This window comes from Brachypodium distachyon, chromosome 2 (assembly GCF_000005505.3).
Source record: "Brachypodium distachyon strain Bd21 chromosome 2, Brachypodium_distachyon_v3.0, whole genome shotgun sequence".
NCBI lineage: Eukaryota > Viridiplantae > Streptophyta > Magnoliopsida > Poales > Poaceae > Brachypodium > Brachypodium distachyon.
The window spans coordinates 11,097,097-11,165,944 of record NC_016132.3 but is presented as its reverse complement, the minus strand read 5'-3'; the positions used below and the strand labels follow the sequence as shown (position 1 = coordinate 11,165,944).

The 68,848-nt window shown below is 44.9% G+C and overlaps 8 protein-coding genes across 11 annotated transcripts in view; all 8 read left to right on the top strand.

Annotated features, from left to right (window-relative positions):
• LOC100833067 (respiratory burst oxidase homolog protein B) overlaps positions 1 to 2,951 on the top strand; it is a 6,530-nt gene extending 3,579 nt beyond the window's left edge. For both annotated transcript variants that reach the window (XM_024459166.1, XM_024459165.1), the window contains exons 7-13: positions 618 to 1,004; positions 1,084 to 1,176; positions 1,343 to 1,458; positions 1,552 to 1,654; positions 1,944 to 2,023; positions 2,122 to 2,633; positions 2,701 to 2,951. In XM_024459166.1, the coding sequence (XP_024314934.1) occupies positions 618 to 1,004; positions 1,084 to 1,176; positions 1,343 to 1,458; positions 1,552 to 1,654; positions 1,944 to 2,023; positions 2,122 to 2,633; positions 2,701 to 2,810 (1,401 nt within the window). In that variant the 3' untranslated portion in view covers positions 2,811 to 2,951. The remainder of the gene's footprint in view (positions 1 to 617; positions 1,005 to 1,083; positions 1,177 to 1,342; positions 1,459 to 1,551; positions 1,655 to 1,943; positions 2,024 to 2,121; positions 2,634 to 2,700) is intronic.
• Positions 2,952 to 3,658: 707 nt separating this feature from the next.
• Positions 3,659 to 9,726, top strand: LOC100821693 (protein LOW PSII ACCUMULATION 1, chloroplastic). 2 transcript variants are annotated; one of them, XM_003565700.4, is made up of 9 exons: positions 3,662 to 3,998; positions 4,705 to 4,808; positions 5,142 to 5,277; positions 5,375 to 5,606; positions 6,588 to 6,745; positions 6,831 to 7,016; positions 7,141 to 7,241; positions 8,939 to 9,035; positions 9,205 to 9,726. In XM_003565700.4, the coding sequence occupies exons 1-9, from the start codon at positions 3,723 to 3,725 to the stop codon at positions 9,277 to 9,279; spliced, it is 1,365 nt and encodes a 454-aa protein (XP_003565748.1). In that variant the 5' UTR covers positions 3,662 to 3,722; the 3' UTR covers positions 9,280 to 9,726. The 2 variants fall into 2 exon arrangements, 1 of the variants encoding a protein (XP_003565748.1); XR_002963358.1 differs by lacking the exon at positions 9,205 to 9,726 and having other exon boundaries at positions 3,659 to 3,998; positions 6,831 to 7,056; positions 8,939 to 8,980.
• Positions 9,727 to 12,149: 2,423 nt separating this feature from the next.
• On the top strand, positions 12,150 to 12,914 carry LOC100832761 (rapid alkalinization factor 23). The gene has a single exon (XM_003567628.4). The coding sequence runs from the start codon at positions 12,314 to 12,316 to the stop codon at positions 12,656 to 12,658; it is 345 nt and encodes a 114-aa protein (XP_003567676.1). The 5' UTR covers positions 12,150 to 12,313; the 3' UTR covers positions 12,659 to 12,914.
• Positions 12,915 to 18,195: 5,281 nt separating this feature from the next.
• LOC100832444 (pollen-specific leucine-rich repeat extensin-like protein 3) lies at positions 18,196 to 19,930 on the top strand. The gene has a single exon (XM_003567627.3). It carries the CDS (start codon positions 18,216 to 18,218, stop codon positions 19,731 to 19,733), a length of 1,518 nt encoding a protein of 505 aa, XP_003567675.1. The 5' UTR covers positions 18,196 to 18,215; the 3' UTR covers positions 19,734 to 19,930.
• Positions 19,931 to 23,236: 3,306 nt separating this feature from the next.
• LOC100821389 (cysteine proteinase inhibitor 8) lies at positions 23,237 to 23,757 on the top strand. Its single transcript, XM_003565699.3, has one exon. The coding sequence runs from the start codon at positions 23,279 to 23,281 to the stop codon at positions 23,645 to 23,647; it is 369 nt and encodes a 122-aa protein (XP_003565747.1). The 5' UTR covers positions 23,237 to 23,278; the 3' UTR covers positions 23,648 to 23,757.
• A 3,527-nt stretch (positions 23,758 to 27,284) lies between these two features.
• LOC100832136 (thiamine pyrophosphokinase 2) lies at positions 27,285 to 34,699 on the top strand. 2 transcript variants are annotated; one of them, XM_003567626.4, is made up of 7 exons: positions 27,285 to 27,445; positions 29,106 to 29,293; positions 29,377 to 29,473; positions 30,347 to 30,419; positions 31,295 to 31,396; positions 31,556 to 31,805; positions 34,247 to 34,699. In XM_003567626.4, the coding sequence occupies exons 2-7, from the start codon at positions 29,134 to 29,136 to the stop codon at positions 34,366 to 34,368; spliced, it is 804 nt and encodes a 267-aa protein (XP_003567674.1). In that variant the 5' UTR covers positions 27,285 to 27,445; positions 29,106 to 29,133; the 3' UTR covers positions 34,369 to 34,699. The 2 variants fall into 2 exon arrangements, with proteins under 2 accessions (XP_003567674.1, XP_014753710.1); XM_014898224.2 differs by lacking the exon at positions 27,285 to 27,445 and having other exon boundaries at positions 29,152 to 29,293; positions 29,372 to 29,473.
• A 12,972-nt stretch (positions 34,700 to 47,671) lies between these two features.
• Positions 47,672 to 58,781, top strand: LOC100831839 (ABC transporter C family member 4). Its single transcript, XM_003567625.4, has 11 exons — positions 47,672 to 49,252; positions 51,534 to 52,295; positions 54,694 to 55,014; positions 55,134 to 55,871; positions 55,968 to 56,132; positions 56,249 to 56,543; positions 56,893 to 57,107; positions 57,206 to 57,511; positions 57,585 to 57,648; positions 57,862 to 58,101; positions 58,294 to 58,781. The coding sequence occupies exons 1-11, from the start codon at positions 47,879 to 47,881 to the stop codon at positions 58,392 to 58,394; spliced, it is 4,581 nt and encodes a 1,526-aa protein (XP_003567673.1). The 5' UTR covers positions 47,672 to 47,878; the 3' UTR covers positions 58,395 to 58,781.
• Positions 58,782 to 61,091: 2,310 nt separating this feature from the next.
• LOC100831337 (ubiquitin-like-specific protease ESD4) lies at positions 61,092 to 65,742 on the top strand. The gene is made up of 9 exons (XM_003567623.4): positions 61,092 to 61,946; positions 63,359 to 63,435; positions 63,555 to 63,648; positions 63,759 to 63,857; positions 64,277 to 64,363; positions 64,449 to 64,568; positions 64,683 to 64,786; positions 65,004 to 65,076; positions 65,198 to 65,742. The coding sequence occupies exons 1-9, from the start codon at positions 61,218 to 61,220 to the stop codon at positions 65,258 to 65,260; spliced, it is 1,446 nt and encodes a 481-aa protein (XP_003567671.1). The 5' UTR covers positions 61,092 to 61,217; the 3' UTR covers positions 65,261 to 65,742.
• Positions 65,743 to 68,848: the final 3,106 nt, after the last annotated feature.

The window sequence follows — 68,848 nt, the reverse complement described above, 5'->3', positions numbered from 1 at the left end:
CTGAGCCCTTTCTTCTCAGGGATATCATGTGTCCTAGTGGTGCTTGCGGAATGCGGAGCAGCAGGCTGATGCTTGGGGCGCGAGTTCAACGAGGTATCAGGAGGGCAGCAGGGGCAGGACGTGACCATATTAATTGTCACTGATTTAGTAGTACAAATTTGTATAAATCAGTGACAGTTAATATGGATCTGAGGGAGTACTAGACTTTGGTTATTTGATGAGGCCCTTGCTGTACCCCTCCTTAAATAGGAGACCTAGTTCATAGACTCAATCCTAACCGGGTACAAACTGACGCATCCATCAGGGAACTAATCCTGCGTGGATTCCACTTTCTTGTTTAGCCTCCAGTCCTAACCCTGCGCTTATAGAGGATTCCACACATGACATTTATGAGTAGTAAAAACATATTGTTCACTGTTCAGTCATTACAGAACACACAAATTGATATAGTTATGTTATGATGAAAGCTCCGTTCAATGCGAAACACAATTTCTTATGAGTGAGTCAATGAGAATAACCTGTTGACAACGTCTGGTAGATAATTTAGCACTAAGTAAACTGTGGCTTAACACAGCTATAGTGGATGGTTACATAATCTGTATGTTACTATTGTGCAGGTAATAGCTGCAGGTGTTGCGGTTGGTGTTGCTTTGCATGCAGGTGCTCATCTGACATGTGATTTTCCTCTCCTGCTCCATGCGAGTGATGAAAAATATGAACCAATGAAGCCTTTCTTTGGGGATAAAAGGCCACCAAATTATTGGTGGTTTGTAAAAGGAACTGCAGGATGGACAGGTATTGTGATGGTAGTGCTCATGTCAATAGCTTTTGTATTAGCCCAGCCATGGTTCCGACGTAACAAGCTCAAGGACACTAATCCACTCAAGAAGATGACTGGTTTCAATGCCTTTTGGTTTACACACCACCTATTTGTTATCGTGTATGCACTGCTCATCGTCCATGGATCAAGTTTGTATCTAACCAAGGAGTGGTACAAGAAATCGGTAAAAGTCTATACCCTAACACAATAGAAATTCTAATTCTCAAAATTGATACTTATTGATAGTTTTCTTACTATTACAGACATGGATGTACATCGCTTATCCTGTCTTCTTATATTTATGTGAGCGTATTGTTCGGTTATTTAGGAGCCATGATGCAGTGAAGATTCAGAAGGTATCAGTAATTAAACAAATCGTTTCATTTGGTTTTTCCTTGGTTAGCGCATCTAACCTACCAACTCATTCAATATGGAGATGTACTGTGAACAGCAAATAATCCTAAATATTGAAAATTCTGAACTCATTCTTTCTTTGTCCTTCAATTTTTGTGTCCTCAACAGGTAGCAGTATATCCAGGGAATGTGTTGGCTCTTTACATGTCTAAGCCACCTGGTTTCAGATATCGGAGTGGGCAATACATCTTCATAAATTGCCGTGCTGTATCTCCATATGAATGGTACCCACATTGCACACCTTAAGAAATGGTTGCAGTAATTTAATTATAAAATCAGCAGATGAATAATAGTACGGAAAAACTGCTCTATTGCAGGCATCCATTTTCCATTACATCGGCACCAGGTGATGATTACCTTAGTGTGCACATTCGCACAAGGGGTGATTGGACTTCTCGGCTTAGGGCTGTCTTTTCTGAGGTAAATCGCTATGTTTTGGCCTTTGGTTTATCTGTTGATTGCCTCCTATGGAAAGCTTGGAACATGGCATGGGATGTTTTGGAGAATGAGTTTAGTTATGTCAATGATATTGTGTTGCACAGAATTACTTACAGTGAATCCCTGGATACTTATTGTGCCAAGTCTATCAAAATTTTACTTGCAAAGCTTAAACGTCTGAAAGCATGGTGAATGTAAAGTTGTTCATTTTGTCATGTCTGATCCCTTGCTCAACTTGATGGAACCGACAATAACTCTCACTGTAAATCAGGCATGCCGGCCTCCCGCTGATGGAGAAAGTGGACTCCTCAGAGCTGACCTCTCTAGGGGAATCACTGACGGCAACGCAAGGTGAAGAGGAATTTCTTCATCTCGTTTCCCAAGTGTATTATCATACAGTATATTCCAAATTCTCATATGATCTAAACCTTCTTTTTTACATGTACTAGATTCCCTAAACTTCTGATCGATGGGCCATATGGTGCTCCAGCACAAGATTACCGGGAATACGATGTGCTACTGCTCATTGGACTAGGCATTGGAGCCACCCCTTTGATCAGCATTGTGAAGGATGTCCTTAACCACCTCCAGCGTGGGGGTTCGGTTGGTGGAACAGAGCCTGAGGCCAGTGGCAAGCCAAAGAAGAGACCATTCATGACGAAGAGAGCTTACTTCTACTGGGTCACAAGAGAAGAGGGGTCCTTCGAATGGTTCAGAGGGGTGATGAACGAGGTGGCTGAGAAGGACAAGGATGGAGTGATTGAGCTCCACAACCATTGCTCGAGCGTATATCAGGAAGGCGATGCTCGTTCCGCGCTCATTGTCATGCTCCAAGAACTCCAGCATGCAAAGAAGGGTGTGGATATCTTGTCCGGAACCAGTGTCAAGACTCACTTTGCCAGGCCTAATTGGCGAAGCGTCTTCAAGCGTGTCGCAGTCAACCATGAGAATCAACGCGTCGGTAGGTCTTTTTGCTGCTATAAATATCTGGTAATTACCAACGTATGCTAACTTTGATTTTGCTTCAGGTGTCTTCTACTGTGGTGAGCCTGTTCTTGTGCCACAGCTGCGGCAGTTGTCAGCAGATTTCACCCACAAGACAAACACCAAATTCGAGTTTCACAAGGAGAATTTCTAATAGCATAACTTGTATGGGAAGTACCTGTCTATGGTCTGCTTCATGATGTGAATTAATTATAAGGTTTGTAATATACAAAGAGAAACAAAAATGGAGTTGTTTTGCTGTAATCCTGTGTTCATTCATGTTTTACTCTTACTAGATGTCGCAAATTCTATTAGGCATCTCTTAGCTTCACTTGCCTTAACATATACCAATGTGATTCTTCTGGGGTGCGAAAAATGACAAATCTGACCCCTGTAAGAAACTTCGGCACAAAATAACCCCTCCAAAGTTTAGCTAGATTTGATCACGGACTCACGGTAGGTACATAGACAACATGATGATCGATTCTTTGGGCCTCTTGCTTTCGGCTTTCACTTTTTTCTTATACATTATGTAACAATGTCCAGTCAAAAGCATAAGTTGAGTCTAACCAAACATACATGACCTTTGACCTATGGATGTGGATAAATCCAATGTCACATACCATGACATTCCATTGTCCATGTCAGCATTGTTCCGTGCATTGAGGTAGCCATGGGTGGGCCACTCAAGTGTCTGCTCGCGTAGCCTCGTGTCTGTCATCTTCCTCTGAAGTTGCTCGTACTCCACCTAGACGCGAGGGCGAAGCCAGTAAGGAAGGAAATAAGGTTTCGCACTTTGCAGTTTATCTCCTGCGAATAAATGCATGGATCACTTCGTAAAACAACGACCCATTTTGGTGCCAAAAATGCCTAGCAGGGGTTATTTCTGTTCATGTTGGCGTGTCAGCTCAACGTCTGAAAACGTATTTTTTTTTTCAGATGCACATAAACGTGTTTGTGCAATTTTGTACACTGCGATGCGTTTTCCAAAGAAGAAAAGAAAACTGTTGTCAGGATAACGAGAAAAACGAGCACCTCACCCTCCCTTGGGAACCGCAAATCCGCAATGTCTGCCGCGCCCGCAGCCGCGGTGCTTCGGCCCCACCTCTCCCTTCTCTCCGGCGGCGGCGGCGGCGGAATCCCCAGCGGCACATTCCAGACTCTATCCTATGTCTCACCCCTTCTCCACCACCGCCGCCGCCGCCGCGGCGGCGTCGTCCTTCGGTCCAACGCTTCCTCGTCGCTTCCTTCTCCCCGCCCTTCTCCGGAGAAGGAGGCCGAGAAGGCTCCGACGGCGGAGTCGTGCGTCAACCTCGGCCTCGAGCTCTTCTCCAAGGGCAGGGTAAGCGAAGCTGATTTTGAGTCGCATTTCCGGCGTTTCAGAACTCTGTCGTGCGTCAACCTCGGCCTCGATACTCGAGGAACTCTGTCTGTCAGCCAGCAAATGTGTGGGTACTGGGTAATTCATTAGATATTCAATCCATGATCCAGAAGTATTAGTTTGGAACTTTGGATTCATGATGCAGGAGCTACTTTTGTGAAAATGTGTCAGTGCTAAGTACTAGCTAAGTCGTGTTGAGCTCTTTATGTTATCCATTTGGGATGATTTTAGGTGAGTTTATGCCAGGTTCGGGTGTTTACAATTGAAACAGTTGTGTCTGTCTGGATTATATCATTGAATAAATGCTTGGAAACTACCTTGAAAGGGAACAAATGTTGAAACTGGAAGTAAGTAATCGTTCTAGTACTGAGCTGTCACAAGCTTTGTAAACTACCAGTGATGTTTGGTAGCTAGATGTTAAGTATACATAAAATTGAAATTTATACTCTGCAAACAATGGAGGTTACTATTGTGATCACAATGTGTTTCTTCTTTAAGATGCATATTACTTTTCTAAAGTGTGTTCCTTCTAGGGTTGCACGTATAAGCATCTTGCATGAAATTCTGCTAATCAATTAATTGGAGAACCATCTTATATCATTCTGATGCATGGAGTATCTTAAATCATTAACCGTGTTCTCTTGCGATTTGTTTCTCCATGTCACAGGTGAGGGACGCACTTGAACAATTTGAGAATGCCCTAGAGCTGGAACCAAATCCTATTGAAGCCCAAGCAGCACTCTATAACAAAGCATGCTGCCATGCGTACAGGTGAGAGCACTTTCCTAGGGCTACTGTGCTCCAACTTTGTGTTATGCAAACGACGTACTTAGTTAGGCTTGTAACCGGCACTTTTAGATCTGCATCACACATTCAGACTTGTTCATTTCAACTATTGTTTTTAATTCACCTCAATGTATCCATGCAGCAAATTGCTGGAATTCACTTTTAAATAATAGGTAGAACCTGGAGTAGAAGTCAAGGATAAAGTGAATGTTGCATTATTTGGATTCTAATGGCATCTTTAAAACATTTGATGAATTTGTTCATTTGAGCTTTCCTTATTTATCTTCCTTTTCTTTTATGGGCGTTTGTTTGGACCAGGGAAGAAAGCAAAAAAGCTGCAGAATGCTTGAGGACAGCTTTGCGAGATTACAATCTCAAATTTGGTACTGTACTTAATGATCCAGACATGGCACCGTTCAGAGCATCACCAGAATTTAAGGAACTTCAAGAGGAGGTAGGCTTTGTGCTGTACTGTTCATACTTCAAGTCTGATCCCATCTCCAGTACCATGTAAATGATACAATCCTCTACATCTTCTAAACTCATTTGAGGCATTGCGCGGTGGAGAAGATATCGGTTCTGGGTTCCGGAGAGATCTGAAGCTCATTAGTGAAGTACAAGCACCGTTTCGTGGTGTCCGGAGGTTCTTTTATGTGGCGTTCATTGCAGCAGCTGGAATTTCAACATTCTTTACCATTCCCAGACTTATACTTGCAGTTCAAGGTGGTGATGGTGCTCCAGATTTGCTTCAAACTGCTGGGAATGCTGCCATTAATATTGGAGGTAAATTGGCATGTCCTCAAAGATAGGTTTTGCAAAGAGCTAACCAGTTGGTCACCTGACGGCAGAATTATAAATTTTTTTCCTTCTTCTAATGCACTTTGAGTTTAAGTTAATGAAGAATGTGAGTTTCTGAGTTGATGCGGTGCTCCTTGAAGCAAGACTGCATAGTTACTAGGAAGGTTGCACCATTAACTCCCAAACAAATATAGTTATTGACACTTCATTAAAGTTTGTTTCGTTAACCGATAGATTGGAGCATTTCCCCCAGGAATTCCATATTCATGATGGATGCAACTTGCTACACGCCTATACCAATGCATGTTTCTCAAAGACTTCGGCCACATATTGATTTTTTTCTGTGTTTCAGTAGAAATATGCATTGTATAGTTCTGCATTTTGTTACTGCTAAATAAATTTATACTACTCCCTCCGATCCTAAATTGTTGTCGAAATATTACATGTATCTAGACACTTTTTAAGAATAGATACGTCCATATTTGGGCAAATTTGAGTCACGAATTTAGGATCAGAGGGAGTAGCTTATTTTTAGATAATGGAAGCTTTATTACCCCTGGCCTCTGCATCCAAGATGTATCACAGCCAATTGGGACATAAGCAACACCTGAATACTTTTTTGTTTTGTTTTGGAATAGCAACTCCTGAATACATGATTGCATTTTCTTATTATCAAAAACATTGTCATTACGGCATAGCCAAATAAACTAAAAACAGCCGCAGCCCCTACTAAAATGTATACTAGCTACGACATAAGTTTCTTTTGGACTGAAAATACAAACAGCCACTAATTAAGTCCTAGTTCCTTGAGATGTGAGTGTTGTAGAAGTTCATATTGATGAGAATTCCTTGACTCGATGAATATTTATCACTTTGCTATTTTACAAGTCGGCCATTCCTTCAATCTCTTCTTCACACTTTTAATTAAACAAAAATTAATCAATCTTTTAAATCAGCACACTGCAGGTATTGTTGTGCTGGTGGCTTTGTTTATCTGGGAAAACAGGAAAGAAGAGCAGCAGATCACCGTAATTTCTCGCAATGAAACGCTTTCAAGGTTACCTGTGCGTCTGTCAACAAATCGCATTACTGAACTTGTGCAACTCCGGGACATTACTAGGCCAGTTAGTATAATTATCTTCGCATATTTCATCTCTACTACATTTCTTTTAAAAAAACTCATGATTTGTTGATTAATAAGTATTTTAGGTTATATTGGCAGGTTCGAAAGCATCAGTAACTAAAGCAACGCAAAGAGCTGAGAGGTACCGAACTGAACTTCTCAAACGAGGTGTTCTTCTAATTCCTGTTATCTTTGGTGCTTCGGAGAAAGCCCAGACCAAACCTAAGGGATTCGGTACTACAAGATCTGCTGCATCAGTCCCTTCAGTTGGGGTTAGACCAGTCATACATATTGGCTAACAATCACCTTCCTGTTAGTCTGTAATTTCTTTTATCCACGCAAAACATTTGCTACCTTTATCTTTCTCACAGTACCATGCAACTTTTCTTTGGACAGGGTGATTTTGAAAAGCGTACTGAATCTATTGCCGCAAAATCACGGTTGAAAGCTGAGGTTCGATTTAAGGCTGACATTGTCTCTCCTGACCAGTGGGAAAGGTGAATTTCCTTTTCCTTTCATGTGCATACATTTTGTTCATATGTTGCATATCTTTGTTGAAACAACTAGACTGTTGTTTAGATGATTTTACCATTTCAATATCGTACTGCAACATAAATTAGGTATGTCGTAGGCTTAGCAGAATTGCTTTAGGTATATTGAACAGAGAAATAAGCTTCTGAAGTTCCAATCCACAATGAAATCTTAAAAGAACTCTGATTTTCCAATAAACAGCACAAACCATTAGTGTTAAAATCTTTGTGACCTGTATATGCTAATACTGGTTGTTGTTTCATGCACATTCAGCATTGCAATGGGAAGCATAGTTAAGTGGAACCCTGAAGAAAATCAGTGAAATTCCCTTTTCCCATATTTACCTAAGACATCCTCAGCCACGGTCAGGCTGGAAGTTTTAAGAATTTTATAAGTAGGATTTTAATGGAAAGAAAATTATATGTTAGTTATGTCCAAAATATGCAAAATTATGAGTACCATCGTGATCGTTCTCAACGGGCCAAGCAAACGCACAAATTATGGAAAAGATAATAGCCATTTAGGTTTCATAGGCTAGGATGCAAAATGAGTAAATGACCTTTTTCTTGGCACATTTCTTCTGTGGTCACGTGTGCATTCACTAAACTGCCGTTGTAGAAGGCAAGCTTGTACTCTTGCCACAGCAGGCAATGTTGTACAGCTCCGGTCACCGTGATACGGAGGCAGAGCCAGGATTTCTTACATGGGTATGCGGAGTTGATTTACAATATTGTTTGACTATGTGACTATATGAAACATGGAACTTCACAATAATGACAACAGGAGTAAAAGTTATTATATTTAGATAATGACAGAAGTACAAATTATGGACCATCATCTGTTCTCAGTCTCAGCTGGGGAAAAATATTTAGGAAAGAGATACCCAAAAAGCACAATTCCTGCTTCCAATGTCCAGTGGCTCGCCGCATCAGCAGATGTCAAAGGTTAGGGATGAGTTCAGATCAGATCATGAGAGCCAGAGGAAGGAAAGGCACATGTGCGTCTGTGCTGGGACAAAGCAAAACAAGAGCAGCCGAGCAGATCATCAAGCATTCAAGCGCCTAGCTGGCCGGCCCAAGCCTAAGTTTGGAAGTATGGACATGGGGAGCACAAAATGAATTTATGTGTCATATATATACATATGTGTATAGATATAGCATTTTTATTGGAACAAAATCATGGGTATGAATTGCATACCCACGTGTTATTCTAGCTCGCCCCTGCCATGATATTGGGTAGGGAGCTCAGGCGACAGTGAGCGAGCAGCAGAGCTGAGCGGTGGCTGGAGCATTGGAGCATGAGCAGATGGGGAGGAAGTGATGTGTTTGCCATTTTAGAGAGGAATTTTTTTTCATCCTAACTTCGAGAACTGACGGAAACCGGGATGGCAATAATAATCTGCGTTACTTTGCACATTGTCAAAAGATACACTGATTCTCCGAGTTTGTACGTCTGCACCAGCGTTATTGCCTTCAAGTACCCTACATTACACGTCTTTCTTGGGAAGAATACCCTGAGACTTCAAGCATTGTTGCTTTGTTCCCTTTGATGATGTTGGCTTGCAGCCGTAGGAACTTGAATTCGATATCCTTAAATTTTGGTGCCACCAATTTGTTATCTCTGTGTCCAAGGTTTGTTTGACATCTACTTGTTTGTGCTTCAGTTGGATAAGAGACCAGCAAGAGTCTGAAGGTGTCACTCCTGGTGAAGATGTCTACATAATCCTCCGTCTTGATGGTCGCGTGAGAAGATCTGGAAGAGTAATTCTTCTGCTGTGGTTTTATTTGATTTCATTTGTTTCTATTACTTGGTAATGTAAGAACGCTAGAAGTATAAAACTTTGACCATGGTAGTACGAATGACATGGAATCTAACTAAGTTTAGTCTAGCGGTAGAAGAAATAATAATAAGTAAATGTTGGTTTTGCAGGGTATGCCGAATTGGAACGACATTTTACAGGAACTGCCACGGCTTGAAGATTTGCTGAGCAAACTTGAACGATGAAAAACACCGTAAAACTGCAGTTTGGCAATCTGTTAATTATTGCTTGTGCCTCAGTTTGGCATGTCGTGAAGGCTGGCGGACCAGCAAATTGCACATCCTGTTAGGTTTTGAAAATGGAAACTTTTATTGATCTCGACGGCATATCGATCGATACACATAAAGTATCACATCCTGTTACGTGAGGGTCAGTTGCAGCTTCTTTTAGTTTTATTCTTAATTTGCATACATCAAGATGGGAGGCCTTGTCTCTGTGGGAAGTGTTTTTTATATGCCAGAGATGAAGCGATACCGTATAGGTATAGCATAAACTGTTAGGAGTATTAACAAATAAAAGAGTTGTTTTCCAGTGGTGGCACGGTATTTCATTGTTATGTGATATACTCCGGTACTACATAGCTATTGAATGCATCTTAACGCTATGGTTAACACATGGCAATTTTGTGTGGAGCAATTGCTTACCCATACTCCTGCTAAGGTACTTCCTCCGTTTCATAATTCTTGTCTCAAATTTGTCCAGATATGGATGTATCTATTCCGAAAAACCGTCTAGATACATGTAATATTTGGACAAAAATTATGAAACGGAGGAAATACTTTTTGTATAGCGAATTTTTTCAGTTCCTGTATTTCAGGGGAAAACGCAGTGCACCGGTGAGTTGTGCAACGGCGAGAGACTTGCAATGTCGGAACCAAGAGGTATTTGTTTGTGGGAACCGTATCGGGGTGAAAATATGTATGTGATAAAAACTTGAAAACTTATCTTAACCATTAGATCTTAAATAAATGGATGGGGAACGTTGGCCTGCTTCTGTGTGTTAGCACTGATGCTTACCATGTTTTCTTGTCTGATGCACGCATGGATCTGATCGGATGACTATGATTTAAGTGTCGTTGATTTAGTGCAAAGTTTACAGATCTGATCTTATTTTTGCGGAGTCGGTTTTGGTTTCTTAACTCTAAGGGCCAATTCGGTTGCGCTCATACCTGTGGGGGTCGACGGGGAAGGACGAAATTGTAGTTCAATTTCCCGAGAATCCCTTTCAATCCCGGCCGGTAACGACAGAACCGAACAGGGCCTAACCAATCTCTCTCAGCATGGCTATATAATGAGTTAACCCCATCCCCTGAAATGTACCACAGTACCACACCAAACCGAGTCTAGGGTTTTGCTTCCTCTCGTTGTTGCCCCACCATCATAGTTTACTCAGTCCTGAGCGCCGATGTGCACCGACGAACAGGAGAGCGGACCTGCGGAACCTTTCGTTCAAGTGATCATGTATGGGAGAGGACGAATTAAGTTTTTGGAAGCACTATGCGCGACTACTTGATTCTTTTATCACAGGTCGTCTATCGTCTAGATCAGTGGCGTCTCACCATCGATGTCGTCAACTACTTCGATCCGTGACTTCTTGGACTATCGAAAAGTACTTGCACAAAGATCTAATCTATTTTCTATGGCGACAGAGAAATAATTATTTCTAAGTCGATGATAACAACCATCCGATCCAATCATTGAGATCCGTGCAAGATTCAGACAAGTGCAAATGATGAGAAAAATCTTAATCAGATGACTATGATCGTCGACTGAGAAATAGGTATTCCCATTGTTTAACCATGTTTTACGCGAACATGTTTTTGTTGGTCATTCTGTGTAATGCATCTAATATGTTTGAGTTATACTTGATAATTATTGCTTTAGTGATGTTGTATGTTCTGAAGGTAACCATGAAATTGCTTTAATAATCTAACAATTTGGAGGTTAAAACCGTTACTTTCGTCTTGTTAATACTCACTCCGATCATAATAAACGTCTCAGAGTTAACTCTATTCTAAGTTAATATTCCTTCCGTCGTGAAAATAAGTGACATGGAATTGCATATATTCTTATACAAATTCACGTTAATTATTTCAGGACGGTGGAGTACAAGATCTGAGACAGTTATTATGAATTTATTATGAATGCGAGGTAGTAGGTAATTTTGGGATGTTCTAATCATGATTTAAAAAAATACGAGAAAGGAGCAGCTGGCATGCATGCACGATCAAGTCGGAGCATTTTGTATATGGCCCGCGTTTGCCAGAAAGTCGCACCAGTTTATTCGACTTGCCTCCAAATTAGGTTTGACTCGCGCTAATCCGCCACTGACCCTCTTCCCAGTCCTCCAAATCAGGAGCTCCTTCTTGGAGTAGAAAATGGGCAATTGGGTTGTTGTTCAGAAGCGCGTGCAACCCCCTCGAATCGCGCGACCGAGGGATCAGATCCTAGACGCAGCCATCCATCCATCCAGCGGCGACGACGGCGCAGCGCCGCAACTTGGAAGAGTGAGTCGGACGCGCGGTCCTTCTGTTCTGTTCTGCTCTGTTCTGTACAGCACATCACATGCGCGCCGGCCGGCATCAACGGCATTTTCATCATCATTGTTTTGTGTACCTGCTAGGTTACGTGCAGTGTCACCATCGACGAACGGACGACTAGAATGCCTGCTGATCGGGTCGTTGTTGTCCGGTGGCGTCCACCAGCTAGCCGCAGCAGAGTCCACATCAGGGTACGACTCGCACGCAGCCGGTGGGATTGGAAATTTGGAACTGGAGCCCGGGTCAAGAGGAATGCGATTATCCGTGAACGTCTACGCGGTGAATTCGATTTCTTTCTCTTCGTTATCACGGAGTATAAAGGGAGCATTGAGAAAGGGCCGTAGAGTTCCTACCTAAACCGACCGGACAATGCATCCATCCGGCATTATTTGGCAGTTGCAACCGGTGGTGTTTGGAGCTGCCTCTGCCTGTGTCACGCGGACGGACTCGTCAGTCGGCCGGTCCCACGCGTCATTCCATCCACCCCCGCTCTTCTCGAAACTCTCTCTCCTCTATAAACCCAAACCAAAGCACGGACGAGTTAAAGCCACCCAGCAAGCAAGCAAGCAGCAGCCGCTCCCTTGCCGCTGCGCCAAGCCAAACACAAACACCAAACCCCCACACACAGCGAAGCGGAAGCATCCCCCACAGAAATCCCACTCCACTTTCCCCTTCCGCCATGGCAAGAGCCGCCGCCCTCCTGGCCGCATCGGCGCTCCTCGCCCTCGTCCTCGCGCTGGCCGCCCGCGGCGCGGACGCGGGCGTCGAGGTGCCGCTCAGCTGGGAGCTCGGCGCGGACGACGCGGCGGCGGCGGCGGAGGACGGCTTCGGCTTCGGCGGCGCCGACCAGGGCGCGGTGGTGCGGCGCGTGCTGCAGGGCGGCGGCTACATCAGCTACGGCGCGCTGCGGAGGGACAACGTGCCGTGCTCCGTGCGGGGCGCCTCCTACTACAACTGCCGCCCCGGCGCGCAGGGGAACCCTTACTCCCGCGGATGCTCCGCCATCACGCGCTGCCGCGGCTGATCCGCCGCCCAAGTACGTACACGCTGTGGCTGAGCCGCTGAGATGTCCCCCCCTCGCCTCTCTCTGTCCTTCCTCATTCCTTAGTAGTTGTTGTCCTCTGCTCTGCTTTGTCTTCAAAGTTGTTTTAGCGAAGAAACGATTGGTGCCCCCCACGAATTCCGAGTCCTGGTCTCAAATTGGTATTGTATGCCCATGTAAATTGAATTCTAAATCGTGTATAAACTTATGGATGTATGATGATTTGCTCGTATGCTCGTGTCGTGCTTGTTGATTTGGGTCATGGGATCCAGCGAACGCATTACTTGATTTTTTCTGCTTCAGTCTGTTCTCCTTTTCAACAGCCCAGTTGCTGTAATGATTCCTTGCTTGCTGCGTTTCTGAACTTTCGACGCAGCGAATTCAGTTTGTTTCTCCTTGTGCCAGCCATGATCCAAGTGAGGGATTGCCTCGGCCTCGGTGAAAGCGAAGTCAACTAGGGTTTCCTCTCGAGGCATTTAGAATGGTTCTGGGAGGTACACTGTCCCCTGCCCCCGGTTCCTTAGAAAATCTTTCTGCAATGGTGCTGTTTATGATGAACTCATGAGGATTTTGCAAACTGTCCTATTGACTTTGCAGAGCTTCAAAATTCTGCTGTTCAGATTAGTTTCTATCAACATTTTAACTGACTGGGATTGCTTCGCCTTCAGTCTGCTATCCAGACCCCTCTGCGAAGAATTTAGCATGTAGAGTTACTTGTAACGAAATCCTTTTTCCAGAAGATGTACTTGTGACGAAATCCTGTGTGCCGCCTTCATTCGATTTCATTCAGGACATATTACCGCTCCTGCTTCTCAAGAATTCTCATCCTATTCATAAACCCAGTCCGGCACTCCACATGGGTGCACTAACTAAGACGGAAAACACGGACGAAATTTCTCCGTCACGCACTTCACGTGTAGCGATTCAATGCAGCTTTCCCTATATAAACAGCGAGCACAATTTCTTCCCCCTACCTAAGCACAATTCCAATCTTCCACACCACCACACAAGTTGCTGCTGGTACTCCTAATCCCAGTATAGAATATGTCCGCACAGCCTGAGACTTGCAGCAGCCACCAGCCAGGAAACCGCAACCAATCTCCACCAGGCCAGCCGGCATGGCAATCATGATTAAATTAGTGGGCAGGGAATTGGTCAGCAGCCTGCTGATGGCGCCGTTGGCTTTCAGAACCATCTTTTTATTCCCATATGATATGATGAGCCCGCTTCAGAGTAAGGAATAGAATACGGCCCCGCCCGGGCTTTATTGCGAATAGACCAGCGGGGAGAGTCGTTAGTGGCCAGCTGGGAGTAATCAAAGCGCGGATGCGATGCTGATCACTGGTGATGAGGAATTGATCGACCACACCGCGTTCCATTCGACCGTTTGAGGGAACGAAAGTGTGTCGTGTTCGGTTAGTGGTAGTAGTACCGGTGGGATGGCCTCGTGGGGGTCCGAGGAAAAGTAGCCGTCACGGGTAATAAGCTATCAGGAAATTAGCATTTGATCAAGGCTTTTTACTTTTGTGTTTGCCCCCCGTGGAACCATGATGAGTAGTACAAGTCTGTTAAAAAAAATGATGAGTAGCACAAGTCGTGGGACTTGGATTTGTTGAAGACTTCGCGCGGCTAGCTGTCCTGTCCATTCTTCTTTCAGGATTGTGTGTTAACAGTGACACATCCTGTTCACCTACCGTCACGAGTTAGCATTTGTCATGCAGCGGTGCAGCCCATATATTCCTAGGTCCAAATCCTATCATGCAGTACGGGGAAATTGTTTTTTTTTACGAAAAAGCAAAGCGTGCTCTTTATATATCAAAGGAGGATGACCGGCTCGACCACGGGGAGAATACAAGGCTCAGGAAACTCACAAACTAAAAAAAGACAGAGAAAGCAAAAAGAAAAAAACAGAACAAAACAAAAGAGAGCTAAAGAAAATCTCAAGCTCAAGGAACATTATCAGGTCCTGAGAGCAAGGTACCAATACCCTTGCCATCAATCACAGCTCCACCTCATTCTCAATTAGCACGACGAATCCGGCCGGCGGAGTGCTCTTTGCGTTGAAAATAAGACAGTTGCGCTCCTTCCAAATAGACCAAAGAGACAACATAAAAATAGAGGTCACGTCCCGAGCGGCAAACCTAGTCATCATGCATCTTGCCATCTCAATACGCTCAGTCCACCACTCAATCATCGAGCAGGTCGGGCTCCAAGAAGAAGGATTAAAAATCAGAACACCAGTCCAAACTGTGATTAAGCGCCAGACCTGACGAGCGAAACCGCAATTCGTGAAGATGTGTACTGCACCTTCCATAGCATGAAGGTAGAAAGAATACCATTTATAATTAGAAATGTTCTTTTGAGCAAGGAGATCGGCGGTTGGAACTCTATGATGCACCAGCTGCCAAGCAAAGAATTTTGCATTTCTCAGGCGCCCAACGCTTTCAAAAGAGTTGAGAGAACGGTTGCCGCACCTGGCCCTGGAATTGAGCAAGATACATATTTGGCAGTGTAGGAACCTGAAGTGCTGAACTTCCACTTGATGCTATCTGAGATGCCCCTAGACAAGATAGTACGAGAGACAATAGAGAACATGTGGACGAATTCGTGCAACTCATCTTGGGTGAGGGAAGCAGGAAGGTGGCCTTGATCTAGGTATCGCCAGATCGCCTACCTGAGGGTCCTATTTTTTCTGCAAGAGGGCGAACAGGTCAGGCGCAATGTCCATGCGGCACCTATCCTTATCCCAAGCATTCTTCCAGAAGAGAATCGTGTTGCCGTCACCAATGGAGATTGATGAGCAAGCCGAGAAAAGAGCCGTGTCCTGCTCGGAAAACGGCACCATTCCAGCCCATGGCTTCTCCTGCGAGGCCCAACTCGACCACGCCCAACGCAACCTGAGAGCTGCAGAAAATTTGCGGAGGTCAAGAATTCCCAGCCCGTCAAACGATTTGGGCCTGCAGATGATGTCCCGGCGCACCAAGCAACCTCTACGTACGCAGCTTGTCAATCTTCTCGATGACCCATTGAGGAAGGTCCAGAGCAGTCAAATGAAACACTAGACTTGAGGATAAAACCGAGCGCAGAGTTGTGATCCTACCACCTTTACTGAGCATTTTCGCCTTATAGCCAGCAAGCCGCAAAGCAACCTTGTTAATCAACGGCCGGAAGAGCACTTTCCGAGGCTTGCTCTCAGGGACAGCGGAAGTCCTAGCTATTGTGTCGGAAAGGCCGTGGGAGCAGGGAAGCCGGCCAGCAAGGTGTTGAGATCAAGGTCATGGCAACAGATAGGCAAAACAGAGCTTTGGCCACATTGAAATTCAATCCAAAGATATTTCCAAAGACACGCAACAGCTCAGAGAGGCAAATCAAGTCATCTTGGCCAAGTGACATGAAGAGGACAACGTCATCCGCATGCATTGAGACCCTGAGCCTTGAGAGTTTCCTGGAAGCGGCAAAATGAGGCCCTGCGAAGTGGCAAGAGAGAGCAATCTGTGCAGCGGTTCCACCGCCAGGTTGAACAAGAAAGGCAAAAGAGAAACCCCCTGCCGCAGCCCCTTGCGGTGGATCAGCTTTGGCCCAGTGACACCGTTGCACAAGATATCCGAGGAAGAGGATCTCCAAATAGCTCCAAGCCACTCGTGCCAATTTTGATCGAAACCACAAGCCTCCAGTGCGCCTAAAAGATAAGGCCAAGAGACCGAATCGAAATCTTTAGTGAAATCCAATTTGATTAGCAGCATGGGAGTTTTTGAACGGTGGTAGCTTCGCGCCATATTCTGAACAAATATGAAATTGTCCTGGAGACATCTTTCCGATATGAACACACTTTGGCCCTAACCAATCAGCAACGGCAAAGTAGGCACAATTCTCAAAGAGATCATCTTGGCAATAATCTTAGCGACTTGGGGAGCAAAACAATCGTGGTAGAGTTCAAGCGCTCGAAGCCAGCAGAAAAACCAATATGGAATCGGTGAGCAGCACACAAAAAATCCAACCTGATAATGTGCCAAAAGTATTTAATGAATTTTTCGGAGAAACCAAATTGTATATTCACAAGAAATACCTCTTAGTGTGGTGGTCGAGTCGTTGATGCATAATTCCATCAAGAAATGTTCAAACCTGATGCTCACCATTATGCTTTAGCCGTTTTCTCTACGGTCTTTATTGGCTCTGCTTTTCCATTCCACGTCTATTTGCCGTGAGAAACAGTTCCCGTCCTGCTCCCTCTTCTTCCTTTCTATCTGCATCCGTCTAGGTGTAGCACAAATAGAGACAAAAGGTGAACTACTATTGGTTGCAAGATTTGTCTTGACACCAGTTATGTTTTGAATTCAATCTTTATACTATGATTCAAGATTATGTTGTGATATATCTATACATTAAAAAATAATATAACTATCTAATTATGTTACTCTCAAGGCCAACACGGTATTTTGTGCCAAAATTTGACTATCTCTTGGACAAATAATAGTCAGCCTTTGTCTATAGAAGTTATACCATTAAAAATGTTTTTCGGTGCAGGCCCACTGATATTACTTGTGTGTCATGATAACCTCACACTACTAGTGTAATAGTTGATCTTTTTTGACATTAAATTATGTAATGACCTTATACATTTGAATTGAGGGAGTACAAACTCTTCTTTTGTCACAGTAACCTCATAATACAAATGTTTATGAGTCGAGAGAAATGTTCAAGAGTTTTTTTAAAATGGCCTCCAATTAAAAAAAACGTGTTAACTTATATTCATGACTAACAAAAGTAATTCCCATTTACTTTAAAAAATAAGGATCATGCATATCATAAAAAAAAAGGTTCATGTCTTTCCAAAAAAAAAGGTGAAAATGATAAGTGATGAAGAATAAAAAGAAAGGAAAGAGAAACAACAAAAACAAAAAAGAGAAACGAAAAAAAATAAGCATTGGCTGGCGGCGGCTCGCGGCTAGCGGGTCGGAGCAGGCGCGCGGCACCAGGCCACGGGAGCATATTTTTTTTCCCGATCATGTTTTTCTTCCGTCCCTTTCGTATTTCACTTTACTTTACCGAAGGCCTATGAAGTTTTTGTTTTAGAACAAAAGGCCTATGAAGTGCCCACGGCAAAAGCTTTGTCAAAGGCCGGTTAAAGGGGAGGCCAACGAACAGTTTTCCAGTAGTGACCTGACCCTGACCTGGGGGCACCTTTGCATCAACGCAGCAGTTTAAACATAGCCAACGGAACATGGTTTTGCATGTGGAGAGATAGCGATCAGAGTCTAACGGAATACAACAACACAATTACTTTCTTTAGCAAACGCATTACAAGGCCATTCCACAAGCAGGCATGCACGAACAAGAACAACTCTCCCCCAAATTCTCTCAACCATCCAAACCCTCCAACGTCTCTTTCCTTATAAAACTTGCATGCCCAGACATTTCGCTGCGGTCTCCCCGCGTGCGTGTGTGTGTCTCCACTCTCTCTCGTCCCTTAACTCCCTCCACCAGCCATTGGCTTCGGCCAAAGGCTGATGAACCACCACTCGCATTCCTAACAAGAAATATGGGCACCCTCCCGCCGTTCATCGCCGTCCTCTTGCTCCTCCTTTCCTCGGCATCAGGGCTCACTGCCGATGAGGCAGCGGCGCGCCGTCGGCAGCTGCTGCTGGGCCCGGCCCCGGAGCCGCACGTCGACCGCGTCCACATCGACATCAACATCCAGATCAAGATCAGCAACCCGCGGCTGCAGTCGGCGCACACGGCGCTGCACGCGCTCAAGCGCGCGCTCTACTCCGACCCGGGCAACTTCACGGGCAACTGGGATGGTCCCGACGTGTGCGCCTACAACGGCGTCTTCTGCGTCCCGTCCCCCGACGACCCCTCGGCCAGCGTGGTTGCCACCGTGGACATGAACGGCGCCGACGTGGCGGGGTACCTCCCCAAGGAGATCGGGCTCATGTCCGACCTGGCCGTGCTCCACCTCAACTCCAACCGCTTCTGCGGGGTCATCCCGGAGGAGATCAAGAACATGTCGCAGCTGTACGAGCTCGACGCCAGCAACAACCGCTTCGTGGGGCCCTTCCCTGACGTCGTGCTGCGGGTCCCCAAGCTCAGCTACCTCGACATCCGGTTCAACGACTTCGATGGCCCCATCCCGCCGGAGCTCTTCTTGAGACCCTACGATGCCATCTTACTCAACAACAACCGCTTCACTGCCGGGATCCCGGACACCATTGGCAAGTCCAAGGCGTCGGTGATCGTGCTGGCAAACAACGAGCTCGGCGGCTGCATACCTCGGACCATTGGGGATGCTGCCGCCACGTTGGACGAGTTCATCTTCGTTAACAATAGCCTTACGGGGTGCCTCCCCGTGGAGACGGGGATGCTGCACACCACCACGGTTGTGGATGTCAGCGGCAACGCGCTCACGGGGCCCATCCCGCCCACGCTGTCCGGGCTGGCCAAGGTGGAGCAGCTGGACCTGTCGGGGAACAGGTTCACGGGGGAGCTGTTCAAGGCCGTGTGCGAGCTGCCGGCGTTGGCTAACCTCTCGGTGTCTTATAACTTCTTGGCCAAGGAAGACGGCGTGTGCAGCGCCGCGGGCAACCCGCCGGAGGACAAGTACTCGTTCGAGGATCAAGGGAATTGCATGGGAGAGGCTAGGCCTTTCCAGAGGAGTGCAGCTGAGTGTGGGCCTGTGGTCAGCAGTCCAGTGGATTGCACCAAGCTACAACGTTGCGGATGGCCGGCGCCACCGCCGCCACCCGTTTTTCCTCCCCCACCACCGGCACCGGTACCATCTCCGCCTCCGCCACCCCCCGTATTTTCTCCTCCACCGCCGGCACCGGTCCCATCCCCGCCACCGCCGCCGCCCGTATTCTCTCCTCCACCACCGGCACCGGTACCATCTCCGCCACCGCCGCCGCCCGTATTCTCTCCTCCGCCACCTGCACTGGTACCATCGCCACCACCGCCGCCCGTCTTCCCGCCCCCGCCTCCATATCATAAGCCAGTTTTCCTACCGCCAGTAAGGGGTACAAAATACCAATCGCCGCCACCGCCGCAGTTTGCAGGATACTGATCTGTTGAGAGCATGCATGATGTGTCTAGATGTTAACTGTTGTTGTTCCAATATTAGCACAGTTGAAATTGAATGTAATACAAAAGCACATACTTTTACCACACCGAGGGCGCCCATTTGTGTTTCTCCATAGCTTCTCACGTACTCTCTTTTCTTGTCTTCCAAAAGTTGACATTTCCGAAATTGACATGGCCTCCAAAACATACTATTATCCAATGGTAGAAGTAGCCAAAATTATGTCCAGAACATCATGTTTTTGAAGACCGGGTGTAGTTTCCATATTAATATTTGGAGCTAAGCTAGCAAACTCGCATAGACTTTTAATCATATTTATTTCTTGTACTAACAAGTAAGTGCGTATATTATGCTTTTACAAGAAATAGATCAAATTAAGGATATTGACAAAATGTCTTGTTTGCACATGATCATAACTAGATCATTACACATATATAATTGATGTTTGACTCCTCGGTTATTCGTGTGTGGTATTGAGGGATCACTGCCCAACATTGAGGTTTGGATCCTGAGCTAGCTGCTCGATCAGTTGACATTGTATTACTAATTAAGTTGACAGAGGTTGATTGCGCGTGACATCAAGTAATTAATACATGTAACTAGATCACATGAAAAATCAAAGCGCAAGCGCAATACCAAATAAATTTGGTCCTCATGCCAGTTTATGGTGGTCAAACCCGGATTTGACCTGATGTGTTCAACTCCTACGAAGCCCATAATTTTATCGTATTTAATTTTATTTTTAATGTCATTTTAGCCCTCTTTAACAAATTTGGAATGTTTCATTGTGTTTTGTCCCTTGTGTTTGCAAATTGCATATGTTTTGTATCTCATGACCTGCAAGTTGTACGTGCTTTAGTGAGATTAAACTAAAAGTTGGAATATATGACCAAAATATTAGCTAGTTGCTAAAAAATTCCAGTGAACTTTGGTTAATTTGGTTATTAAAAAGCCAAACAGAAATTGAATGGTAATAACCAAAAACGACCGTGTTTCTATCCGAAACCTTTTTTTAATCAAAGTATAAAAATCGTATAACCGAACCCAATCAAACCAAAAAAACCGAACACACATCCTAACTGCTAGTGACCCCAGACCAAAACCAATTTATTTTTTACCTACATTGTTCTTACAGGCAGGAACCATAACATACCTTAATCAAACAATGGTCACCTCGTTAGGGTATCCATGATGGTAGGGTGGGCATTGACTCTCCACGGCATGTAGAGTTGACAATAAAATAACACATGTAATAGCTTGTGTCTTTACAATTTTTTATGGAAAGACTATATGGGAAACCCCTATAGCAATAGTTGTGTTCTTAACTGACTCTACTTCCTCTGTTCCATAATATAAGGCGCACACGCATTTCGAGGTCCGACTTTGACCATCAATTAGACGAACAAAATGTAAATTATGTTAATTATACCACTAGATTCATATCTGAAAGAAGTTTTTGACGGTATAATTTTTATAATACATAATTCACATTTTGTTGGTCAAATTGATGGTCAAAGCAAAATCTTGAAATGCGTGCATGCCTTATATTATGGAACGGAGGGAGTAGATGACTTGTTAGCATTAAATGATATGTTCTAGAATGGTTAAAAGGTCAACTCTTAGCTAACCCTTAGCTGACTCCTAGTGATTTTTTCGTTAAGAGTTTTACTCTTTACGAAGAGACAGTTATATTCTCTCTTATATTTCTCTTTCATGCACATAAGAAAATTTTAATTAAAAGTCGGTCAAGAGTCAGCCTTTGCGGATGCCCTTAGACCTCTCCCGATGCACGATGTTGAATGGTGTATTTTAGACATGCTTAATGAAGAAATAAAGGTGTTTTGTATCTTATGGAAGATATAACTCTTTGTCTGAAACCTAAAAAAAAAACTACTCCCTCCGACCCATAATGCTTGTCTCAAATTTGCCCAAATATGGATGTATCTATGTTTAAAAAGCGTCTAGATACATGTAATATTTCGACAAGTAATATAGGTCGGATGGAGTATATTTTCTCTCTCTCAGAAAGCTAATAATTAAATGTCACTTATTTTAATACAACAAAAACATACAACTCATTGGGATAGTTATATTTAAATACTGGTAAGACAATTTTTTTGCGAGAATACTCATAACGCATAAGACAACCTTAAGACACAATGCATCATTATGATGCTAAGATACAAGCAGGTTCCCTTGTATCACACAGGAAGAATGGAGCCACATACAGCAGTGGGGATGAGAATGAAGGTAGGATTCCATGGTAGCCGCCGGAGTGGATCACTGGGAGAGTTTGTGTCCCGATTTGGGTGGCATGATGCAAGATCTAAATTACCTTAATATGTAGACCGGTTCCATGTGTGGATTTGATGGTGTCATGTGTTTCAAATTGTCATCAGTAATGTAAGACTTTAGGCCAGCCGGAGGTAATAAAGCTTTCGTTCAAAAAAAAAGAGTAGTTCTGTTCTTGTAAAGTCTGAATGATTCCGAACTCAGCCCTACGCACACGAGAAAAGATATATTATTTTAGAGGAACGGGAAACGATGAGTGTCTCCACAATTAGACTCGCCAACATAAGCATGCCCAAGTCTGCGTATGAGTGGACTTTAGAAAATTAGAAATACTTCCTCAGTCTCATATTAAGTGACGAAATATTAGTTATCGCTGCTGCAGGGAGTTACGGGAGGTTTTGAAACCCTAGCCGCCGGAGCCCAAGAGCTGTCGAAGCAACGATTTTCTCTTTGTTCCCCTCATCTTCGATCACCGATTCAGCATCGGATGATGAGGAGAACCATAGATCAACGTCTGGATGTCATTTGTATACCTTCTTTGTGAGACTATGTGTCCTCGTGACGGCGTCCTGACCGAAGAGACGACGTCATATGGAATAATGGTCTCCCGATTTCATCCTCTTCGTGGTGTAGTCAATACAATCTACTACATGAAGCTAATAGGTCTCGCGGTTTGTTATTTTGTTATTTTGTTCTTCTTCCTCATCGGTCCGGTGACGAATCAGCAGTTCGACAACCTGTCTTGCAAGGGGTGTGTCCCCGGCTAAAGTCCATTCAACGATCTTAAGTTATCGTCGGTTGCGGTGAGCGACTCACGTGGCTATGTAAATCATATGAGGTTTGTTCAGCTTGTGTAGATTTGGGCTTTTGCAATTTCATCACCAGATAGATGGAGAAATTTCAAGATACGGATGACGGCTCTAGAGATTGTTACCTGAAAGACTTTCAGTTTTTTGATTCTTTGTACTCCGTACACTGATTATTGATACAATAAAGCCAGATGCTTCTAAAAAATGACGAAATATTAAATGTATCTAGACACTTTTTGGGTATAGATGCGTCCACAAATTTAGTCACTTACGACTGAGGAAGTAAATTAATTTTGATAATTACGTGCCCAACTTAACGGGTGAGATATGCATTGTTCGCCTCGGGGCCTCTATTTAACTCCAAATTCCGCTGGGCCGCCTCCCATCTCACCCCCATTGACGCCAAACAGGAGCCCTGAGACACCGACCATGAGGACCCTCGCGTTCTTCCTCGCGGTTGCCTTTGTCGTGCTCTGCTCCGGCGCTCTTTCTACCGGGGGGCAAGCGCCGGACGCGGAGCGGCCCTTCGTCGGCGACTGGACGCCCATCAGGGACGTGTACGAGCAGCGCATCCAGGAGCTGGGCCGCTGGGCGGTTGCAGAGCACGTGAAGGCGGCGCACGACGGGGTGAGGTTCAGCAAGGTGACGAGCGGAGAGGAGCAGGCCGTGACGGAGTCCGAGACGAACTACAGGCTCGTCATCGACGGGGCGGACGCTGCCGGAAAGGACGCCGCGTACGCGGCGAGTGTGTTCGAGGGCAAGACGCGAGAGCTACTTGCCTTCGGGCTAGCCAACTGAAAACTGATCGCCGCGCCGCCGTTGCGTTGCCCATTCTTACTTTGTTAGCAGGAGTACTAGCCTACTAAGGGTTTAATAAGTGAAATATGGATATTTTTGGGAGGATATTAGGAACTTAACCTGTTCGGCAGCCTCCCACTCATCTGAATTCTGAACTCCACTCCTAACTCCGTGATTCCCTATTCCATTGTTAAAACTTGGAGTTATGAACCCATTCGGCAATCTAACTCTCGACTATAAGAATCGGCTGATTGATGTACAGTTTCTATTGCTGGTAGGCACTATCAGTAGTGCCAACATCAGTTAACAGATGTACAGTTTCTGCCAACACCAATCCGCAGTACAACAGTTTCGTCCGCATCAATATTCGGCTATCATCAATTAGCAGATTGCAAAATGTCCATAAGTGATTGGAACATAAATCAATATTCAACATTTATTTCGGCCAGCATCAATATTTCGCCAGCAATTAGCAGATCGAGCATAAATGAGAGGAATATATATCTCACATATTCATAAATCTCAGGCACTGATACGTATACATTAATTTATCATATCGGTTTTGCTATTTCTTAGGTCATTCCCAATGAACCCCTCCAATGGTTTGTATCTTAATGTTGCATCTAAACAAGTTCTCATTTATGATGTTTTGTGAGAGAGAAGTTATGATTTTTCTTGAGTTAAGCGCTAAGAATTGTATCTAGATTAAGATACCATGTATTTCTCTTTCTTCATTAAATAGCATGCCACATCAGATTTTTGCCTAGATGACATATTAAGATACAGTACAAGGTGGAGCATTGGGACTGCCCTTAGGCGACCGGAAAATAACTCTTAGTCGATCATAAGATTAATGTAGATCCGATGGATAAGTAAATCTTCATTGGATGGCTACAATTGTTGATTCAGAAATAACTATTTCTTAGGCGACTAAGAAATAGACACTCCGTTATCATATTTATGTCTGAATTTGATAATGCTGTAATCTGAGACACTGATGCTTACAGATTCACATATTTGTAATCTGCAACATATACACAAATACATGTATATTAGATTCATACACAATATGCACTAGCATTTCTTAGACGCTGATGGTTACGGATTACAGAATTAAGCATAATTGCGAGATGGCTCAGATGATAGATTCTCACATATTCATATATCTCACAGGCTTGTACATACACATAAGCCTATAAGGTGTCACCAAAACGAGTATCAAAAATCGCATGAGTTCGCAGACCCAGACCCAGTGTCACCTCTAATTGCAAGATTATCTCTCTCATGACTTTGAGTATTGCACATTAAAAGCTGCTTTGAATCACGCTAATAGACTTGCACGCAAAGGAATTCCTCACAACCCCACCTGCCGGCTATGTCGCCTGCACCCAGAAACTGCTTCGCACATCTTCACCCAATGCTCTTTCGCTACTCGCTTCTGGATAAGACCGTCTCGTCTTTGCCAGCTGCGACTTGTTGCTTCTTCCTCTCCGAATGCCACAAATCTCTTCTCCTGGTGGCGCCGTGAAGTCCGGCACTCCTCCGGTGTCGGCAGGCTCAAAATCAACACCTTGATCGTGTTGGTATGCTGGTTCATCTGGCTGGAAAGAAACAGATGTGTTTTCAACGACATGCAAAGATCCGAGCAGCAACTCTGTTACCTGGCTATTGATGAGCTCGCGGACTGGAAGCTCGCGGGATTCAAAGGTGCGGCTCTGATCAGATGATTGCAATCGTTTAGGGCCAAGCGATTAGACCGCCGGAGTAGCTTCCTAGTTTTTTGTAGTCTGCAGCTTTGTAGTTCATGTACAGTTTGTTGTGATGTTGTTCTTAATTCTCTGGTACGTACTCCCCTCTTTTTGAGGCCATTGTTTCTTTTTCCCTTAGTTAATGAAATGCATCGCGGCTGTTTTCGTAAAAAAAATAAGGTGCTTTGAACACAAAAAGGATATCATCATCCAACAACAACAATAGTTGTTGATAGTGTGTCACACAGCTAGTATTCGATCACAACTCGAGTGAGCGATTTTTTTAGACCAAATATGACCCAAATTGTCTAAGTTTTCATAGGACTGAACTCTAAGGCCTCGTTTGGCAGCAGAGTGTTATAGGGTGTTGGGGAGTATTCAGGAAGAGTATTTGGTGAAAAGCTCTTCATTTTAATACTCTACAATCCTTTTGTTCAAATTTGCTGTTTGGTAAACAGGGAATCAATCAAAGCAGGTTATTGTTGTATTTTAATGAGAACCAAACCTATATTCCTGATTGAAGCAACAAAGATTCAATTTTTACTTGCATATTGGGCGGAGAGTTCAAGAAGCACTTCATCACGAATTCTGATGCATCATTACACGAACTCAGTCTTACACATAGTATCTATTCCAGATATACCTCACTAAAAATTAAAGGAGTAATAGGTAGATGAACAACATGGTAAGAAAGTTACGGCCATGCCTTAAATTTGTGCCATGGTGGTAAATTCTAAATAAGCTCGGTGCCCTAGATTAATTGCTAGTCCATAATGGCTGCAAGGTGTAGACCAAAAATAGTGGTTCATTGTACATTGAGCATTCCCAAGATTAATTGCTAGTCCATAATGGCTGCAAGGTGTAGACCAAAAATAGTGGTTCATTGTACATTGAGCATTCCCATGATCCATGTCGAGGGAAGAAAGATCGCGTCTTGATACGGTACGTGTTGGTACATGATGGCAACACATAGTGCAACTGTTTCTCAGAAAGACAATGTGTTGCCTATGAGTGCTTATGAAGCCAAGAAGGTTGTATATCCTCTTGTATTGGACGCATGTATGTCCTAAAAACGACGACAACAACTATGATGATGTGATGATGAAAGGAAGAGAAGTGGTGCTTCTGCGAAGGTCGTATGCTTTCAACCATTTTCCGTTTAAGGAAAAGTTAAGGAACTAACGTCCCTAGATAAGTGACCTGACTCCCTGTAGAACATGTGCAGTAACGTCCCTGCTTAATGGTGTTGTGGTCACGCTTGCTGTTATTGCCTTAGTTGTCTTGATGAGCAGCCCTTTCCAAGGTGACTCGGTGAGTGCCTAGTCAAATGGTGCCTTGAGGATTATCGAGTTGGGAATTAGTCCATGATATTGCCTATGATCTCATGACATTTCTTAATTTTTGAAACACTTTAATACTCACTTTCTGAACCTGCACATCATTGCAATGTCTAAAAATACATAATTTTTTACATGATGGCCGTATATTATAAATGGATCGTTTATTAGTATTCCTTCCATCGCATATGTAAGTGCCGAAATATTACATGTATCTAAACGTATTTTATTAGTATATAGATACGTCCACGTTTAGAAAAATTTAATATGTGACAGAAGAAATATGTTAATTGTTCACAACTAACACGATAATTTGATAGTGTATTCTGACAACATCGAAAAAATAATGAAATGTGGTCCGGTTTTGAGCCCTCGATGTCGAGACGAACTCTTACGTGAAAACGGAACCTTAACGGGATTAACCATGAAAATAGACAAAAGCAACGCGGTCAAACCAGTTTCTTTTTCTCCGCCGCTCAAGCATCTGCTGCAACTTTTTCCTGGACCCAACAGCAGTGCATGTGAACTGTCGCCGCACAATCAGCGGCTAAAATTAACGAAACCAGGTTGCGGGCTTGTGGCTCGTGATAGCGACGGTACAGGCTTTGGCTTTTTCCGTTCTACTCGAACAGTCTCTCACACGCGGCGAGCTGGTTTGGCCTTCCCACTCGCATCCTCCCTCCTCGCCGCGCCGCCCGCGCGTGTAATCTGAGGTGAGTTCTTCTTTCGATTCCGAGTTCGCTCGCTCCGTCATTTCCTTCGCGAGTAGGGATCCGTTGTTTTTCTGGGTTTCGGTTTTTGTGGTGATCGGCCCCCGGAGTAAAGATTCTAGTTTCTGGAAGCGGTCGGGTTGGTCGGTGCGAAGGTTCAGATTGCTACGCAGATCGATTTGAGAGGTGATTGGATTAGTGGTTCGGTTTAGTCTGCGAATCGATTCGAGAGGTGGATACCAGACGAAATGCCAGGAATTCTTTTTTGAGAGGAAATGCCAGGAATTTTATCTAAGAGGTACGGAGATTCTCTTGTTCGGTTTTGAAAAGGAAAGTGTTTTTCTTCTCAAGACTCTTCGGGTGGTCTGCAAGCACATCCTTGATTCCAAATATTAAACAGAGAGAGTTTCTCTTTTTCTTTTCTGTTTTTTTTTTGGTAAATAAGTTCGTTGTTGCCAGAACTGTAAGTAAGTTCGATTGAATAAGGTGCTCAGGCCATTTCTGCACTAAGACGCATGAATCGAAATTTTGGTGTTGAAATAAATGTAGGAGAGTTTTGTTGAATAAGATGATCAGCCAATTTAAATTAGGCCATTTCTCCATAAAAAGGTAAAATGGGAAATACACTCTTTACTAATACTCCGTAGTGAACTGCACTTTCTACCGGGAAATTGCTTCCAGGGACACTGATATCAGATCTAAAACTTTGTGTATTTTGAGAAAGTAATTCTCTTAAATTTCTTAAGTTGAAATTTTCAAGTTGTAACGCAAAGCTTAAAATTTTGTAAAGCATGTCACTCGGACACGACTTACTGGTAAAAAGTGAAATTCTCTCCATAATTGATAATGCCATCAATTTTGGAAGGAATTAATCCAATTATTTGGAGCTTGGAGCGGAAATCCATTCAAAGAACTATTTTTTGTCATGTTTGGTGTTGCATCATGTGAATTGGACTGTATGAGAGATAATTTGCATTTATTCCTTTTTTATCAAAAAGGAAGATTAGGAGGCCTGGCGTAATCACTAATCATTGGGTAAGATGACCAAAGTGCAGAGATAATTTTTTTGTTCCAGATGCATCTAAAGATCAAATACATACTCTCTGCCTTGAGTCATAAAGTTGTAAAACTATGTCTTGGCATGGACATGCAACAGAACATTTGGATGAAGTTGTGGATTGCTGGACCTCTGTGGCTGTGCTTTTGCTTGGCAAGCATGACATGAGGTCCTCTCCTGGCTACAACACAAGGGCACCTCGTCGATCATCCATCTGACTGCAATGTAGCTTTGGAAGCAACGCAACAAATGACCGGACATCCAGCACCTTCTAGGCTCTATCAGCAAGGATGCCAGTGCGACAGTGCCTGGGCGGAAGCTGGCACGGCCAGGCTTGGGACAGTTCTGCTGGCTGTCCATAATCATGTTTAGTATCTAGAGGGTATTGCTGTAGTCAGTGTTGGCCTAAGTCTTAGGCTTAAACCTTAAACCTTCTTTCTATCAATGCGTTGAGAGGCAAAGCATTTTAGTTTCTCAAGAAGAAAATAACTAATGAGATTTCGTTTTAGTACGGGTGCTGAACATATGAATGATCTGCATATTTTGATATTTTCATGAATGACAGGTAGCTTTTCTATCACTAAATTAGTTTCAATTTTGTACTAGCTTGACATATCACATTCAAGAGCTTAAGATGTTGTGGCGCACAATACGCAGTATGGATGTTATGGTACATTCTTCTAGTTTCCTTCTTCCAAAGATTCATCAGCCTGCCAAGACTCCAGCAAACAACTATACTCTAGTTGTTCTTAACCAGCATCTTCCACGATTCATGCCTCGTCTCTGGGCTCATGGTAACTAACCATAGCTTATCTTTTCTTTTCTTTTTTACGGCATGTTTCTTTAAAAGTCTACATTCGAATTTGATTTAGAGCAGCAAAGTTGAGAATATGTGCTGATGGAGGAGCCAATCGCATTTTTTATGAGATGCCTCAGATGACCAATGATCAAGACTGTGAAACCACCAGAAATAGGTCAACCACTTTCTTGCTCCTTTATGTTAACTAACTTGAAACATTTTCAAGTTATTCCAGTCAAGGTTTGAATTATCTGGTCATAGATGTGAATCATGAATCTTGAAAAGTTAAGTGTGACTGCGAACAACTATACTGGTTTCAAGTCTATATTTTAGTGTTATACTTCTCACTTGAAACAAGAGCTACATGGTAGTTTCAACTTTCAAGCTAGAGGTGCAGTTTGGACAAATAGGGCCCGTATTAGTGGGGCACTTTTGTGTACTTGAAGTGGTGCTAAATTCTCCACAGGATCAGCTAGATGGATTGCAGTTATGCTGCACAACTTCATCTTTGGAACAAAAATAGGTTTATGCTATACTTTTTGTTATCTGATTTTCTTAATAAAAAAATCTAAATATCTAATTGTGCTGCGTTTTCTTTTGCTAATCGGCAATATGAATATATGATGGTTTATTACTCAATAGGATGGGCTTCTTGATTTGTTAAACTGTGAACAACATCTGGAGTAAAATCATACATGTTCCAATCCTACTGCTTCTACATTAAATCCACAGAAATCTCTGAGACTTTTCCTCTAGTCCATATGTTTAAGATGCTCCAGCGTGTGTCCATACTCCACACTGTTAGCAGCACATGGTGATTGACAATTTATATTTGTCTGTCTTACCTGACGAGAATAGAATAATCTACATGAACTGTCATGTCAGCGCTTATTTGCCAAATACCTCTTTTTTTAATATTTATGATTATAATCATGGTTATGATTCTACTTCGATGTCTAGCAGACATCTTTTTTTTGTTGATCTAAATACGAGTCAATCTTCTTGCACCTTTTCTTGCCTAAATCTCAGAATTGTATGCTTCATCCAGGTATATTCCAGAAATAATTGAAGGGGATATGGATTCTATAAGGCCAGAAGTAAAAAGATTTTACTCTAATCAGGTTGTATGTTTGCTCCCTCTTCTCTGCAATTTTTTACATTATCTGTGAACAGCTTGGTGGTATTGAGCTTAACTGATGAAGTGTTGTTTGAATATTCTGATGCTGCTGTACTGCTAGCGTAATACATTATAGACACTCGCCTTAATTTGATTCTGTGCGAAATGTATGGCGATTGTGAATATATTTAAGTTAATATAATTCTTGGGAAGGTCCGAAGGTACTTAAATGATGGGAAAAGGTTTAGTTGCATGTAACATGGCACAGTTTTACACCCGAGTGCAATTGCACCATTTGATGAAATGATGAGTTTAGGTTCAGTGTTTTTTTCAGTGTTAACAATGCAGTCACTAATCAGTTAATGTTCTGAAAGAAATACAGCCAGTTAAAACTGAAAGCGAATTTAGTCAAAAGACTGAAACTGCAAAAGGATTATTTCTCTGAATAACCATTATAAGAGCATTCTTGCATTGGACAGAAAAGCTATTTTGATTACCTCCAAATAAGATTCATCAGTTTCACAGCTGGCGGTTAAGTAGCTTTTAGTGTGCGGTATACAAAGTTGACTCTGGCACTATAAGCTTTTCCCTTTGTCCAGGAGCAAGAGGTCGTTCTGCAGTTTTGCTTAGTACACTAAATGATTATAGTGTTCTACGCAAACTTGCTGGACTTTATCATTAGCAACAAAGTTTGCAACAAGTATCTGTGTCAGAATATTAATAACTAACACATTATTTTGTATATGGCTTCTAAGATAATGTGGTGTTCACATTTTTTCCTGAGTGTAATATGACGAGTTTAGCATTGGTGACCTAATTGTATTGCATAAGATCATGTTGTCATTGACTCGTCATTTTCTTAAATTGTTTTCTATGCAGGGATCTACAATTTCTGATAAATCACATAACCAAGAAACAACAGATCTACACAAGTGTATTTCTAGTATCCGCCATCGCACACCTAGTCATGAAAAGTCTGATGTAAGTAGAGGCTGTACTTTCTGATTTGGCACTTTAATGTCATTGGTATCTTTTACGCCTAATATCTTTTTATCAATATCTGAAAACAACGAAGCTGCACAAAGTTTAGGGATAATGATTACCTCAGTGCAACTTACTTTTTCATTCTTAATATTGTAGCTTTGTGTTCTTGTTACTGGAGCACTTGGTGGAAGGTTCGATCATGAGGCTGCTAATATCAATGTTCTCTATGTGTTCTCGGACATGCGGATTATCTTTCTATCAGATGATTGCTTGATTCAACTTCTTCCCAAAACACACCAGCATGAAATCAATATTGAGTCGTCTGTAGAAGGACCACATTGTGGACTTTTTCCAATTGGAGCACCCTCTACAAGCACTACAACCACTGGCCTCAAGTGGAACCTGAGTAAAGTTCTTCTGCTTGTTTGTTACCAGTTGTGCTGTGATTTGACAGTTTAAGTACATGCACCAGAAGGATATAATATGAATTGTATTTTACATGAAATTATTGTCGCTGTACTTTCCCTCCTAGCCGAAACAGGTCACATTTCGTGTCGTACTTTGCAGAACACCAAAACATTATCAGAGTTATTAGTTATCTGCTATTCAATTCTGATCCTGTGAAATTGCAGCCAATGTTGCAAATTCTGTGAAAATAATCTGCTGAAGTTTCAACCATTCTCCAAACATTACAAATTTTGATGATTAAGTTCAATCACATTTGTGATAGATGAAAAACACAAATACTTGGTAAACACTGCAAAATGAATGCCGCTGAGTTTGATCTTCAATTTTACATGGTTTAGACTATACGTTCCCTTTTTGTGGTGAGAATATGTTTTCCCTTATCTCTGGTACTCCGTAATATTTTGTGATACTTTGAGAAATTGTATACCTGATTTCACAGATTATTACTTATTCAACCCAGTCTCAATGAACTTGACCTTGTTAAATAACCTTATTGATGCAATATGCAGCTTTGCATTGGGCAGTTAGTGTTTCTCTGTTTCATGGTACAAAACTTACCTTCCAAGTGAGACTTGGCTTATTGACCAGTTAAATGCTACTCCCTCCGATCCAAAATGAGTGTCTCAGTTTTGAACTAGAGCTTAGTTCAAAACTGAGACTCATTTTGGATCGGAGGTAGTATTATATAAATTGCTTGCCAGGTTGGCACAGCGCCAACTTCGAATGTTGGTGGGAACTTTTGTGTTTTTCCTTGTTCTCTGCTTGAGTTTCAGGTTAGGAATTAAGTTTTTTTTTTGTTTGAGGAGTGGATTACCCCTAGCACCAACTCACTCATATTTCTGTTTGGTTTCATAAATGGGATGAGTTGGTCCATCAGCATCAAGTCATCCCTTCGCCAGCACAAAGCTAGTAGGAAAATAATGAAGAATGTGGTCGACCCACCAAAAATTATGAGATTGTCATCCCAGGATGTCCCTGGATGGTCATTCTATGATCTGGTTATTCCTCAAAACCCTACATACAATAGGTCTTGAATTTAGATATATCAAACAACACATGGGATGCTAAGAGTTTATCCATTATCCAACCAAACTTTATAGTTGGCTGAAAACTTTTGGATCGATTAAAATAAGATATTGCTCATTTTCTGCTTGATAGAGCAAGCATTTTAAGGCCTACCTGGACTCCTGAGAAGTCTTTTCCCTTATGGCCAACTGTAAAGGGATCAGGCTCAGTCGTACATTTTTCTTTTCGAAATGGACGACACGACTGAGCTCCAAACTTTGCATTGACAGATGCAGACCGCCATTTATTACAAAGTCCAGTGTTCCACATTGGAAGAAAGCAATAGAACTAAAAGATGCAAGGCGTCAGGAAGCCTATTGCTAGGTCACAAACCAAATTGAATAAATAAGTCATGTTCTACCATTGCCAAACAGCTGCACCCAGTAGCTAGCTCGACCCACACCTCGTCCTGCCGCTGCATCAGGGACCAAGTATGGAGGACACTGGCAGCCATGCGAATAAACTGTAAAAATTGGGAGCTTGACATTGTTAAAACCGAGATTATTACGAGTTAGCCAAAGAGACCAACAAATAACACAAACATCGTATATACGAACTGCCCTGATGACCCATGCTATTCTGGAGCTGTGTCTGTGCATGCAGGGTCTGCCAGCCAAAAATATTGAACTCTACACGGGTGGGCATTTGTGCCACACCACATGGTAGAAACTCTAATTTGAGATAAAGGTCTCCCCAAACAGAGGTTCAAACTGTCTACCGCATCTACCACCTAGCCACCGAGCATTTCCATATTGTTTAGGTTTTTTTTTCTTTTTCATTTTTGTCATTATCAGGATGAATCGCTACATGACATTTGGTTCAACGCCATGAGCAAATTGATTTTGTCCATAGTGTATAGTGTCAAACTGTATGTATTTGATTATTTTATCTGGCCTTTTTTGGATTATTTTTTATCTTGCCTTGTGACGTAGGTAGTTTTTCGAACACTGATATGCACAAATTGTAAGTATGGTGACTGGAATCCTTGAAGCACTTGCCAGTGAATTAATGGCTGAATAAAAAACATATATACCTATGGAATTTACCCAGCAGGAAAGAAGCGGACATGTGAAATCCGTTCAATGGAAAATGAATATAGCAGGACTACAAGCGAAATCTTTTTGCCGTCAATAACATATTAGCATGTACATTTCAACATAAATGAATCGTTTATATTTGTTATTTACGTTTTTCATGTCAAGTCATGTTAATCGTATGAAAGAAAGCAATGTGGTTTTCTTCCTTCTTTTCAAATGCGAAGAGTACTGGCACGAGCTAATTCTATGCTAACCTAGTAACCTTTTCTATTTCCAGGTGAGGCAAAGATGAGATTCGGGAGCATGATAAGCACTTCCAATATCGTGGATTCGGAGAAAGTAACGGTACAGTCCGATGCAGATCTCCTGTGGACAATTTCTCTGCGAAATCTGACCTAGAGATCGTCCACTTAATTTGAATCGTCAGCGAAGTTTCCTTTCAGTAAATATTTGTTAAGTACATCTTTGTGAATGTTGTCTGTTATCAGCTGCGCTGTTATACAGCACAGCTGTGTTGTGTTCATATATATAGGTAGTTCTATATGTGATAAATAAAATAAGGATATCTGGTGGCTCGTGGTTTGACCCTGTACCCACGAGGTTTCGAGAATGCGTAAGTCCATTTGGGAGCTGTTAATGAATGAATCATATGAGTGACAAACTGACAATCAGATATGTCTTGTGTACCTACAACTTTTAATGCAAGGAGCCAGATGTGTACTTACATCCACTTAAAATCGTCACAACTGGTGAAGTGTCGCTGGAGGCAGTGCTCATCTAGGAAGAAGATGGATTTCTTCTTTCAATTTACGGTGATTTTGGTGGCGGCCTGTTTTACGTTTCCTGTTGTCGTTGTTGGATTGACGTGTTGAAAAACTTTTTCGTTTTTGTTTTCTACATGACATACAGGAAGACGACCTGGTAACTGCTCTGTTGTCGGTATGGCAATTAACAAGATGGCGATACTCAAAACACCTACAGCCAGAGGCATCTTTTTCCTTCACCGCACCAATCATCTGTTCTTCGATATGTTAGCGTTGGGGGGATAAATGGCTCTGACAACTGAGACATAGGCGGTATGCATGCCATGCCACCCAATGCATCAATCAGTTTTCAGGCGCCTGCTTTGCCCGGTCTTGTGTTCTCTTCTCCATCATGACAGACCCGACCATGTGAAGTGCCATCTCCCTTAACCACTCACACGATTAAAACCATGAACTTTTTTTAAAGTGACTTTGTAATGCAGAGCAGTTCCCAAATTGGAGTGTTTATTGGCACATTTCTCCCGTGACTTTGTAATACTCCGAAGTCATTGTGTTATCTGCACGAGTCCGTGTCGTAGTTCGAAGGCATGCACGTAGCGGTTAAAATTGCCTCAGTTTATTATCCCAAATTCCAAATATGAAGGGAAAAAAACATTTTTGGGCGCCCGATCGGTTCCGGCTCACAAACATAGTTTCAGAACCGTTAAAGAAAAGCGAGTGTCAGAAGCTGACCGAGCGGAGCTGAAGAAAAGCCATCAATCGTGGGTTGAGTTGAATGTATATTGGTAACACAAAACCACGGTTGTGACTTATCTTCTGAAAGACTCAAATAACACAAATCTGTTAGTTTACGTCATTTAACAGTGTTTCCAACAGGTGGGTCCACACTTTATTGGTTAATTTTTGTGCATGTAGGTTTCGGGGATGAGTTGTGGATAGTGAATATGCACTTTGATTCAAGCGAAAATGTGAAGATGACCATAGCAAAGGTCTTATTTGAAGTTTAGTTTATGGACTCACTTGTCAGAAACAGTCACATGTCCTAAACTGATAGATTTGGATTATTTGAGAAGTCTGGTATCAAAAGTTGTGGTTCTATAACAAGATTAGTCACAAATGTGGTTAATTTTGTGTTACCAATGCCACAAAATGTGTGGTTCTATCTCGAATCGTTATTTCAAAAGCTGATCATTTTATAAATAAAAAGACAAACACAGTTCTAGAAGTGTTAGGAAAGAGAGATGTTAGATATAGAGAGGTGCGGATTAAAGTCCGGCAACAATTTCGAATTTACATACATAAAACAAAAGAAGACTCATTGATCATGGGTTGAGTTGAAGGTAAAAGTATTTCTCTAAATTTTGTTAGCCAATGGCTCCAACATCTTTTTTCATTTGACTAAAGTAACTAGCTTCAGAAGTTTTTTTTTGTCATCAAGAAAAACACAGCTTCAGAAGTGTTAGAGAAAAGCCGAATAGAGTGGGGTGAAGAGGAGTCCGGGCAACACTTGTATGAATTCAGAAAAGAGAAAAAGGACTAACCGACTTTTTTGAGAGAGAGATGATCTACTGCAATTATATTAATAAATTTAAATTCACATGACCTGATAAGAAAGGATGATATCAGAGCAAAGTATCTAAATTTACCAATCCAATCCTCAAAATTGGAATATGTCTCGTAGCCCTTTGGTAAACAAGGTTCAGCTTATTCTTAAAAAGTCTTCTGCATCAACTTTGGGTTGTGGGTCCAAGGTAAGATATATAGTATTTCTCTGAATTTTCTTGGCCATTGGATCCAACAACTTCTGCTTTTCACGTAATTATCTCCAGCAACTCATGCCCAGTAGGGTCCCAAATGCTGCATGAGATTCTTGCGAAGATCGTACCGAGCCCCGTGTCCTCTGCATGTAGCAGAACGAAAGACATATTGCTAGTGGAGCACGAACTCGAGCGACGTGCCACCGTTTTGACAATGCATATGTGAATCACGACCGGTCCCTTTCATCAGCGGATCGGGGAAAGGTTGCACGGCCGCCGCGCAGGAGTCTAAAAAACAAAACGACGGGAAAAGGACACGCCATGCTCATCTGCTACTCTGCAGCTCTCAACTGATAAGTTTCGCTCCCCGCAAAACAAAAAAGTGATAAGTCACACTTGTATACAGAATCAACCAGTCATGCCGTTGCCGTCATGTGCATGATGATGACTCCGCAATAAATCATGATTCTTTTACCATGTGTAAAATTGTTGGTGAAGGCTCAGGGCTCAGTGTGTGTTTTTCTTAGGGCCTGTTTGGATTAGCACCAACACACGAACTGCCAATATTAGGTGCACCCACGCTTTGAGGGCCCCCGTTTGGTTCGAATCCTGTATATTGGTGAGCCCACGCAACATCCCAACAAATCCGTCCGCGGTAGTTGATTTTTGCGGGCGAGACGGAGGAGGCGAAATCTTCCACCAAATCGTGGGCGAGCCGATGCTTGGCGTGGTGGGTTGGAGTAGAAACCAAACATAGAGCAAGGCCAACATGAGACTGGCTAAGAAAAATTGCTAGACGCGGGTCTAAGAATTCTAATAGTGCTGCAATTTATGGTTTTTCTTAGCTACAACTTGTGGGACGCAATTTTATTTATTTATGGGTTCATTTTCACTTTCCCCACCGAGAGTTTCTCTTGGCCCCACATATTCCTCATCTTCTTCCCCGCATCCACCTCTTGTTCTTCGCCTTCACCGATTCTCCAGCAGGTGCGGCTGTCAAGCGCCATCGCCTGTTCCTCTTCCTCCTTCAACCTCCTCGTTGGCTTTCTCATCCAACCTCCTCGTTGGCTTCCTCCTCCCTTCCACTGCTCAACTAAAATCCACAAACACTACTCGTCTATTCAACTAAAATCCCCAACCACCCGGAGCGGATGGCTGCTGCGCCCGCGACGACAGGAGGAGGAAGGACCCCCAGCCATGGCAGGAGAGCCCCGGCCTCCCGCCCACTACGGCCGCCTGCCTCGGCCTCTTCCCGGCCGCCAAGCGTCGCCGCCTGCCTCCGCCTTCTCCTCCCGCCTCGATGGCCACAGCACAGGTCTTCGACGGCCACAACCACGGAAGAATGGAGCAGCAGTGCTCGTCCTGTGGGACCGACAAAGTCAATTACGATCTAGACTCGGGGCTTCGACTTGAGTCGAGTCTAAGAAATTTTTCTTAGCACAGCATGCTTCAACGTTTAGACCTGAGCCCATATTTTTCTGACACCGATTTAGCACCGGTTTTGACCAATGCTGCGCTTGCTCTCAGGGGAACTCATGGTATGTTTGGTTTTTCTTGGCCATTTGTTGGTGTGGTGCCGAACAGACGGTGACAAATGTATCTACGTACACATCTTTCTGGCTGTTCCATTCGTACGTTGTTGTCAATCATCTCCATTCCCAGCCGCTTCCTGATGCAGGTGACGTGGCCGCACCGCAGAGCGCTAGCCATACTTACCACCACCCATATCGGGATGCCGTCCCGGTGCAGCATGCATGGGCTTCTCTTCTCTGTCTGTTTGGTGGCTTGTGGACTTGAGACCCGTGCGCCGGCCGGAACAACCAAAGTCCTCCTTCACAAAAGCGTCACCGCTGACACCCGCACATCATGTACACTTGCCTGTCCCAGCCTCCCAGGAGACTTGTTTGGATGGACGCCATACATGATACATCTGGTGATTTTTTTTTTCTTTTATCCTCTCAAGGTAGCTAGTTGTTTTCCAGTGAATCAAATAAAATATTTGAAAAGGACCTCTTTTGTCATGGCATGCATGTGTATCTAAGTAAGCTTACATCAATCCACTCGTCTCTTGGATTCTTGTTCACATACACGACCAAAAGAGATACTGGTTTTATATTATATATAGAAAAAAAATACGAGTACCATATAACATATACTTGTTCATCCTGAGAATTGTTTTTCGTACTGCAGATAAGTGTGTTTCAATCCTTCTCCGTCTTAATCAGTACGTCTCCTAGTCTTGTGGAACAATTTTCAGTACAAATTAGGAAATAATGAGACAAACATACTTGAACCAGATCGTGGCAATAAAACAATGGCTCCTGCTTTCGTACAGTCTTATTTTTCCAAACTCAATAATACAAGGACGGGTACAAATTGTACCGTACCCCTTTTGGTAAGGAGGGCTTGATGGTCAATTTGAAATTTGTAAAGCCTTACGTATAACCCTATGAAAACCCGTGCGTATTTCCAGTTAGTAATTATACCACTGCCTTGCCAGAAAGTATGCCTCGACGGTGGTGACGCCCGCCTCAAGCACAGGGGAGACTAGCACGCCGCAGCTAGACATAGGCAAAACCCGGACCGGGCCGGGCTTCATAAAGCCCGAAGGGAAAACCCCAAGCCCGGCACCGGCCCGAAAACCCAAAAAAACAACCTTTTATGCATTAAAATAATTATTTTTGGGATACATAAATGATTCTATATCTATTTTTTAGAAAATAATGATTTTAACCAATTCCGGGCTTTCAGGCACAAAAGTCAGGCCCAGGCCCGGCCTGGGACGCCAGACTTCGGGCAACCATGCCCAGGTCTAGCCGCAGCCAGGACTTGCATGTCGACACTGTAGGTCTCCACGTCGTCCGGGTAGGAGAAGAAGAGCGGACTCTCCTCGGCGCCTCGTATATGAGCGTGCAGAAGTAGGGGAGCGGTCTGTAGCGCAGCCCGAGTGCCTTCATCGCTACCGACTTCCCCAGGTAGAGCTCCCACGGGAGTGTGAATTTCATCGAGTGATCCCTCGAGAACGGGTAGAAGGCGCCCAGCTAGATCCACATCACACATAGCTCCTCTGTCTTGTCCTTGCCGAAGCGGCACATGTCGACATTGACCATGGGCACCCCGATGATGAAGACTTCTTTTCTTGATCTTTCGGTGAGTGTTCCTAAAACTTCCAATGGGATGTAACTCTCACGATTCAGGCTATCAGCCACTAGGACCACTAACCAAATAATCGCTGAACCACGGCCTCGAGGTGTTATCAGCTTTGCCCAAGCCAAGCTGACCTGGCCATTAGGGTTTGTCCCTGCAAGAATGGAAGAAAATCTAGCAAGAATAATGGTGCAAGCAATCTGAAAGTTGCAGATTTCTATTAAGCCAATATGTGGGGTTACATTTGGGGGGGTCTTGCTATTGGTTTAGCCAACACAAGAGCAGACCACAAGTAGTAGATTCACTAGGAATTCTAAAACTCAACTAAACATAACCCAACTACTACATATGGAGGTACCCCTCCTTGTATACCCCAAATGGGTGCTACTAGGTCGGTTGCTACAGTGCCACGCTGCTACAGTGCAGCTGGCAACAACTAGATAGAAAAGTACTATTGAAAAAGGAGGCTGGACAGTCAACAAAAGTGGAAATTAAATCCTAGTATCTAGTAGCTTTTCCACTTGCTGCACCCTCATTTTTTACCACATTCACTTGTGTACTCTTTTTGTGTAAAACTTGTGACTGATTGGTCTATCTTCATATTCAGATTGGAGTGGAGTTGAAGCAATAGGAGGTGTGGCTGTATCCGAAGTGGGCATGTCCTCATCACCCGAACAGGCCGAAGCTTGGCATGGTGTTGACGGGTGAGATCCCCCCACGTGGCGTCGTTGTCCCCCATCCAATGCGCTGCGTAGCGGCCCAAGCTGGCGAAGCCGGACATGCTGAGCACAATGGTGTTGATCCGATATTGCAGGTCATCGAGCAGGGTGAGTGGATCCGAGTTGTTGGGGGAGGTCGGTAGGACCTTCCACGGTGTTGCCGGTGGCCAAAATCGGCGGCAGGGAACGGCAGCGAGGGTGGGAAAAAAAACCTATACACATATCGACTGCCACTTGGCGAGCACTCAGCCTGGGCATCCCCCTCCCCGTGCGACCTCAACCTTAACGGTGTCGTCTCGCCGAGTGCCCTCTGAAGAGGCACTCAACATATAATTGCTTTTCTTTAAAAAAAATCCCTCCATATCTTCATATCCAATAGCAAGTTGTGTCATGTGGTTGTATGCTGAGTGCCACATGAAAAAAGGCACCTGGCATACATTCTTGAGCTTTTTCTCTCTTCTTCCAAACTTTCTATTTTCTTTCACCTTTTTCACTTTCTTCGGCGTTCTCTTTCATGCCACTTTCTCAAGCCCTCTCTTTCGGATCACTTTGTTGCACCCTCTCTTTCCTGCCCTTTTTTATGTAAAAAATAGTAATTCTGAGACAAATTTGTAGAGTTATAAGCCGAGTGCCGCACTCGGTTTGTACATAAGCCGAAGACATATCAACCGCTTCTCGTGCTGTGAGTTTGGGAGAGGGTGTACCTCCGAAACAGACATCTAAAACAATTTAATACTCCTCGACTGCATATCCGAATGCCAGACCGAAACAAACATCTAAAACTCATTTTTCATCGACAACCACTAGTCAAAATGCCGCTCATTAATTGCAATCTCTCTCCGATATGTTATTTTATTCCATAGAGATTGCCTCTACGTGAAGAAGCAGTTTCTAACTTTATTTCTTAGAGGCATATGGTCACAGTGCTTGGAGGCAGCCTCCAAGACTTAGAGGTGATTATAAGTTATAAAGGCAGTTTTTCTAAGGAGTGCGGAAAATCACTCGCGCATGCTGCCCACATCGCCGTCGTCCATCCGTAATTAAGACAGTGAAAATGCTAATTTTAACTGATAACGACATGCTGCAGAGCTGCTAGATCTATGATTGACTTGACTAGTTATACTGTTCTTTGGCATGTACAAGTTCGATCTACAGCCCGGACTGTTGTTGTGTGCGCCTTGCTGATTTGTTTTTTAACTCCTGGCCAGCCTATGTGTTAACTTCGCTTAGAGAACATCTCGTTGGATTTGATTTCTTACGAATTCTTACAAAAATTCGGAACTTCTTGTTGCAACGTTTGCCTAGAAGAAACTTAAAAAACTTACAAAATCCAACAGGCATTTCAGACAACAGAAATTTTAAGGGTCTGAAAACTTCAATGCTCCAAAAAGGGCCGGCGTCTGGTAGCATATGTATTTTCATGATGAAGTCAGTTTGGTCCATCTAAACAGTATGCCTTTGTAACACAAATAAATACGTCAGTGGGGGATGGCCCGGGCTGATATAGGCCTGTAAACCATTGCACGCTATGAATGCAAGAAATGGTCAATACTACCCATCATGCACTCGTGACGTGTGTGTATCATGGATTCTTATGATCGTTTTTGCTAATTTTCAGTTACCCCAAAAAAATCGCAGTTGCCTAAATTTACATTGTTAAAAGATGTACAACTATAGTGGAATATTCATCTAAAAAAAACTTTAGTGAAGTATTATTGACTTGAGGATGTGATGAGCAAAAGAAAGAAATTAGGAGCCCGTTCCGCTTTTTTTTTCCTTTTTGGAAGATGTCTCATATACAAAGAGTTTCTTATCTTGATCTTGTGAATCTGAGGCCTTGCCAAAACAGAGGATTGGTTGTTCTGAAAATTATCTTTGAAGTCAGGTTGTGCTCAATACCTAGCATAAGAGCTTCAAGTTTATGACATGACCATTACACAACACCAATCAAGACACCGTCCTCCGCAACACGGGCGGAAACACCCCATCCCCTCTGCCGGAGGGGGGGGAGGGGGCTTTCATTTCGAGGTTGGGCTATCCATCGGGGCATTTCATTGCTGCTCCTAGTGGCCGGTGGCGCTGGATCCATTGTGGACCACCGGATCCGTGGCAGGCGGCACCAAATCCGGTGTGGGCTCTTTCCTTCAGCGGCTCAGAGGTGCACCGATCGTCGTTAGGGTCGTCAGGTCCGTTGGTTGGCGCGTCAAGTCCAGTGTGTCTGGGGCTACTATGTGCGACCGGCCGCGTGGTTGCCCCGGTGTGGTGGTGCATTGGTCCTGGCTAGGCTCATCTTTGGCCCTTCGGCTCGCTGCGACGCTGGCTCCTCCCATCCATGTCTGGTGCTTGCGGGTGAAAACCTTGCACATATGTGTCGGAGACGACAACGTCCTCGGACGTCACTCCCTTCTTGAAGGCATCACCATGAAGCCCTGTTTGCATCCCCCTCCTGGTTAGGTGTCTCTGAGCGAAAGCTTCGTTCCAGTTTATCTAGATCGTGACCTCCTTGGAGGCGCTGTCTTTGTAGCCCTCGACTGGAGGTAGAGGATGTTTGTTGCGGTGTGCCGGCTTGAGCTTGGCCAGCGGTGGCGGCTTCGAGCAGCGAGGCTCGATGATACGCAATCTGCACCTGCCAACGCGGTCTTCTCTTTGTTCTGATCGTCGGAGAAGCTCAATTCTGCCTACTCTCTTCTAGCGAAAAGATTTGCTCCCTATTCACCGTCATTGGAGCGGGCAGATGTTTGCTTTCGTGGTTAATTAATCGGCTCTCCTCTTACCTAGCTTGGTTTAGGTTGCTTGCTCATACTTAGCGTTTTCGTACGGCTTTTCTTGAATAAGCCATACTTTACATGATTCTTAGTTCTGTTTTTTTTTATAAATGTGGTTAGCTCTTTTTCTAAACGAATTGCAGAAACGCCCCGCGCTCTCGAGGAGATGAAAAAAAAAACAGCTTCACCTCATATTTCTTGATCAGGAATTCAGGACATACTCACTCCGTCGCATATAAAGTCACTCAAATTTATTCAAATATGAATGTATATATATATAAAAAATATTTACATACATGTAATATTTAGACATTTAATTAATATTGTATGAAGGGAGTACAATACCAATACCGAAAGACGGAGATGCCGATCATGCCGTCATCGACCGAGTGAGATACCGACTCTGAACCGAGTCGAGTTGGATGTTACAATAAACAAATGGCGTATGGTTGACGAGCAGAAATTTCTATCGAGGTATCACCTGCTCTAGCCGTGTATCAATGTGTATATGTAATTCAATAAGTGTGCATGTGCGCACAGCCCGAGATTAAGTGGTTTCTTTGCTTTGCCTCAGACCTGATCTGTCCTCTAAATAAAATAACATAGGTTCAAGACCCCTTGTGATATCCGAGCTTACAAACTGAAAAATGTGATCCTGGCATGTCAACCGTGGAATAAAATAACTCTCCTGCCCTCATGTTCACAGACTCAGATTTTCTGAGTACTAGCATAGCAAAAATTCATGGTTGCTACGGAACAACTGAAAATTGTATCAAAACGTCAAATTAAATGTTGATGTGTTTTATGAGCACATATGTATATAACGATTATGATATGTTTATTTTCGTAGGTTATAAGCTATACTCTCTCTACCTCCAAGTTATCACTGTTCTCACATAGACCACACTTGAAAAGTCATGTGTGAGCGTTTTGCAACTTTTTTTTTGCTGAATTCATGAAGTGATTCTCAATATAATCATGAATAATGAAGAACATGTAGCAATTATAATGTTTATCACTTCCATCCGTCCAAGCCGCTCGATCTCCCCGTGTGGTGATGATTTAAACAGCAAGCATCGGTATATTGATCAAGACAGCAAGTAGCAGCAGCAGCCATCATATAAAGCAATCGGCGGTATAAAATTTTGCTTAATGGGGGCCCTGCTCTCCTATCCCTTCTCTCAATTTCTCTCGCTCTCCTTCTGACTACTCTCTCCATCCGTCCTGAGTGCAAACTCCTCCTCTCCTCGTCCTGATTCATCTCGTCACCGAACATCGTGCCACCAAGCGTGGCCACCTGCTTGTGCGCACCATCTCCGCTCATAGATTCCCGCCGCCTAATACCACTTGCCGCCCGGTACACCTGTACGCCGTCCTCCTGCGCCCTCTCGCAGCCTTGTCCGTCTGTTTGCCGCGCCCGCGTGCCACCCGCACATCGCGTCCGGCCACTGGTCGCCACGCGCCACTGCTCGTCGGGAGGGCCACCGATGACTCGCGCCGACGCGGTCCCTGCTACCTTGCAGAGGCCTGGCCTCAGGCTCATCCCATAGCCGTCCAAGTCCTGCGGGGAGCCACCGGCGTGCAAGAGCCGGTGGAGCCGCGGGTCCGTAGCCGCCTTCCGCACACGGATGCCACCAATGCGCACGAGCTGGTGGAGGCGACCAAGAGCGGCGGCCGGTGCTGCCGAGATTCGGATCGGGCAAGAGCTGGGGGTGAGATTCGTAAGAGATGAGGAGGAGCGAGGAGGGTTCTGTTTTTTTTCTTGTTTGCGCGGTACGTATTTTTTCTGCGCTTGAAGACCGCAGGAACCGGGATTAAAAGGCATATGAGGATAGCGATGGCAGATTCGTAATTTCGGTGAAGTGACGTACCGTACCGCGACGACCGTACCATCACCACCAACTCCAATTTAATATATTGGTATAAATCAGTTGCCGTTCGTTCCCGTCTACACGAAGCTTGACACTTGCGCGACGACGGCCTTGGCTTTGCTAGGATTAATTTACAAAAGATGTATAGAATTACATATACTCGTATTTATAATCATTATTTGTACTAGCTCAATTCTGACAGAGCTAGGGACATGCGCACATGTAGGATCGGATCGACGCTGCAAATTCACAGGCTCTGACTAATCACTGACTGATGATGTTTGTTGGTTTTTGTTGTTGTTTGGGTTGTTTGACTTGACTCCGAAAGCATCGCGGTCAGCACGGAAACGCTTTCAAGCGGATGATGATAAGGAGGAGGAGAAGAAAAATGGGGTGCGTCGCGCGCAAGGCGGCAATCCTATCATTGGCAGCGCTTCGTCGTCCAATTTGGACCTTTCTTTCTTCCGTCTGAGATCATTCATCATCAGAGACCAAACAATCTTGCTCGCCAAGGCAATCAATTCATAAGTCTGTCAAAAGGATTGGTGACCAATTGTTTGCTCGCCAAGACATTCCATAAGTTCCATGGCGAATGAAAATTTCACAAAGAAATTATTTGCTCACGTTGCTCTTCGTACTATTTTTTTTTCAGCGCACCAACCCCTCTTTATTAACGAATTGCAACAGGCGTTACATCGTTAGGAAGGAGAAGAATAATGCAAGGGGATGGGGACTCAGCCCATGAACTAGAAGCCGAAAACCTAATTGGTGGCCAATTGTTCAGGCTGACGTTGTGGTGTAATTTGTGGTGTTTCTTGTCAGAGTAAGTATTTAGACCTAAAAAAAAGGAGCATGACATAGCTGATGCAATAAGTTACTCATTTCATAACAAAGCTAACGGTGACGTGGCTAGATATATATTAGTTTAAATTTTACTACTCTCTCCGTCTCATAAATGTTGGCACGGTTTTGAACTAGTTCTAGTTCAAAACCATGCCAATCTTTATGGAATGGAGGGAGTAATACACCTTTCAACTCAACTTTATCACTATTTTTATATGAATATGCTTGTATAAATTGTACACCCTCGGTTCCGAATGTACGAAGTTCTAACTTTGTTCTAAGTCAAGTTTCTTAAAGTTTGACCAAGTTTATAAAAAATATCTATCAACAGCTAGAATATTAAATAAGTATACTATGATATCACGATGGATCTAATAAAACTAGTTTGAATCCGTTGATGTTGGTAGATTTTCTCATAAACTTGGTCAAAGTTTAAAAAGTTTAACTAGGGACAAAGTTAGGACTACTTACACTTAGAAACGGAGGGACTAAATGATACTATTAAAAGAGAAATTGGTGGCAAACAAAATGTGATATTTATACACGCCTTCCCTCATTCGTTGAACATACGCGCATTGCACGGGCCCCACCACCCTCGCTTGTGCCCCCCTCCTTATTCTCTCGCCATGTTGTGTCGTCACTGTTGTCCCCCCGCGTGGGCCCATGGCCGCTCCCCTGTCGGGGGGCACGCCGCTGGTGAAGGCATCGATGCGGAATCTCGTCGCCACATATCCGCACCTTCGCTTCACCAGGAAGACGACACCAGCAATCAAAAGTTTGACACGGTGTCGTCTCCAAAAGGGTGTTGAAGATCGACACACTGTCGCTCGCCCCAAGGCAAGGACGTGAGTCCTCACTTAAAAAACTCACTCCCTCCGCAACCCATATTACTTGTCGTTGATTTAGTGCAACTTTGTACAACATCTGCGACAAGTAATATGTGTCGGAGGGAGTAATAAAATTGTAAAAAGTCAGTACAAGGATAAAGGTAAAAAATGAAAGTTGAGAAACCAAAAATTGATAAAAGCAAAAGTCAAAAGATTGAAAATAACGTAGGCAAAAAAAACCAGGACCCCACCCTATAAATGCATGGATCAAACTACCATTCCTTTATCCCTAGAACGTAGCTCTTCTGATTTAGATCACCTAGCTTTATGTGGCTGTATGCGTGTCAGATTGTTATGGGCTTATTGCAACCACATGTTGTGGTTCATCTCAAAGTCAGGTAACTTTAGTCGTGTGTGGTTACACAAGATAGGTTGACTCGTAAATATGCGCAGAATCATAAAGTTGTCCTCAAGTGTAAGCGACCATGTGCAGTAGTCTCTTCGTTCATAAATTCTTTTTATGGTTTTAGTTCAAATTTAAATTAATATCACCGGAACAAAGGGAGCAGTACTTAGTAGGAGAGATTTTTTTTCTCGATCCCTTTGCTACGGTTTCGCTCAGTTATTTTTCTACTTCAGAGATTAGTAGTGCGATTGAAGCGGGATATTGCTCTCGTAGTGTAACTCAAACGGAATCTCTCTTGCGGGAGAAGAAATTGAACTGAATCTTGTCACACACCAGAAAGGTGCAGTATCTGAGACGTTTTCTAAAGAAAGGTGAATCTTGATTGATTCCCTAATAATTCCGGTAATTATAACACGACGATTTCATCCATCGTAGCATGTGTGTGGGCATCTAAACGGAGACGGCGTGGACCAGCCCCACGTCACGTTGACTCTGCCGTCTTCCCACGGCACGGTCGAACTGGAGACACCATTTTATTTTAATTTTATTTTGAGGTGAAACCGGAGACACCAAAACCCAAACACGTTGAGATTTGAGAACCGGTGCTGCTGGCCTGGCATTAGTTAAAGCCCTCCTCGTGAGCAGAGCACCAACTAAAATCTCCGTCTCCTTCCTCCTCCTCGTGCGAGAGGATCTCTCGCACGCCACACCAGCGCGCAGCGGCAGCGGAGAGTTCCTCCTTCCTCCCTCCGCATGCGTCGCCGCTAACCAACTGATCCTCCCTCCACGCACGTAAACCCTCGGCCGGCCATGGAGCTCGCCTCTTCCACGCCGCCCGCCCCGTGGTGGCTCACCACGCGCGCGTGCGACCTCCCCTCGGCCGACACCACGGGGTTCCTCGACTGGGCCGCCTTCCTCTTCCTCTCCGCCTGCTCGCAGCGGGTCATGCTCTCGGCGGTCTCCTCCGCGTTCCTCCTCGTGCTCTTCTGCTTCGCGGCCCACCGCCTCGTCACCCGCCGCCGCCGCCGCCATGGCGGTGGCGACGGCGCCGAGAAGCCGCTGCTGGACCGGGGGGAGGGCCAGGAGGCCCGGGGCGCGGTGCGGGTCGGCGCGGGGTTCGTCGTGGCGCTGGCGGCATCCGCGCTCCTCGCCGCCTTCTACGGCGTGCTGCTCGTCCTCTCGGTCGTGGCGCGGCCTGGAGAAATCCAGGAGCCCGTGTTCCTGGCGCTGCAGTGCGCAGCGCACCTCGCCGCGGCGGCGCTGGTGGGCCACGAGAAGCGGTTCCGCGCGGCGGCCCACCCGCTCACGCTCCGCCTCTTCTGGCTCGCCTCCGCGGCCCTCACGGCGCTCCTCGCCGGCTCCTCCGTCGCGCGCCTCGCTTCCGCCGCCGCGCTGCTCCCCGACGACGCCCTCGCGATCGCCGCGCTCGCCCTCTCCCTTCCCCTCCCTCTCCTCGCCGTCTCCGGCGCCACCGGCATCACCACCGCCCTCGTCCTCCCCGCGGCGGCCTCGCAAGGCCTTAACGGAGACAACGAAGAAGACGCCGCCGGCATCAAGCAGGACGAGAAGAACGTGACGCCGTACGCGCGGGCGTCGTGGGCCTCGCGGGCCTCGTGGGCCTGGATGAACCCGCTGATCAAGCGCGGGTACCGCGCCACGCTGGACCTGTCAGACGTGCCGACGCTGGCCCCCGCGCACCGCCCGGAGCGCATGCACCAGCTCTTCCTCTCCCACTTCCCTTCCTCGGCGAACAAGGCGGACAACCCGGTGCGGCAGACCCTGTTCCGCTGCTTCTGGCCGCTCTTCCTCGTCAACGCGGCGCTGGCGCTGCTCCGGCTCACCGTCATGTACGTGGGGCCAACGCTCATCCAGAGCTTCGTCAGCTTCACCTCGGCGCCCGAGCGGCGACCGCTCTGGGAAGGGGTGCGCCTCGTGCTGGCGCTGCTGGCGGCGAAAGCCGTGGAGGCCTTCTGCAGCCACCAGTACAACTTCCACTGCCAGAAGCTCGGGATGCAGATCCGTGGCGCGCTCATCACGGCGCTCTACCGGAAGGGGCTCAGGCTGTCGTGCTCCGCGAGGCAGAAGCACGGGCTCGGCATGATCGTCAACTACATGGCCGTCGACGCGCAGCAGCTCTCCGACATGATGCTCCAGATACACTACCTCTGGCTCATGCCACTCCAGGTCACACACCCTACTCTTCCTTAGTTATTTCCTCCATTGGTTGGTTAATTAGCTTCCCTACTATGCTTGCTCCTGTTCTGTTCATGCATGGTAAGTACAGTAGTATGGTAGGCCCCCTTGCATGTTCTGGACCATTACCAATTTTCTCGGACGATTATTACGTTCCAAACAAGCGGACGATCGAGGAGGTAAGCGATGACGTATTGGTACATCTACTTGTCCACGGTTGCGCACAAAAACGAAACTATCGATGCCCATTTCCACACCTGAATTTCCCTTCTCTTTCTTTGCCCGACGTGGTACACTCATCATTGTACTCCTACCTGCGGAAGTGTGAAGAGATTCAAGTCTCTGCGCAGGTCTTGCATCTTTTCTCCTGCCATGCCACGTTTTTCTCCTCAGGCTTTTTGGTTGCGTGATTGAAACTTTTGCACCTCCGATTCCTGGCTTGTTTTGTCGCGTATGCGTGGCAAGCGCTCAGCGGGCGTCGCTTCTGGTGTTGGGGTCTTCTCGGTCCTATGTGAATGTGTGCGTGGCCGCAGTCCGTCGTGTCTTCCCCGATTCCTTTCGTTTACTTTTCGGAAAAAATGACAATCCTTCAGCATATGGATCACACAATGACACGAAAAGCCTATCGCTGGTCCTTGGACTGTTCGATCGATCGACCGTATCGCTAGTGGCACGCATTTATTGCGGTTTGTTGCTGATGATAGTCGACCTGTTGGCAACCCAGGCAATGCCAGGGAGACATGAATGTGCTTGTACTGTGTGGCTCATGTAATCATTTTCAGAGGAAGTATATTTCCTTCTTTTACAAAACCAAAAAGATTTTTACCTCATGCTCGCCAGTACTCCGTACTAGTCGTGCTGTGCACGCCTCGGATGTCATAGAAAGAGACGCCCATGTATTGTGTCGCGGTTGATAACTTCATTATTAATTACACTCAAAACAAGAGTGAAACGGGAAATCCTGTGCGCACGGTCGGTCGACCGGAGGACATCGGACAGCGCCGGATTCTTCAAACTCTATTGGAACTTTATTCACCCCGTCCAGTTTTTGTACTAAACGAACTTTGGTCCTTGCGCGCATTGATTGTCCGGAGAGCGACGGGTTGTGCTGGGGGCTGGTGCTGAGTCGTTTGTTGGTTGGTTTAGCCGCTGGTCGTCGTCTCCTGACGGAACAAAGAGTTTTGCACCATGTTTTCTAAGAACGTAGTAGGTGCCAAGTGTGGCTCGCATCCATGCCACGACGCTAGCTACAAGCTGGGTTACTGATCAGAGACACCAGATGCATATGCAGGCGTCTTGATGTGTGATGCTTCCTAGCTGAGCTACATAATCCGGACGGCACTCCACTAATTAAGCACTCCTCCACTTTTCATAGTCGTCAGTACAAAATTTTGGCACCAACTCATTCACAGTCGTATATATTAATATGAAAAGGAATTTGCAAGGAGAGGTTCGGTGACATTAATTATTTTTCGTTGACAGCCTGCTTCCTACTAGGACGGACGATAATTATTTTTTGTAAGAGAGGTACTCCTAGGAGTAGTACACTATTTGTTTCGGCTTCTTTTTTATTTAAACAATCGCTTAATATTTCGAAAATATAAAATCTTATTTTGGTCAACTGTACAAGTTTGTCCTTCCCCAGTGTGTTCGTTTTCTACACTATTTGTTAGTAGTGCCTTAAAGGTATTCGTCAATTTGTAGCGTGTGACTTTTTTTAGAGGAATTTGTAGCGTGTGACTATGAGGGTATCTCTCTGCTTGTATAATTCTTCTTGACGCAGTGAGTTCGGGTCTAGCTAGTTGACGTAATGAACTCGATCAGGTTTTTTTTTACGGGAAGTTGTCGTCACATTTTTACTCAAACAAGTTTAGGGGTAAAAGTTGGAAGCCTCCCCATGATTACTACTCAAAAAAGAAGAAGTTGGCCTACAGTTTTGCTTCCTCTGTAATGTCAATTGGGTTTAGTCAACAAACTACATGCTGGGCCTGGCCCCTGGGCCAGACCGTCCTTTAGATCAGAGGTGTTTTTTTTTTGTTTGTTAAGTTCTTTTTTGAAAGAAGGCATCTTTTGCTTAAGATACAATGCTACATGTTGAAGATTTCAGATTCGTCTGCCACATGCTACTTTGAGGTGTGTTCGAGGAGTATATCTGTAGTATACTTCACTACATTTACATATTTCGGTCAGAGTTCTTATTCATGAGTCCTTTTAGTTTCTTTGTTTGGAATGGAGAAATGTGCATGAACTCATGTTTGATTTTCGCATGCAGGTGGGCGTGGCGCTTGGTCTTCTGTACATGTACCTTGGCCCGCCGGTGACGTCGGCGCTGGTGGGCGTGTTCGGTGTGATGGCGTTCGTGCTGCTGGGCACCCGGCGGAACAACCGGTACCAGTTCGCGCTGTCGGGGGAGCGTGACAAGCGGATGAAGGCGACGAACGAGATGCTGAGCTACATGCGGGTGATCAAGTTCCAGGCGTGGGAGGAGCACTTCAACGCCCGGATCGCCCGGTTCCGGCGCCTCGAGTTCGGCTGGCTCACCCGCTTCATGTACTCCATCTCGGGCAACATGGTGGTGCTCTGGAGCGCGCCCACCGTGGTCTCCGCGCTCGTCTTCAGCACCTGCGTCGCCGTCGGCGTCCCGCTCGACGCGGGGCTCGTCTTCACCGCAACGTCATTCTTCAAGATCCTCCAGGAGCCCATGCGGAACTTTCCCCAGGCCATGATCCAGGCGTCCCAGGCCATGATCTCGCTCCAGCGGCTCGACTCGTACATGACCAGCGCCGAGCTGGACGATGGCGCCGTGGAGAGGGAACCCGCGGCGGCGGCGCAGGACGGCGGGGTGGCCGTGCAGGCCAGGGACGGGGCGTTCACTTGGGATGATGAGGAGACGGAGGCCGGGAAGGAGGTGCTTCGGGGGATTGAGCTGGAGATCAAGAGCGGCAAGCTGGCGGCCGTGGTCGGCATGGTCGGGTCAGGCAAGTCTTCGCTGCTCGGTTGCATCCTCGGCGAGATGCGCAAAATCTCCGGCAAGGTACGTGCGTACTTACATTCGTGTGCATTAGAATGTTACGACATCGACTAGTTGGGTTGCATCAGCTGGTTGGGTTGCGTCGGCACATGTCGGCGACGTATGGGGCCCCGCTCCCCACAGTCCCGCTCTAGCTACCTCTTGGTCGTGATAAATACTAGGAGAGCGCGCATGTGTGCCAATAATAGGAGTAATAATTTGACAGCCTCAGAAGCCTGACTTGATCAGACTGGTATTGCTAGTTTGGTAACGGACTCCAGTTGTGTTGTGGCAGTGGTACTACATATTCCCTCCAAGTGAGCAGTGCACATGGACTGGTGATCGAGCGTTGGACCGTATCAAATGTCCAAACATAGGAGTAGTTGTAGTTGTATGCTTGTAATTTATGAATGGTGCTGTTGCCCCATAGGTTTAGAGTTACTCGGCTGTTAACATAGGACCACATAGCGGGCCTAGCTAGTTATAATCTCTGTCTCATCATGTTGGATCCCTATACGCGCTACGTAATTATAAACCCACTATTGGTCCATTGGATAGCACGAAGTAGGTTACTGCAAGTGGATACAACAATCCAATTGCAACGGATATGAGACACTGCATCCTTACTACCCTGCCTGCTGAAACAGTCTCCCCGCACGGAAATTAAAAGGCACATTCTACGGTACCCAACACAACGGAGTATTAGAGAAGGGCATTTTCGACTTTTCGCATTAGTAATAAAATTTAAAAAATCAGAATTCTGTTTCTCTCTCCCGATTCAGGCCATCGCCGGTCTCCCAACGCCAAGCCGCCGCGGCTTGCCTCCCATCTCGCGCTCCCGCCGGCGGCCTCCCAAGCCAAGCCGCCGCCGGTCTCCAAGCACGCCTCTGCCGGCCTTCCAGCCCGGGCCGCGACCGCTGGTGTCCCCGCACGAATCCGCCGCCTGACTTCCTGCACGCACCTGCCGACCTTCCAGCTCGCGCCGCCCGCCTCGTAGCGTGCCTCCGCCAGCCTTCCTGCCGCGCCGCCGCCGGTGGCCTCCCCGCGCGCCTCCGCCGCCCTTCCAGACCGACCCCCGCCGCTGCCGTCGGCCCCCCAGCGCGCGCCACCGCCGCAGTTCCAGCCGGCGCCGCCACCGTCGGAACCTTTCTCTGAGCACTCCGGCCAAGGAGAGAGGAGGATGAAACTGACGTTCTTTTCTTACGTTTATACCCTCGCCGGTTGCCTACTCTCTTTTTTCTGAGATAATACTCCATTCATCTAAGCTGAAGTAGTTGGGAGTATCAAGTAATCTGCACTTTTGGATCAAAATAAACAGACGGTTCAAATTAATTCTGAGGTACCGGAGAAGAGCTCAATTAAAATGATCTAAACAGAGACTCGTTCACATCTGAAAATCCAATGCATACTTGTCAGGTCCTCCATCGGCCGTCACATCCAGGAAACAGATTAGTATGTAGCTGCCAAAGTCCATAGATCCACATTGAGACACTTCCTGTTTTGTCACGGTCATGCATAGCATCGATCAGGGCAGGCGATCCTCACTCATCAGTGTGCAAATGGCACTTGTCCCACAGGAAGCTTAATTTCGCTGCAAAATGCCTCTTGTCCCCCCCATACATCACGTGGGTGGGACGGTGGGAGAATCAGGTATCATCAGTGTACTACAGTTTTACTGCATGAACAACAGCCTGCAGTGTGAGCTGCGACTGTCTGTGGTGATCATCAACTTTCCAGCAGCACGACAAAGGCAACGAGCCGCGGGAAAATCCGACGAGCTTTGGCCGGACACAGCCGTACTAGGAGTAGATCAACACATCAAAGCATCTGCCTCGTCTTCACTCTTCTGCCACCGAATTAATTAGGAGGATGATCTTTTTCTCGGATGGATTCATGGATCCGTCGGGTGATTGATTGATTTGAACCGCGATGGGTTCAGCTTTTCTTTTGCAAACGACCAGCACCACGTTATAATCAATCTTTCTAGCTGGTCACTCATCTGATGGCTAATGAGTTTATTACTATTGCTGCTACGTACTTTCTCACGCATAAGGAAACAGAATGTCTGATGTGTCATATGGAGGTATGCATATGGACAAACCCAAAGTGATCATATCAGACTAGATAGATAGATTTTATCAGATAACAGAGAAAAATCTAGCAAAGAATCATGTTGCACTTTTTGGGACCCTTCTCTGGACTTGTACGGGAAAGAGGAAACTGGATTCTGAATTAGTTTTTAGACTAGTATCTGAATCATCGTGTTACTGAAACCTGTCTCATACAATCCCCAAAGTTTTCCACCTTTTGGCAAAATACAGTTTCTTGTCACATTTTCAGAGGAATAAGAGTTCACCTAAAATGTTTGCTAGTACAGTGTATGCACTGACACTGAATCGGCTCTGCTGGCATTTTGTTTCAGGTGAAGGTGTGCGGTAGCACGGCGTATGTCGCGCAGACGGCATGGATCCAGAACGGCACCATCGAGGAGAACATCCTGTTTGGGCAGCCCATGGACGGGGAGCGGTACAGGGAGGTGATCAGGGTGTGCTGCCTGGAGAAGGACCTGGAGATGATGGAGTTTGGAGACCAGACGGAGATCGGCGAGCGAGGGATCAACCTCAGCGGCGGCCAGAAACAGCGCATCCAGCTTGCCCGCGCTGTCTACCAAGACTGCGACATCTACCTACTCGACGACGTCTTCAGCGCCGTCGATGCGCACACAGGCAGCGAGATCTTCAAGGTACACTGAAGACTACATTCTGGCTGATTCCTGAAACATGCATGTTACGGAGTAGTCCGTACATTTTACTGTTAGCTTAGATACTAGATTGAACTGAATGCCTTATTATGTTTCTGCAGGAATGTGTGAGAGGTGCTCTGAAGAACAAGACTGTAGTCCTTGTGACGCACCAAGTCGATTTCCTGCACAATGCAGATATCATATATGTAATGAAGGACGGCACCATCGCGCAATCCGGCAAGTACGACGAGCTCATCAAGCGCGGCTCCGACTTCGCTGCTCTGGTGGCAGCGCACGACAGCTCCATGGAGCTGGTGGAGGGCGCAGGGCCAGTGTCGGAGGAGCCGTCCGGCCAACAGCCGTCCATCAATGGCCACGGCAGCAGCAGCATCAAGTCCAACGGCGATCACGCCAGCGCCACGGCTGCGGGGGACTCCGTGTTGTCGGCCAAGGCCGAGAAGACGTCGGCACGGCTGATCAAGGAGGAGGAGCGGGCCAGCGGGCACGTGAGCCTGGCCGTGTACAAGCAGTACATGACGGAGGCGTGGGGTTGGGGCGGCGTGGCGCTCGTGGTGGCCGCGTCCGTGGCGTGGCAAGGGTCCGTTCTGGCCAGCGATTACTGGCTCGCCTACGAGACCTCGGAGGACAACGCCGCCACGTTCCGGCCCTCGCTCTTCATCCGGGTGTACGCCATCATCGCCGCCGCCTCGGTGGTGCTGGTGACGGGCCGGGCCTTCCTCGTGGCCTCCATCGGCCTCCAGACCGCCAACTCCTTCTTCAAGCAGATCCTCCACAGCATCCTCCACGCACCCATGTCGTTCTTCGACACCACCCCCTCCGGCAGGATCCTCAGCAGGGTACGTATTGCTCTGGAGTAATTTGAAACTTCTTCATGTTTTCTTTATTGTTTGGCGCATCATGATCTTGAGTAATTTCCGATGCTCCTACAACAGGCGTCTTCGGACCAGACCAACGTCGATCTGTTCCTGCCCTTCTTCGTCTGGCTCAGCGTGTCCATGTACATCACGGTCATCAGCGTGCTGGTTGTCACATGCCAGGTGGCATGGCCGTCGGTCATCGCCATTATCCCACTTCTCATACTTAACTTGTGGTACCGGGTAAGTTCAATTCATTAGTTACCACTACCAACCAGCAGCAATGCAACAACTCTCACTACTGCAGACGGTTTCTGTTTGTTTCAATCAGCACCATCATTTGACATTTTGGTCTGCAGGGCTACTACCTTGCAACGTCGAGGGAGCTGACTCGGCTCGAGTCCATCACCAAGGCACCGGTGATCCACCACTTCTCCGAGACGGTTCAGGGTGTCATGACCATCAGGTGCTTCAGGAAAGGGGATACCTTCTTCCAGGAGAACCTCAACCGGGTGAATTCCAGCTTGAGGATGGATTTCCACAACAATGGCGCCAACGAGTGGCTCGGTTTCCGGCTAGAGCTGGTTGGGAGCTTTGTTCTCTGCTTCACTGCCTTGCTTATGGTCACTCTGCCGAAAAGCTTCGTCAAGCCAGGTAGGTTTCTTCTCGCTCTTTTTGCCATGTACATAACTACTCAATATGCAGTCTAGTAACTGTAAGCATGTATACATCTGTAATGGTGCAATGTACTAACGATGATTAATTGATCATTGTGAGGGTATCATTATGACCTGTTCTGATGAAAATGTTGTCAAGTTCCAATAATTTGTTTTTTTGAAGGATATCTTTCAAGAATTTCAGGACTACAAACCATCTGCAAACCTCTAAACACTAAGAAAATGACGAAATAAGTTTGTTAAACAGTAGTGTTCGTACTGTTGACTTGCTGCCTTGGAATTTTCATGGTGATGTTTCTAAGCTTCTGTCTCTACTTATTATGCAGAATTTGTCGGTCTATCGCTCTCCTATGGTCTATCTCTCAACTCAGTGTTGTTCTGGGCTGTATGGATGAGTTGCTTCATCGAAAATAAAATGGTCTCAGTCGAGAGGATAAAGCAATTCACAAACATTCCATCCGAGGCAGAATGGAGGATCAAGGACTGTCTACCTGCTGCAAACTGGCCAACAAAAGGCAATATAGACGTTATTGATCTCAAGGTATCTTCTTTATGGTGCATTAATTGTGACTTCTAAATCTTATCCTGAAACAGAAAACATGACCTGAACAAGAAGCCATATGCTGTGTTGGTATGCAGGTCAGGTATCGGCATAACACTCCACTAGTGCTGAAGGGCATCACACTAAGCATACATGGAGGAGAGAAGATTGGAGTTGTTGGTAGAACTGGCAGTGGAAAATCAACACTGATCCAGGCCTTGTTCAGAATAGTGGAGCCTTCGGAGGGGAAGATAATCATCGATGGCATCGACATCTGCACCTTGGGACTCCATGATCTGAGGTCTCGGTTCGGTATCATCCCTCAAGAGCCCGTACTATTTGAAGGTACTATCCGGAGCAACATCGACCCGCTTGAGGAGTATTCTGATGTTGAAATTTGGAAGGTATTTGACAAAACACATTTCTATTTATTGTCTTTTATTTGCAATCTTCATAACCTAAACCTGTTGCATGTAGGCCTTGGATCGTTGTCAGCTGAAAGAAGCTGTGGCTTCAAAACCTGAAAAGCTGGACGCATCAGGTACTCTAATTATAAATTTTGTTTGTTACCATGTACATTTACATACTGTTCTACCTCAACAAGTGCATGCACTGGAACTGGAACTAATCGAAAATGCCTAATCTTTGTCCATTAACATGCTAAGTTATTCTAATCACGTTGCAAATAGTAATTCTAAAAACATTCACTGGACATACATCCTAATATGATGATACTTATGGCTTGTTTATCTAGTTGTCGACAATGGAGAGAACTGGAGTGTGGGACAACGCCAACTGCTTTGTCTGGGCCGGGTGATGCTGAAACACAGCAGAATACTGTTCATGGACGAGGCAACTGCTTCTGTGGACTCTCAAACCGATGCTGTAATTCAGAGGATCATCCGGGAAGACTTTGCAGAGTGCACCATCATTAGCATTGCGCACAGGATACCGACGGTCATGGATTGCGACAGAGTCCTGGTCATTGATGCAGGTAATCACCTGAAATTTAGCATATATTTGTCTGTGGGTTTTAGCATACAATTTCTTAAAAAAGGACACTGAAATTTAGCACCTCGTTGACAAATAAACCGTTTTCAAAGCGTCAGAAACATCAGAACTAGACTAGCTATATAACTATATTTCTTAACAACATTTCTAAAATTCCAAATCAATGTGTTATCAGGACTAGCAAAGGAGTTTGACCGGCCTGCGAGCCTGATCGAAAGACCATCGCTCTTTGGAGCATTGGTTCAAGAGTATGCAAATCGATCGTCTGACATGTAGCGGATGAGATAATGGCCAATTTTTTGATCCAAGATTTGGGAAGAATCAAGGAATGGAAATTTTTCAAGATGGTAGCACGAGCAACCTTGATTCATGCTCTGAGCACAAGTCTGAAAAATTGTGTGAGCAGTTACTGATCTAGAGAAAGGTCATGAGAAGCTGCAGTTTGAGATAGGCCTTAAGATGTGAGGAGACAAAATTCCAAGATAGTAGTGCTTTAAGATGGATTCTTTCTATTACTATGAGCTGAAGATGATGTATCATGTATATGTATCGTATAACTGAAAGCATTATTGCCGCACATTTTCAGTTCAACAGTTGAGCCGTATGGAACAAAATATCATCACGGAATCTCCAAGATATATTTTCTGCAGAAGAAACTGAAAACATTGGGTTTAGCTGTTTAGACTACCGACATTCTCTTTTGCAGGTGTTTTATTCGTGCAGTCAAACATCTCAAAACTTATATCACAAGGTCTTTTTATAAAGCAGGCAGCGTTTGGCGAAAACTCCATTGCTTGACTAGGTTTTAGGGCATGCACAGTGGAGTGGTAGGACTCTTTGTTTACTTGGAGTACTGCCTTCGCTAATAACTCCGTTGGCAATTAACATGGTAGAAGGCTTTTGCGCTAATATCAACGATACAAGAAACGAAATCATCAAATATATGAGAAGACAAACTTCTTTACCATTATGTTGTTATCCTTTATGGCAAACCTTGATGATGAGTATCGGAGAAGTCAACCTTCTCCACCAGACTACCACGTCACAGTTACTCGCTCCGTTCCATAAAGATTGGCATATTTGTCTTTGTACTAGAGCTAGTTCAAAGCCGTGCCAATCTTTATGAAACGGAGGGAGTACGTCCTGTCCTAGGGAGAGAAGATGCAAGTGCTACCATGAATTCTGGTCTTCTTTAATCATCTTTACTCCAATACGGCGGTCCGTCACTTTCAGATTACATCACTTGTTGATTGGACATAAAATATTGAGATGAAAACAACGAATATGGATTATATGTTTTTAGTCCGTAGAAATGCAACTGCGTACCTAACTAAGTGTCAGCAGTTTCTAAAGTCTGCGCTTGCTTCGTTGAAGAAGAGAAGTCATGCACAGCGTGCGAGCGAGTATTCCCATGCATGAAGAAGATAAGGCAGGCACCATTAGCGCACTGGCATCGTGCTAGTTGTGAGTAAATTTCAAAAACCACATCTTTCGGGGTTACAGTTTGAAAGGAACACAACTGAAATGCTTGGCATCGGTTTCACACTCCTTGGAGTACTTATTTTCACTTAACCCAAATTTTACCAAATTATGGAGTTTGACAAGAAAACCGATAGGTCACCCCCACATTTAAGGTGGTGCCAGGTGGCTAAATTGAACATTACATTTCTCCATGACACCCTTGCCTCCTCCTCCTCCTCCTCCTCCTCATCATCATCATCATCCCCCACCTTCTCCTCCGTGTCATCGTCGTCGCCCAACGTTGGACCCGCACCCAATCCATTCTTCTTTGTCGTCGATGAGCTCCTAGATGTTTCGTGTGGAAAAATGGAACAATGATGTTGGTGTTTTATACCACATACCACCAATATTTGTTCCTGGGTAGTTTACGACAGTGTGTCACCAATAGCATAAGAGACAAAGATTTAGACAGGTTTAGGCCCTCACGGTCGAGGTAATACCCTATTGTTGTGTTTTTGGTTGCATTGGTCTTGCCTCAATTTGTTCGAGTGATACGAGAGAACAAATCTCCAGATGTCGTTTTGATATATGTGTGTGTAGAGGAGACTTGTGTCAAGAGATCCGTGTAAAGTTCTACCTCGCCCTAAGGATATAAAGGGATTATCTAAAAGTTGTTTAGATTCCTCTTGCATTTTTTCCTCACCCGACTTATATAGTACAGCCAGGTTAGGTTTACAGGTCCCCAGCCGGTTACAAGGAAAGATTCCCTATGTTAAAAATGTAGGAAGCCACCAAAATATCGTGTTGCATCCTATGCTCCTACTTTAGGTTGTTGCATGGGCCCTCGGGTGGAGGTCGGACGCCTTTCAGAGTATTCACATATCCTTTATTTGTTGGGCCGTCCGACGACATCGTCGTTGCAAGCCACCAACCATCTCTCTTGCATCTAGCGCCCTACTGCTGTCGGACGCTGTCCGTGAAGTCAGGATGCTGCAGACAGACAACCATCTCTCTTCGTCCTGAGCATCTCCTTCACGATCCATCTCCACCGCCGTCCCACGAAGCGCTACCGATAGAGGGAGCCAACCTCGTGGCGCGTATGATTTTTTGAGGGAGGTTGCAGCCGATGGATAGGGCTGGAGGTACATTAATCGGAATTGGGAGCAACAGAGTGGTGGAGGGAGTCAGAGGTGCATAGCGTGACTAAGATTTGAGTTGATTACTTGATGTGCGAGTCAGAATGACGAGTATGACATGTTAAGTCTACATGTCTGAACTGAGCACAGTGGTCTATGGTTTGAGTTTGTCAGTACCAGTTTCATAACCGTTAGACCAGCAGGAATGAAAATTCACCAATAACATACTGACTTTTCGCCAGACCTGTGGTTTACTGTTATCGGAATACACACTAGGCCACTAGGAACGTGGTGGATCATCCTGGAAGGAGAATTCGTACTGATCCAAAATAGCACCTCATTTAATTTGATGGGAAGAAAAGAGGAAAAAGGAGCGATTCCTAGCTTCGTCGAAGCCCCCGCGCTGTGCTTCTGCCGCTCGATCTGAAGCGGCCGAGCCCGAACACAGCGGGGGAAGGCAGGCAGGCCCAATTTCGCCTAGCTAGGGTTTCCACCGGCGGCGATGGGCGCCCTCACAGACAGCCGCAAGCGCGTCTCCGCCGACCACCGCCTCCACCCCTCCTTCCCGCCCTCCCCTCCACCTCCCTCCAAGAGGACCAAGCTCGCGCCCCTCCTCCCCGTCTCCTCACCTCCGCCTCTCCACTACGCCTCGCCTTCCTCCGCCGCGCCGGGCCCCTCCTCCTCCGCCGCGGCCGCCGCCGCCACGGCCTCCACCTCCTCCCACTCGTCGCTGCCGCACCCCAGACGCCGCCTTCCCCCGGCGCCGCCGATCTCGCGCCCCATCCATGGGCCCCAGCGCGTCCGCCGCTCCTTCCGCGGTGGCAATAGCCGGCCCAACTCCAATCCACCGTGGTACTCTCCGTCCCCACCACCTAAACCTCTTGGCCTCGACCAGTACGCGGACCTCGTCTATAGCGTTACCCACCCCCCGCGGCCAACTCCTGCCGTCCATGTTCCGAGAGGGACGGAAGCTATCCCTGAGGTGGTCATGGTCGATGACAATGAGGATATAAGGCAGGACAAGGAGGATGAGCAAGATGTAGAGGAAGAGGCGAAGGCGAAAGTGGTGGGTAGGAAAGTCCCTTTATACAAGGAGCTGTACGAGAAGTCCAGCCGGCAGCGCGATGCTAGGCTCAGGACACTTGAGTTTGAAGTGCAACTCGCCGAGAAAGGCCGACTTGGGCTTGAACGGCTTGCGGAGGTCCTCCCGCGGATCACGCCCAACAAAGAGGTATGCCTTTTGTTGTTCGTTTTGTCTGCGAATGGTGAAAAATCGTATACTGTAACTGTGGCCTAAAATGCGGTGTTGCTGTAAGTTTGTGCCCAAGTTACTTGAATTGATCAATTTAATAGTGAATGGAAGGAAACACTGTAAACCTGTCGTGAACAAAAGAATTTTCTGAGTGCGTGATTATGTAAGTAACTAATTCTGTTCACATCAAAGTTATTCTGAACTAATCACGGGATGCGTGCATTTGGGTCTGAGTTCCTATGAAAGGATTAGGTCAATGTGAACCAAAAAGAGGAGGATTTTCTCCATTCTTGGTACTCTGTACTTCCTCCCCACAAAATAGGTCGGCTTAGTGTTTTCTAACTTTCCCAAAAAGTGGGTCGTCTTACAACATTCAGACGTTATGGGTTCCGACATTTGACTTATACATGCATGCATGCAAACTGTTGGAGCCCAATCAGGATAAGATGAGAACCGCTGGCTAGTTGCTCTGCTGCATGCATAGCATTGATGAGACATCCAGCAGACTAATGACAAAACCACGTCACCTTTGCTAGGAGTAAATGCACGTTCATCAAATTGCACACGCTGGGGGCTACTCTGGTATTTGAAAATTTTCTAATCTGAACATTTTGTGGAAAGGGGAGAGGTTTTCATGAAAATGTTGTTTATCTTGTTAACTATGTATATTTGATGGTGTGAAAAAAATAATCTATATCTGATAGTAATAGGATGGATGAATCAGAAACGTTTCATAATAATAAAAGAAAACAAAGTTTGGTTTGTTTCAGGATGAAATAAAAATTGCATGACCGACTTGTACATAATGCTTGCACACAATATTGTTATCGCGCATAGGTACTAAAGTTTATGGAGCATATATGAGAAATTGAGAAGTCCTTTGTTGCTTGGCATGCATCGATTATTTGCCACTTAGTTGATGATAGTAGCAAATTATAAGTATGCTTGCTTAGAAAACAAAGCGATATATGAGAGTTATTTGTTTTTCTATATGGTGGTTGACAAAGATATTTTCTCTTCTCTTGTATATGATTTGGTTTAAATAATTTAGGCTGTTTCTACTGCCATCAACCCAAAAGGTCACGTCCTACCAAATGTTGCCGAGTTCATTGTGATGTTTCTGAAAGTATTTTGGGAAAGAATCTGGGGGGTTTGCATTTTCATTAACACAGGAAAGTGAAAACTGAATTTTTTTTGACTTCATATGTTCGTTTATGAATACTTTAAAGTGCACTTTTAAAAGGGAAATATACTTAAGTGCAATGCACTTATTGACTATTATTGCAGAAAACGAGGCTAAAATGTTATAATCAAACTAGCGGATAATCTTATTTCTAAAAGAATGTTATTCCGATGTTTGATGCTAATATGTGTGTTAACATATGTTTCAGGAGGTGCCTGAACCTTTTGTTCCTCTAACGGATGAGGATGAGGACAATGTTCGTCATGCTCTTGGTGGCAGGAAAAGGTTTTGCCTCTTCTCTGTTCTTGTTAAGAGTTTAGAGACAGTAGGCTGTGGGCATATTTCTTGTGTAAAATGTCTAGCATAATTAGCACTGTTTGAAAATGGCCTCCTTTCTTCTCCAGAAGTGAGACATTGTCGGTCCATGAAGCTTCAAATATTGTTATAACAAGAGAGATCTTGCAGTGCCTGAATGATAAAGAGTGGCTGAATGACGAGGTATTCAATTTCTCCTGCTATAGCCTATATGTCCCCCCTTCTCGTACATTGGACTCCAGAGTAAGCATATAAATAATCACAAGTGTAATTGCATCTCTGATTATTTTCAGGTGATAAATTTGTATCTTGAACTCCTGAAAGAAAGGGAACTGAGAGAACCCAACAAGTTCTTAAAGTGCCACTTCTTCAACACCTTTTTCTACAAGAAGGTATGCTACTATATCCAATGATCCATCACATCAGTTAGGCATTGCTTTGCCTTTCACTTGCAATGATTTTTACTTGAATCCCTGTAGAGTGTCATTCAGCTAGTTTCTGTTTGATTGTTTAATGCGGCCCTGTGTCCTAGTTTCTTTTTGCTCTAAATTTCTACTATTGCAATTACAGAAACCGCTGCACTTGCGCTTGCTATTTCATTACTCTATTCCATCATTTAGTATAATGAGATGGCATGCAGAAGTAGTATGGCTTGGTTATCACTGTAGTACTAATTTCTTCTAATGATTCCATATTCATATTATCAACTGATATCATTTCATTTCTGGTGGATTTAATGTGTTGATATATTGTACTTAACTCAGTTTTCCGTTAATCATAACTCATATTTTTCTCATGCTTCTGCTGTCAGCTGATTAATGGTGGGTATGATTATAAGTCCGTTAGGAGATGGACAACGAAAAGGAAGTTAGGGTACAACCTGATTGATTGTGATAAGGTAAATGGTATTACGGTCCTTTGTCAACCTTTCATCCTCCTGTGATTTGGCCATTCTTTTAATCGAAACTAGTCACCGTGTCCAGATTTTTGTCCCCATACACAAGGATGTGCATTGGTGTTTAGCAGTCATCAACATAAAGGAGAAAAAGTTCCAATATCTGGATTCACTTGGCTACATGGACATGAAGGCCCTGAGAATCTTAGTAAGTGATATCTCCCTACCAAGAGCACATCTCGCTGCTCGTGTTTTCTGTTCAGGACATCATGGTCTATCATGTGTTGATGATTCTAACTTGAGCCTTTTCCACCTGTACCAGGCCAAATATCTTGTGGATGAGGTAAAAGACAAGAGTGGCAAACAGATAGACGTTCATGCATGGAAGCAGGAAGGTGTCCAAAACCTTCCTTTGCAGGAGAATGGGTATTTTTCTTATCTTTGTAGTAGTCCTATTACGGATACAATTATTTTTCTGCTTGATCTTGTACCGTAAGATAGGTATGAATAGGGGACTCTCTTCAAATAGAGGGTTTCATGCCATCTTCCAGTGTTACGAAACTTATAATCTCCCATGGCATTACTCTACCTTTATTCTAAAATAAACCCAGTGTACTACTTGCTGAGTTGTCTGTCATCTTAGGTGGGATTGTGGCATGTTCATGCTTAAATATATAGACTTCTACAGCAGAGATATGGAGCTTGTTTTTGGACAGGTACTGCTCTTGTTTTGCTGTTAATACATATTCTGTATTTTGTAGAATTTAACCAAGATTTGATGCTTTGTTACATGCTAAATGAACTAAATTGGTTTCCGTAATTGGTTGTCTTGTATAGAAACACATGTCTTACTTCCGGAGGAGGACTGCAAAAGAAATCTTGGATTTAAAGGCTGGATAATTATGAAGGGCATCATAGGTAACTAAAGGCCAAAGTTCAAAACTGAATGGAAGGATAATTGGAGCTTCTCAAGTACTCAAATGATCCTGCCTGCAAAGATCAAACTACAGGGCCTAAAGATTTGCTTGCATAAGTACAACTGGCTGCCCTGGCAGTGTTTCTTCTTGGAGCAAGCCATCGGTGGATGGAAGGGCATGGTTTTGTGCCTGGTTTTAAACGGTAGAGCCAGTGACATTCGAGGGAAAGCATCAAAGCATGGTCGGAACTTGTATCTAACGGCTGGCTGTAGACTTTGAGTAGTGTGCTATCTCATTTTAGGGCGATGTAAGTTCCATTGTAATCATCCAGCCGTGAGCGATTCGTTATGTTTTATATGACATACTTGCTTTGGTGCAGCAACAGTTTTGTATGACACCCATCCTCTTTTTGTCTTAAATGGTACTCCCTCCTATCTATAAAAAATGTTGCCCATTTTGTACTAAGGCAAGGAGTACAAATTTTGTACTAAATGAACGACACTTTCTATGGATCGGAGGGAGTAATAGTGCTCCGTGTTTGTGGCACCAATACTCGCTCCGTCTCATATTAAGTGACTCAAATTTATCTAAATATGAATGTACCTATATGCCTAAAAGCGTCGAGTACCTTTTAAACCTTGAGGGCCCGTTCATTTCTTCCTGGCCCGGCCGGGAACAACAGGAATTACCCAGATTGCAGCTCAAGTTCCTGTTTATCCCTCACAATCCCTCACCGACAAATACACAAACCGAACAAGCCTCAGCATACAAACTTCAAAGTTGTGAAAAGATCCGAGTTCCTTTTTTTCTTTACCAGCTCAAGTTCCAACTTTGGCCTTCCACTTTTGTTTGTGTTCTGTTTAAAAGGACATGAACGCCCGAAAAGCCTTTATTTGAGCTCGGGCTCTATGGTTTGAATTTTTCAAAAAATAAAAGAAAATAAAAAACCATATTTAGAAGTTCCAAAAAATCCTAAAATTGAAAATCTAGATGTACATATGGACGTGTAATACTTCCATAACATTTTTGGTCGAGGGAGCTTCTAATTTTCAATAGATCAGTATTTGATATAATGAAAATTTTAAAAAAAATCCAGAAACTTTGAAACTTCTAAATAGTCCCTCCGACCCATATTACTTGTCTCACAATATATGTATATATGTTTAAAAAACGTCTAGATACATGTAATATTTCGACAAGTAATATGAATCGGATATCACATTGGTGGTAATAAAGTTGTAGTTTACTTCTAATAAGGTGACTACCGTAGTGGTATTTCGCCTACAAGCCCAAAGTTGTACCACTAGGTGGTGTCCTAGCGTTGGATGCTATCTCGTACCTAGATATCCTAATTGGCACTTTGGTCAAGACACCCTCCGATAAAAAGTTGTCTACTTTTCATAATTTTGACTATAGTCTGAACTATGACTATATTTTTTGCTTGTAATATGCGCAACGAAGAGATATCATATTTCCTCCGTCCAACAAAGGATGTCTCAACTTTGACCAAATTTGAATGCATCTATACACTAAGTCATGTCTAGATACATTCAAATTTTGACAAACTTGAGACATATTTTGTTGGACGAAGGAATAGACGATTTTTGCAAGGCAAATACAATGATTTTATTTTTTGTGCCCACTATGTTTTTGCACATCATTGATCAAGGTTTTATATAATTGACTAATCAACGTCCTACTCGTTGAAAGAGCATTTCCCTCTCTAAGTGTTTTGATATTAATGGCAACATGACACGTGGACTAACCGTGCGCTCGAGTGTTTCAGATTTGAGATCAAATGGCACAAGACGGTTCGTTGCCCTGAAAAAAGAAAGAAACGTAACGGTGTTTAGCGGCTTTTTATTTATATTGAGTCGTAGGAACTCCGTATTATAAATAGGGAGTCCACATGGGAAGGTAATGGGTGAATCAACTTCACGTACACAAATCTACCATATTTACACCCACATAAAGCCTACCCAAAGTGAGAGAGTGTAAAGACATTTCAGAAAATCATTTCCAGTGCAACCAGCTTCCCAGGCACCGGAACTTCCGGCCCAACCTCCGGGTGAACCTCCGGGTGCTCTCTGTTACTGGAATATGCGGAACTTCCGCTTGATCGTCGGAAGTCGCCGGAACTTCCGGCTGACCAGAACTTCCAGGGGTGCAACCGAAACTTCCTCCCGTCACTGCGGGAAATACACATAACTGTCAGATTTTGAGGCCACTTAAAGGGGCTTCGTCCCCAATGGGTTTCTGGACCTAAGCACAACCAAGAACAGCCCCTCTCTCACCCCAAGAACACAAGAGTTTCATTTCCCTTGATCTCCCTTCCTACTTCCCCCCTTTGATTCATCTTTTGAGGATTGGAGGAGAAAATCAAGATCTAGGGTTTCACCAAGTCAAAAAGTTGATTCCCCTTGTTTCTTTTGTGGAATTTGTTACTCTTGGGATTTTGGGATCCCTAACCGGAAGGTGTCCCTTCAAAGCTTCCAATCTTATGAGGAGGTGCTTGAGGATCCGAAAAGAAGTCTCCAATTAAGTTGTGGAGTTGTGTCATTCTCCTTGTTTGTAAGGGTTCGGCGTTCGCCCTCAAAGAAGTCACTAGTGGAACTCACATCACCTTTGTGGTGTGGTGAGTTGGAGAATATAGTGAACCTTTGTGGTAGAGCATTCCTCCAAACGGAGACGTACACCGACTCCAATAGGTGGAACTCCGATGAAATCTTCGTCTCCCCGTGTGGTATCATTCTTGCCCCTTTACTTACTCGCAAAACTTAATTGTTTATCTTGTGCTTCGGCTATCAAGTAAGTTTCAATTGATTATCTATTGCTTGTGCTCGTGCTTTGGCTATTGCATCATATTAGGAGTGTTCATCATTTAGACGTTTTAATGAACCCATGTATTGATGCTTGTATCCCATAAAAGTGAAAGAAAAGGAAAAATTTGTTAGTCGCCTATTCACCCCCCCCCCCCTCAGTCTACCATACCGATCTTTCACTCGTCCTCAAGGGCAACCTTGGATGCCCCTTATAATCCTAGTGGCGCCACCGGGCTCGTGGTCCTTCTCGCCGTTGTTGACGACAGCTATCGCGGCAGCGGCAAGGCTTATTCTAGTAGTTGGGCACAAGAATCGTCAATATGGCGGCGTCTCTTGTCAACGCTGACGGATGTGGGGTTGCTGCGTGGCGGTCAATGACTTATTGACATCATTGTGCCTCTCATGTCCTGCCTCATCCAGATTGGGAGGCTATTGTGCCTTGTCTCCAGTGAGGTGCTTGCACTTCCGCAGCAACATCTCTATCCATGGAGGTGGGTTGCGTCTGGCGGCAGTCGATGATCTGTATTGGACTACGGTTGTGGGGTGGCTCTGATTTGCGTCGATCTGAGCGAGCAACCCGACCATCCCAAATCATGTGGACGGACTTCGGTTAGCTCTTCCCAAACGAGTTAAGATGGATTACTATCATCCGTGTTCCTTTAGTTTTCTACGTTAGGTGATGGCACCTCTTTATGTCGTTCCCCTTTTTGAAGACATCATCTTAGATTTTCCCTCTCGTTTCGGCGGCT

Bases quoted from the DNA above. Each gene is read 5' to 3' on its own strand.
- LOC100832444 (XM_003567627.3), top strand. From the start codon at position 18,216: ATGGGCACCCTCCCGCCGTTCATCGCCGTCCTCTTGCTCCTCCTTTCC.
- LOC100832136 (XM_003567626.4), top strand. From the start codon at position 29,134: ATGTTGTGGCGCACAATACGCAGTATGGATGTTATGGTACATTCTTCT. The intron at 30,420-31,294 runs GTTGTATGTTTG...TTTTCTATGCAG, and splicing joins AAAGATTTTACTCTAATCAG to GGATCTACAATTTCTGATAA. The intron at 31,397-31,555 runs GTAAGTAGAGGC...TTAATATTGTAG, and splicing joins CTAGTCATGAAAAGTCTGAT to CTTTGTGTTCTTGTTACTGG.
- LOC100832761 (XM_003567628.4), top strand. From the start codon at position 12,314: ATGGCAAGAGCCGCCGCCCTCCTGGCCGCATCGGCGCTCCTCGCCCTC.
- LOC100831337 (XM_003567623.4), top strand. From the start codon at position 61,218: ATGGGCGCCCTCACAGACAGCCGCAAGCGCGTCTCCGCCGACCACCGC. The intron at 61,947-63,358 runs GTATGCCTTTTG...CATATGTTTCAG, and splicing joins GGATCACGCCCAACAAAGAG to GAGGTGCCTGAACCTTTTGT. The intron at 64,787-65,003 runs GTATTTTTCTTA...CTGTCATCTTAG, and splicing joins CTTCCTTTGCAGGAGAATGG to GTGGGATTGTGGCATGTTCA.
- LOC100831839 (XM_003567625.4), top strand. From the start codon at position 47,879: ATGGAGCTCGCCTCTTCCACGCCGCCCGCCCCGTGGTGGCTCACCACG. The intron at 56,544-56,892 runs GTAGGTTTCTTC...CTTATTATGCAG, and splicing joins GAAAAGCTTCGTCAAGCCAG to AATTTGTCGGTCTATCGCTC. The intron at 57,649-57,861 runs GTACTCTAATTA...TTGTTTATCTAG, and splicing joins TGAAAAGCTGGACGCATCAG to TTGTCGACAATGGAGAGAAC.
- LOC100821693 (XM_003565700.4), top strand. From the start codon at position 3,723: ATGTCTGCCGCGCCCGCAGCCGCGGTGCTTCGGCCCCACCTCTCCCTT. The intron at 3,999-4,704 runs GTAAGCGAAGCT...TCCATGTCACAG, and splicing joins AGCTCTTCTCCAAGGGCAGG to GTGAGGGACGCACTTGAACA. The intron at 6,746-6,830 runs GTTAGTATAATT...TAAGTATTTTAG, and splicing joins TCCGGGACATTACTAGGCCA to GTTATATTGGCAGGTTCGAA.
- LOC100821389 (XM_003565699.3), top strand. From the start codon at position 23,279: ATGAGGACCCTCGCGTTCTTCCTCGCGGTTGCCTTTGTCGTGCTCTGC.